This window comes from Mytilus trossulus, chromosome 11 (assembly GCF_036588685.1).
Source record: "Mytilus trossulus isolate FHL-02 chromosome 11, PNRI_Mtr1.1.1.hap1, whole genome shotgun sequence".
Classification (NCBI taxonomy): domain Eukaryota; kingdom Metazoa; phylum Mollusca; class Bivalvia; order Mytilida; family Mytilidae; genus Mytilus; species Mytilus trossulus.
Genome location: NC_086383.1, coordinates 47,699,902 through 47,768,025, shown reverse-complemented (window position 1 = coordinate 47,768,025; position 68,124 = coordinate 47,699,902). Strand labels below are relative to the sequence as shown.

Here is a 68,124-nt window from a genome sequence, read left to right as displayed (position 1 = left end):
TCATCTTTGGTTTAAATTCCAAAAAGGACCAAAGAACAGACCTATGATTTTTCAGGATTTCCTCCTTGATAAATGACATGGAAGCATATGATCATATGATGACTTTCCAAGTGAATTGAAAATACCTAATTCATTTGTCAAGCAGCATGTGTAATTCTATTTACATACAAAAACAACGATGTTTGGAGGATTATCTGCGGGAACAACAATATAATTGTCATGGAGGTAATCAAGGTATTTTGCAATATTTGTGTCTTAAAAGATTGATATATATATAGACTAATAGGTAGTAGTTTCGTTTTGATACTGACTATATCATGTGAAATATCTTGGCGAGCCCGTTCCTGTCAGGTTCATGTATCAACTACACATCAATTATAACGGTACATCTATGCATTTGTAATTAGACATTCAATAATTCAAAAGTATCGCGTATCTATGTGATTTGTGCTTTCTTCATCTTTCTATATCTGTTTTGTGTGAACTTATCCAATGAAATTTCAGAAAAATTATATGAAATGTTTTACTTTACAATTGAAGTTAATTATTAACTCAACAATTCCTGTCACATAGATCATTTACTGTACTTTCATCTTCATCATTTGATTAAAAAATCATTAAAGCTTTGTGTTTTTTACCACTGAAGTTGAAACAAAAAAACGTACAGATGCATTTGTATAATAAAAAATGTAAGAACTTGGTGCACGGAAGTCAAAGTTCATTCATTCTCATCACGGTAAAAATGGTTTTATTTCGAGTCAACATTAATTTTGTAGTTCACATTTCGTCTCCATACGGGCGATCAAGAAGATTATCTTTTAATTGATATTATATATTCATCTTTACATGACTTTTGATTTGTAAGCTAGTTTCGAATCCGTCTTAATCACATGTATCCTTTTAATATTTCCTCGGTGTCTTTATATTCATGTATGTAAGATATATTCTTCAAACCAACAAGTCAAAGATGACAACTTACCTGTTACGATTCCAACGGACAATACCAGGAAGTATATAGAAGTAGCAAAATATGAGATGGCTAACCCTGCTGCTGCTACTATACCGCCTGCTATACCACATCTACATGGACCAAACTTTGTTACAATAATTCCATTGACAGATCCTTAAATGGTTAATTTAAATGTTAAATTAATGAAAATGATAAAACAATCGTGTAAAAGGTAATTAAGCAGTGTCAATATTTAAATTCAAAATGTATTCCTTAATAGAAAGTTTTCATGTTTTACCAAATGTGTACAAACAATTAATTAAACATGCGCGACAAGTGTAATACAATGTTCCACGATTACTCCATAACAAATGTCCTCGGTTTAAAAAAATGATACACATGGAACACAACTATGTAAGCAAGAAATAGTCAGTTAGATTCAAGACTGCAGTCCAACTTCAGGAACTTTAAAGTTTAGACATTAAAAAAATTACAGTCAATAAACAATATCATTGTATAAATCAAGATTTGTGAGTAATTCATAATTAATTAATGTTAATGTGTCATTACGATCAAAACCACTCCTACACAAAGAATTCAGAAAAATCATTTTTAATGAAAATGTTCAATACTTAGTTTAAGTACCGCTTGTTGACAATTTGATAGAATAAATTAAAGAAATGGCTAACTTAAGTAAACTTTCTGTGGACTTGTTAAATAATGCATTTAAATCCTTGATCTTATATGATTAACACAAGGGATTTTATCAATCTTACCTCCAAGGCTGAATATACCGGTACAAATTGACTGTACTAACGCTGTTTCTGAATTAGATTTTTTAAATTCGTCTAACCATTCTACATACAGGACTGACATATTAAACGGAAAACCAGTAGACATGACAACGGACATGAATGCCATTATCAGCACCATCCATTTCTTCATTTTGTTAACAGATCCAGCTGACAGTTGTGAATGTCCTTTATCTTTTGCACAATGTAAACGGTTAGTAGAATACCTTTCCTTTCAAATTGTCAAATGAGAAGTTGTGAGGCCTTCATTAATAGCATTAATCTTTCTGATGAATATTCAAATGCACTTTGTACACACATTTTACTGAAACCATTATGTTAAGTCAATAGATAATTAATGTGTAAGGGCATTGGGTGTCCGTAATGTTTAAAATAAAACATCCTTACATTATTTGTGTTTGGGCTTAATATCGCCAAATATAGAGATTGTAATTTTTCGTTAAATTGTGTTTGTATTCAATCGTTTGTGTTTTCTTTGTAAAGCATTTGAAATTCGTCTATGCTTAGAACTATTTTCTCATATATATGTAGATATGTTGTATTAATTATATACGTACAGTGAATATTTTTTATTCTGAATAACATATGGTTATATCAGTATTTTTTATTTAAATTCTTTGATTCAAACAAACTTTTTACTTAATATTTTTCAGACGATGTTTGTACAATTTAATGAGTATTAATGAATCAATTTACCGTTTTCGGAACCAAAGCACTAAAAAGCATTGTTTGAGAAAATTGTACAAAAACGATTAAGGTTATTAGCAATGAGGGCCAGTAACTTCATGAATTTCCATCAATTAATCAATATTTCAAACAAACAATCGTTTTGAATTTATATTTTGTAAACACTTTCGAATGAATATGTAAAATGATTAATACCTTTCATTTGCAATTTTGTCAAAATTGTCCCTCGAATAATCGATTGTTAATATTTTTGACTTTGTGACATTTTCCACCCCATGCTTTGTTTCTTCCTCCATTTTAAAAGGTGTCGAGTTTGAATATCATGACTTTTTCCCGGTGTTATAAAAGTTGACGTGATGTACATGAAAAATCGTTTCGGGCTAAAATATAGAATGTCGTGATAATGCATACACGAGTGCAAATATATTCAAATTTTCCGTTTCGTTTTAGTGGACACGTTGACATTAATACCATCCAATTGTAGAATGTAATTTGATGACTAATTTGATTAAATCATCTCCGACATGTATCAAATTATACGCCTGGTATCTTCGATAACTATTTACACCACTGTTCGATGCCACTAGTTGTGTACGAGGGTTTCACCAGCACAGTAGTCAGCACTTCTGTGTTGACATAAATATTAATTGTATGGTCAATTTTATAAATTTTCTGTTTGCAAAAGTATGAATTATTCGAAATACTAAGGATTTTCTTATCCCAGCCAGATAACCGTAGCTGTATTTGGCACAACTTTTGGGAATTTTGGGTCATCAATGCTCTTCATCTTTGTTTGGCTTTCTTCACTATTTTGACATGAATGCACTGTTGATGTTTTCTGTAAACGAAACACGCGACTGGCGTAATAAATTATAAGCCTTATACCTTTCATAACTATAAGCATGTCGTAATGTTTTATTGTATTATCAATTGGTGTATTTCTCTATCCTGAATGGTGTTTATTTTCATTTATTTGTATTGTTGTTCTGTCATGTGTAGGTGTCATTTTGGTGTTACATTTAACATTGCCATGAAAGCGGGAGGTTTGGCTAGCCATAAAATCAGGTTCAACCCAACATTTTTTTCTTAAAATGTCCTGTACCAAGTCAGTAAAATTTTAATTGTTATCTTATAGTTCGTTTCTGTGTGTGATGGATTGTTGTTGGGTTTTTTGTAACACTTTTTCTGTTGTTTCGTTTTTTCCTCTTATATTTGATTGTTTACCTCAGTTTTAGTTTGTAACCCGCATTTGTATTCGATTTATGATTTTCGAACATTTTGCACATCATATTATGACAAGTGCACATCATACTATGACAAGTGCACATCATATTATGACAAGTGCACATCATATAATGAAAATGATCATAACAAGACAGCTGATCGTATGCATTACTCGACCAAAAAGCAAATCAAAGTCACAAATAAGAAATGAGGGAATCTCATCAACACCAAAAGGAGCGTGATCATATGTTCCGAAAAGGATATCGATTCTCATGTATGCAACACCAAAGGCTCAACACTAAGTCACAATAATGCAATTGGGAATAGTCAACAATTGGTCAAATTACAGATAAGACGCCTATTCTGGTATCTAAACATCTAAGACTGTCTTTGGTGTTTTTAGACACAGATAATTCGTAACGGGCTATCAATTCTAGATGATGACCGTAAAACTTGTGTAGTGTCGATCTTAATTGTGCTACCTCATAATTCTGTTGTGAAAATTTATATGTGTCCGCAGCCTACACATTCTAACGACGTTTGTAACGTAAACAGATTGAACTATTTAAACGCTATTTAAATGATAAATCAGATGGTATGTTACAACTGACAAATAGGAGTTGACAGGTTCAAATTATCACGTTCGTCATAGACTCTTCTTTGAAGTTCATCTGTGTCAATATATAGTGGAAGAGAGACATATTATCTGTCTAGTGGAGTAAAAGTGAAATAAATCAATGTTTTAATTGATAAATAAACTCATCATAGATACCAGAATTAAATTTTGTATTTTCTCCAGACGATCATTCTTTTCTAATGTTGAGCAATGTTGGCATCAAAGTTGCATTATCCTTCACAATAATATATCTGCACATTTCCCCGGGATAATTATTTCTTAATCGTGTGTCTGGTTATTCATGATATTTCTGATGATCATTACAACAGAAAATGAGATTGAAGCAACGACAATAACAATTAAGGTATAGAAAAATATGACATCATAATTACCGTGACGTCATGTATGTAGCCTTGAACGACAGAGTTGTGAAACCAATCATCATTGATATACAATGTTTCAAGTTTTGTCCGCTAGAAGCTTTCCGTCAACAAAATACACATCAACAATACTTCGAATCAAATATGTTAAATAAACCAATTTAAGTACAAAATTGAGGACTCGAAATTCCAAAAGGTTTTGTCAAATTCAGTTGAGAAAAATTATTATGAGGTAGAAAATTTAATGTATGTAAAAGATACCTTGAATTTGTTGATAAATAAAAGAAACAGAAAGCATCCATGAACGGTGAAATTCGTGTCATTTATAAATGTAAAATCTTTTAAAACAATATGTAAAGATTGCTTTGAGATAATTGATTGTTGGATAACAAACTATGTTTTAGTGTCAGATGGTAGAAATAAAGTTTGTATAATAAATTTAATAAACCCTAATGGACAATTTTTGTATTTTCTCCAGACGATCATTCTTTTCTAATGTTGAGCAATGTTGGCATCAAAGTTGCATTATCCTTCACAATAATATATCTGCATAGACTAGTATATCTAGTATATAGTTAATTATAGAATATAAGCTTTGAGATATTTGTATATTTTAAAGTAAAGAAAACTTTCACAAAGCAGTCGATTTTGGTGATGCGCTACATGTGGATATTTTTGTGTATGAGCATCAATTCGGCCGGAAAAAATCCACAAAATGATAAAAAAAAAAACCATGGACTTTTCGATGATAAATTTGCCCGCGGCAACAGTTTTATGTTTGTTGAAGAGGGAGGGGGGAAGATTAAAATGGGCAATAATGACATCGAAAAGAGAAATTCGAGTACACTTTTTTTTAGCTCACCTGGCCCGAAGGGCCAAGTGAGCTTTTCTCATCACTTGGCGTCCGTCGTCCGTCGTCGTCGTCGTCATCCGTCGTCGTCGTCCGTCGTCGTTAACTTTTACAAAAATCTTCTCCTCTGAAACTACTGAGCCAAATTAAACCAAACTTGGCCACAATCATCATTGGGGTATCTAGTTTAAAAAATGTGTGGCGTGACCCGTCAAACAAACCAAGATGGCCGCCATGGCCAAAAATAGAACATAGGGGTAAAACGCAGTTTTTTGCTTATAACTCAAAAACTAAAGCATTTAGAGCAAATCTGACAGGGGTAAAATTGTTTATCAGGTCAAGATCTATCTGCCCTGAAATTTTCAGATGAATCGGACAACCCGTTTTTGGGTTGCTGCCACTGAATTGGTAATTTTAGGGAAATTTTGCTGTTTTTGTTATTATCTTGAATATTATTATAGATAGAGATAAACTGTAGACAGCAATAATGTTAAGCAAAGTAAGATTTACAAATAAATCAACATGACCAAAATGGTCAGTTGACCCCTTTAGGAGTTATTGCCCTTTTAAGTCAATTTTTAACCATTTTTCGTAAATTTTATATATCTTTTACAAAAATCTTCTCCTCTGAAACTGCTGGGCCAAATTAAACCAAACTAGGCCACAATCATCATTGGGGTATCTTGTTTATAAAATGTGTGGCGTGACCCGCCAAACAAACCAAGATGGCCACCATGGCTAAAAATAGAACATAGGGGTAAAACGCAGTTTTTTACTTATAACTCAAAAACCAAAGCATTCAGAGCAAATCTGACATGAAGTAAAATTGTTTATAAGGTCAAGATCTATCTGCCCTGAAATTTTCAGATGAATCGGACAACCCGTTGTTGGGTTGCTGCCACTGAATTGGTAATTTTAGGGAAATTTTGCTGTTTTTGGTTATTATCTTGAATATTATTATAGATAGAGATAAACTGTAGACAGCAATAATGTTAAGCAAAGTAAGATTTACAAATAAATCAACATGACCAAAATGGTCAGTTGACCCCTTTAGGAGTTATTGCCCTTTTAAGTCAATTTTTAACCATTTTTCGTAAATTTTATATATCATTTACAAAAATAATCTCCTCTGAAACTGCTTGGCCAAATTAATCCAAACTTGGCTACAATCATCTTTGGGGTATCAAGTTTTAAAAATGTGTGGCATGACCCCCCCCCCCCCCCCCCAGACCAACCAAGATGGCCACCATGGCTAAAAATAGAACATAGAGGTTAAACACAGTTTTTTACTTATATCTCAAAAACCAAAGCATTTAGAGCAAATCTGACACGGGGTAAACTTGTTTATCAGGTCAAGATCTATTTGCCCTGAAATTTTCAGATGAATCAGAGAACCCGTTGTTGGGTTGCTGTTCCTGAATTGGTAATTTTAAGGAAATTTTGCTGTTTTTGGTTATTATCTTGAATATTATTATAGATAGAGATAAACTGTAAACAGCAATAATGTTCAGCAAAGTAAGATTTACAAATAAGTCAACATGACCAAAATGGTCAATTGATCCCCTAAGGAGTAATTGTCCTTTATAGTCAATTTTAAACAATTTTCATAAAATTTGTATATTTTTACTACCGGTAACATTTTCCACAGAAACTACTGGGCCAAGTTCATTATAGATAGTGATAATTGTAAGCAGCAGGAATGTTCAGTAAAGTAAGATGTACAAACATATCACCATCACCAAAACACAATTTTGTCATGAATCCATCTGCTTCCTTTGTTTAATATTCACATAGACCAAGGTGAGCGACACAGGCTCTTTAGAGCCTCTAGTTTTATGTACAGGCGTGTTTTGTTTTGGAAACGTATAAAAAAAATACTGCTGAGCAAGGACGTCTTTACATTTAAAAATAATAATAAAAAATGTACGTCATCAAACGTAAAACAGAAAAACATGACCTGTATGTATTTTTCTAAAAAAAAAATCTAAATACGGAAACGACTACCATGTTAAATGGATCAGTGTTATAAGTTTCTAGTGCAGTGATCTAGATACATATGAATGAAAGCATCAATGTATTTCGTACATTTATGTTTCAAATAAGATATTTTAGGGTGGATAGTACGGGGGTATTTATTATGGTTCCTAAAATGGGGGTTGTATTATGTATGAGCTACATTGTCTCGAGACCTTTTTTCAGGTCGAATTCCGGTCAAGAAACCAGTTGGCCTTGAGGAAAATATTTTCGTAGTATAAACCTTATTGTTATGTTTTATATGTATTTGTACCTTCTCGTAACTGGTTTGTAATGATATATGCAAAATAAGATCATTTAAATGCTTTAACACGGTAAGCAATCATTTACTTACACATTAGTTTTCACAATGTTTAGGTCGGATGTATAAGATGTTTATTGCAGATTCACTGTAGGTTGAACTACATCGTATTTTATGAAAGTTCGTTGGAAATAGTTTTATTTTCATTTTATCTAATCTTTATAAATCAACACAAAACATATACATGGTTGGTAAATATAAAAGTAAAACTCGAAACTCAAAACTGCTCCAGACTTTTGGTTGTCAATTGTTTTTGTATTGAGAAGTCTTATTAAAGTTGCCATCGTTTACTTCAATTTTTATTTCTTTCAGTTAGTCACAAATGAACACTGGATATAGTGACAGACTTCCGTCTCCATGGAACTAGGCTTGTTCTTCTTGATTTTTTTGTTATGATAAATTCAAAGTCAAATCTAGAACCTCTGTCATGTATATGGTAGTATCTGCAAACCATGGTTACGAAAAACGATACTGATGCTATAAATAAGACGACTGACAAACAAAAAAACGATGTGTTGTAATTTCCTGATATATCACGAAGGTATCCTGGAATACAAAATTAACTTCATATTTGTAAAAATGCAACTTTCAAAATCTGTTACATTTTGTTTCAATATTCCATCAAATTTAAAATAAAGTTTCTATTGTTATGATAGCTTAATTTTATTTAAACACATGTCGATCATCTGTACTTGCCTAATCTATGGATGGTAAAAAAATACAGTCTCTATAAATACTCAGTGGTACAATTAGAACCGTTCATTTTTGTTTTGTTTAGTAAGCCATATTTGTATATACGTTTACTGTTTTTGTAAATACCACTGAAAGCGCATTTTCTGGCTCCGCACAAATACATTTTTCTACATAGGTTAAGATTCGTAGAGTTTCCATTGTCCAATTAAGTAATCGTTAAACCTTACTCAGTGTTTTCATATGTTACGTGAAATCTATATGAATGAAACCAATTAACAATTCTTTCAATTTTAAGAATAGCGACAAATTTACCCATAACATTGATCCATAATAATGAAAACAAAAACGTACCTGAGAGTGGTCCGGCAGCTGTATTAAATATTCCTACAATCGTCATTGATACTCCAAGCCCAGCAGAATAATTAGTTTGACCAATCAGCTTCACTATAGACACTGCCATGACTGTCACCATACCACCCATCCCAATCCCAAACATACAGGCTACCATAGTATTTAGAACAATTGAAGATCCGACAAAAGTAAATAATAATAAAGAAATAGATGATATGAGTGTACATGCCGATGGAATGGATAAAACACTTATATGAGGTGCTTGTTTTAAAAGTCCAGGAAATAGACGGAAAAAAGAATTTGTTAGATTCATAAGAAGATAAATTTTCAACGCATCTTGTCTTCGAATTCCTTTGGATTCAAAATAATCAATGAAGAAAATTAGCGTAGCGTTAATCGAAGCTAAACTTATCGCTATTGAAAATGCGTATCCCATAAAAAGTTTGTTCGTTATAATGTCTTTAAAGATGGACGCAAAAGTTTGGTTTAAGTCATCGTCTTCCTCAACTTCGTATAGTGATCTACGTCTAAGTTTGGAAAATTCGTACAGAGATCTACGTCTTTGGTCCGAAGAACTGACAGCAGTTTGATTCGGTTTGTTTTCGTCTGAGCCTAATATTTTGATATTCGAATTAGTTTGATCGCTTTTCATACCTGGCCCTTTCTGGTTATAAGTTTGGCTTTCTTTACTTGTTACGTCATATCGTGGTAACGTGACACTGTTACCTTCATTAATGATGTTGGATCTTCGTGCAATACTATTTCTTCTACTACGATTATACTTCAGAGGAACAGTATAACTTATCCCCATGGCAACGAGATGTAGCATGAGTCCAGCAATAATGAGCAGAGATCCTCGCCATCCAAATCTCGAGATGAGAATTTCGAGAATAACGGGGAAGAGGGATCCACCAATACCTGAACCAAAGGAAACAAATGCCAGTGCCAGTATTTTTTGTTTTCCTTTGAAATGCATTCCAACAACTGTAGACGCACTTATATAACACAGCGAGAAACCGGAACCTACAAATATATATTTTTAAAGAGTAAGGAAAATATTGTTGTACGTGTTCCTATGGGGTATTTTTTCAATGACCATGTACAAATAAAATAAATGTTCGTCATCTTAGATATTCTGGTATTTTCAAAAACGCAAAGAAGTTACCATTTTGTGTGGCTTTCTCATATTACAGTAGACGTGCTAACGGTAAAACATAGTATTTGACAACATATTGTATTATTTCTTCTTTTTTGCGGCATGGTGAAATATGTTCGTAATTTTTTATTGTTTTTATTATTGATTGTTTTAATTTACACCTGCTTTAGAAAATACAAACCAGTGATCAATCCAATGAATAGAACAAGATAGACTATGCTGGAAGCAATGAACGCCAATCCGATACCAAGTGCCGACAAAAATCCTCCAATTATTCCACACTTTCGAGGACCATATTTTGTTACAAGTGTACCAGAGAAAAAGCCTGAAATTAAAAACCAAATAGCATGGATACATAACGTGTATTTGAATTTCAAGACGTTATATATATGGTGCACAAAAATTAAATCACTAGTAAAAAGTAAGGCAAATTCCCCTGTATTTGTCCACTTACAGATAACAAATCGGAATATTGGTTTGCACTTACTGGTATTCGAATATTTAAGAGTGTTTATTTTATTCTCATGCATATTAACATCTGGTGCAACAAAATTGGTACCGTTGATTTTATTACTACCACTGGGTCGATGCCTCTGCTGGTGGACTATTAGTCCCCGAGGGTATCACCAGCCCAGTAGCCAGTACTTCGGTACTGGCATGAAAATACGGATTTTTTGTGTTATTAAAATTTGCTGTTACAAAATATTAGAAATTATTATAAATTAAGGAATGTATCTCCCTCATGCAAAGCTCTGATTCCTTTCACGAATTTGGCTATACTTTTTGGACCTTTTGGATTATAGCTCCTCATCTTTTATATATGCTTTGGATTTCAAATATTTTGGCCACGAGCATCACTGAAGAGACATGTATTGTCGAAATGCGCATCTGGTGCAACAAAATTGGTACCGTTGATTTTATTACTACCACTGGGTCGATGCCTCTGCTGGTGGACTATTAGTCCCCGAGGGTATCACCAGCCCATTAGCCAGTACTTCGGTACTGGCATGAAAATACGGATTTTTTGTGTTATTAAAATTTGCTGTTACAAAATATTAGAAATTATTATAAATTAAGGAATGTATCTCCCTCATGCAAAGCTCTGATTCCTTTCACGAATTTGGCTATACTTTTTGGACCTTTTGGATTATAGCTCCTCATCTTTTATATATGCTTTGGATTTCAAATATTTTGGCCACGAGCATCACTGAAGAGACATGTATTGTCGAAATGCGCATCTGGTGCAACAAAATTGGTACCGTTGATTTTATTACTACCACTGGGTCGATGCCTCTGCTGGTGGACTATTAGTCCCCGAGGGTATCACCAGCCCAGTAGCCAGTACTTCGGTACTGGCATGAAAACACGGATTTTTTGTGTTATTAAAATTTGCTGTTACAAAATATTAGAAATTATTATAAATTAAGGAATGTATCTCCCTCATGCAAAGCTCTGATTCCTTTCACGAATTTGGCTATACTTTTTGGACCTTTTGGATTATAGCTCCTCATCTTTTATATATGCTTTGGATTGCAAATATTTTGGCCACGAGCATCACTGAAGAGACATGTATTGTCGAAATGCGCATCTGGTGCAACAAAATTGGTACCGTTGATTTTATTACTACCACTGGGTCGATGCCTCTGCTGGTAGACTATTAGTCCCCGAGGGTATCACCAGCCCAGTAGCCAGTACTTCGGTACTGGCATGAAAATACGAATTTTTTGTGTTATTAAAATTTGCTGTTACAAAATATTAGAAATTATTATAAATTAAGGAATGTATCTCCCTCATGCAAAGCTCTGATTCCTTTAACGAATTTGGCTATACTTTTTGGACCTTTTGGATTATAGCTCCTCATCTTTTATATATGCTTTGGATTTCAAATATTTTGGCCACGAGCATCACTGAAGAGACATGTATTGTCGAAATGCGCATCTGGTGCAACAAAATTGGTACCGTTGATTTTATTACTACCACTGGGTCGATGCCTCTGCTGGTGGACTATTAGTCCCCGAGGGTATCACCAGCCCAGTAGCCAGTACTTCGGTACTGGCATGAAAATACGGATTTTTTGTGTTATTAAAATTTGCTGTTACAAAATATTAGAAATTATTATAAATTAAGGAATGTATCTCCCTCATGCAAAGCTCTGATTCCTTTCACGAATTTGGCTATACTTTTTGGACCTTTTGGATTATAGCTCCTCATCTTTTATATATGCTTTGGATTTCAAATATTTTGGCCACGAGCATCACTGAAGAGACATGTATTGTCGAAATGCGCATCTGGTGCAACAAAATTGGTACCGTTGATTTTATTACTACCACTGGGTCGATGCCTCTGCTGGTGGACTATTAGTCCCCGAGGGTATCACCAGCCCAGTAGCCAGTACTTCGGTACTGGCATGAAAATACGGATTTTTTGTGTTATTAAAATTTGCTGTTACAAAATATTATAAATTATTATAAATTAAGGAATGTATCTCCCTCATGCAAAGCTCTGATTCCTTTCACGAATTTGGCTATACTTTTTGGACCTTTTGGATTATAGCTCCTCATCTTTTATATATGCTTTGGATTTCAAATATTTTGGCCACGAGCATCACTGAAGAGACATGTATTGTCGAAATGCGCATCTGGTGCAACAAAATTGGTACCGTTGATTTTATTACTACCACTGGGTCGATGCCTCTGCTGGTGGACTATTAGTCCCCGAGGGTATCACCAGCCCAGTAGCCAGTACTTCGGTACTGGCATGAAAATACGGATTTTTTGTGTTATTAAAATTTGCTGTTACAAAATATTAGAAATTATTATAAATTAAGGAATGTATCTCCCTCATGCAAAGCTCTGATTCCTTTCACGAATTTGGCTATACTTTTTGGACCTTTTGGATTATAGCTCCTCGTCTTTTATATATGCTTTGGATTTCAAATAATTTGGCCACGAGCATCACTGAAGAGACATGTATTGTCGAAATGCGCATCTGGTGCAACAAAATTGGTACCGTTGATTTTATTACTACCACTGGGTCGATGCCTCTGCTGGTGGACTATTAGTCCCCGAGGGTATCACCAGCCCAGTAGCCAGTACTTCGGTACTGGCATGAAAATACGGATTTTTTGTGTTATTAAAATTTGCTGTTACAAAATATTAGAAATTATTATAAATTAAGGAATGTATCTCCCTCATGCAAAGCTCTGATTCCTTTCACGAATTTGGCTATACTTTTTGGACCTTTTGGATTATAGCTCCTCATCTTTTATATATGCTTTGGATTTCAAATATTTTGGCCACGAGCATCACTGAAGAGACATGTATTGTCGAAATGCGCATCTGGTGCAACAAAATTGGTACCGTTGATTTTATTACTACCACTGGGTCGATGCCTCTGCTGGTGGACTATTAGTCCCCGAGGGTATCACCAGCCCAGTAGCCAGTACTTCGGTACTGGCATGAAAATACGGATTTTTTGTGTTATTAAAATTTGCTGTTACAAAATATTAGAAATTATTATAAATTAAGGAATGTATCTCCCTCATGCAAAGCTCTGATTCCTTTCACGAATTTGGCTATACTTTTTGGACCTTTTGGATTATAGCTCCTCATCTTTTATATATGCTTTGGATTTCAAATAATTTGGCCACGAGCATCACTGAAGAGACATGTATTGTCGAAATGCGCATTTGGTGCAACAAAATTGGTACCGTTGATTTTATTACTACCACTGGGTCGATGCCTCTGCTGGTGGACTATTAGTCCCCGAGGGTATCACCAGCCCAGTAGCCAGTACTTCGGTACTGGCATGAAAATACGGATTTTTTGTGTTATTAAAATTTGCTGTTACAAAATATTAGAAATTATTATAAATTAAGGAATGTATCTCCCTCATGCAAAGCTCTGATTCCTTTCACGAATTTGGCTATACTTTTTGGACCTTTTGGATTATAGCTCCTCATCTTTTATATATGCTTTGGATTTCAAATATTTTGGCCACGAGCATCACTGAAGAGACATGTATTGTCGAAATGCGCATCTGGTGCAACAAAATTGGTACCGTTGATTTTATTACTACCACTGGGTCGATGCCTCTGCTGGTGGACTATTAGTCCCCGAGGGTATCACCAGCCCAGTAGCCAGTACTTCGGTACTGGCATGAAAATACGGATTTTTTGTGTTATTAAAATTTGCTGTTACAAAATATTAGAAATTATTATAAATTAAGGAATGTATCTCCCTCATGCAAAGCTCTGATTCCTTTCACGAATTTGGCTATACTTTTTGGACCTTTTGAATTATAGCTCCTCATCTTTTATATATGCTTTGGATTTCAAATATTTTGGCCACGAGCATCACTGAAGAGACATGTATTGTCGAAATGCGCATCTGGTGCAACAAAATTGGTACCGTTGATTTTATTAACATTTTTCAATTAGATTAATATATTGCTTTTAGAGACAGCAATTGCAAATTTTCAAATTGTCTACTAAAATTTTCACCAAAGAATGTGTATTCGAAGATAAAACATATGGTTTTTTTTATGCAGGCATTTGGGATAAAGCCACATGTTCGAAAATTTAACGTAATGGTGTTAAAACCTTAAACTAAACAATTAAAGGTATGTGATTGTTGAAAATCAGGTAACTTTTAGAAATTGCCAGCGTCAAAAAAATGTAAGCATTATTTATTTGGTCTGTCTGTTCTAAGATAGATTCATGCATCGTGCTAAATAAAATTTGAACATTTTAAATACTGCTTTTCTGTTCAAATTTAGACCGTTATTGACTTTTTGTAGAACTGGTGCAGAAAACAGATGATTGCTAACGTTTATTTTTTATTCAATGTTACCTCCAGTCATGAACATTCCTGTACACACAGACTGCACTAATGCTGTTTCTGAATTTGATTTTCCAAATTCTTGTAACCATTCTACATACAGCACAGACATATTGAACGGAAACCCAGCTACCAATACAAAGCTAAAAAATCCTCCAAACAAAATGCACCATTTTTGGTAATCTGTTTTGTTTCCTGCTATTTCATCTTTTTCAAGGTTACTGTCATCGTGCTCTTTATCACCAAGTCTACAAAATTATGATATGTACAACAGAATATGCATATATTAATAGCAGAAACACACATTTTAAAAGGAATAAAAGTCAGTTCCTGTCTAGATTTTAATGAAGATTTCATGATTTCCGGATTAGCACCATTCATACACAATCTGCCAATATTGAACAGCCTGTCACTTGAAAAAAACACCACATGACTCACACTACTTATCATATTCTTGAAAAAAGCATGATATGAGCTACATATTGGCAAACTGTTAAAAAAAATATTTGTATTCTGATTTGTACCCAACTACCTCAATGGATAAATTCCTACTTATATAGTTTGAAAAACAATTTTCTTGTCCCAAAATGTTGAAAATTAACTCATCATAGATACCAGTATTAAATTTTGTATTTAGGCCAGACGCGCGTTTTTTATACAAAAGACTCATCGAACGCTCGAATCCAAATAAGTTAAAAAGGCCAAATAAAGAACAAAGCATTGAGGACCAAAATTCCTAAAAGTTTTGCAAAATACAACTAAGGTAATAGTATTAACGGTACCAATTTGCTTGCACCAGATGCGCATTTCGACATCTCTTCAGTGATGCTCGTGGCCAAAATATTTGAAATCCAAAGCTTATATAAAAGATGAAGACCTACAATTCAAAAGGTCCAAAAAGTAAAGCCAAATCCGTGAAAGGAATCAGAGCTTTGCATGAGGGAGATACAGTCCTTAATTTAAAATAATTTCTAATATTTTGTAACAGCAAGTTTTAATAACACAAAAAAATCCGTATTTTCATGCCAGTACCGAAGTACTGGTAATATATGCCTGAGGTTGAAAAGCCTTAGTATTTCAAAAATTCCAAATTTTGTAAACAGTTAATTAAGAAATAATTGATGGGGGCTTGAATGTATTGTGATTTTACCACGGGTTGTCCCTTTATGACAAATACTTTACCCTGAGCGATAGCGAGGGGTAAAATATCGGCATAAAGGCACAACCCGTGGTAAAATCTAGATATATTCAAGCCCCCATGAATTATTTCGATTTTGATAGGACAGATACGGCAATTCTTTTGGAATGAAGCGCTCTAGGTGGAGGCAAATATTTGCCGTTCGCATAAATAAACACACTATTAAATTGACGTAAAAGAACGGAGCAAACTGAATACATGACATGCTTAAACTGTTTTTCAATAACGAATTAAGATAGTTTTTGATGATTTTAAATGATAATTTACTTATATGTCTAATATGTATATAAACAAAATGGCTTATACTTTTCTAAAACTCGAAATTTCGACTTTTCCTCAGTATTTATACGTTTGCGATTACCATATTCACAGTCAAGCGGAGAGTCATATACATCGTAAACTTGAATTGATTCGTCAAAATTTATGTCCCTAATACGCTTCCGTAGTACGAATGTAATACAAAAATTCTACCTGTATCTATCATCGGTGGTCCTTTGCCGCATATGAATTCAGATATTTACAAGACAAAATCGGTTGGTTTGTTTTGTTTGGTTGTTTTTTTCTTGTCTTTCTTTGTTGGAAAAGGGGGGATGGGGTATTGTAAACGGTGCACCAACCTTGAACCTCTATAGGATTGTAGGTTGTCCGTTCCCCCATCTGTTCCCCGTTCTTTGTTGGAAGAATCCACGTTATCTAACGTATACTGTGAAATATTTTTCAGTTGGTTGGATACACTCGCAGGATCATGAACTGTGGTAGCATTTGATACATCACTTTCCTTATTGTCATATACGTTGGTATCGTCAATTTTGAGAACGATCTCCAATTTATTTCGGAACATTTGCTTAATTTCATCATTACTGCAACGCTCCTTTTCTTCTGCGGTGTTATCCATTTGTTCTCTGTATGTCTTTCCAATATCTTTTACGAAAACATTTTTAAGTATCGTCTCTTAAACATTGTTAGATGTGTACGAAAAAGAAATCGTGATATCGCATATAAAGATGATATGATTATGTAAATTATGACATTAGTTAATTTAACCTTCAAGGTTGTACCATTGACAAAATATAAAACTAGCTAACGTATATACCAAGCTAACACTAAATCAAACTAGATGGATTGGGCAATTATTTTTTAGGTCTTATAGCTCTTCAAGTATTTGTACATTATATGCTGTAATTTTGCATTTATGTATCTTTTGGTTTTATAGCTCCTCAAGTATTTGTACATCATATGCTGTAATTTTGCATTTATGTATCTTTTGGTTTTATAGCTCCTCAAGTATTTGTACATTCTGGTCTGTCAGTTTTCTTTTGTGTATCTTTTGGTATTATTGCTCCTCGAGTATCTATACAATAGGCGTAAGTTTTTTTTGTGTGTATCTTTTTGTCTTATAGCTCTTCAAGTATTTGTACATAGGTTATTACGCCTTACCTAGAGCGGTTTGACCTCACTACGTGGACTTTGCCTTACCTGATAGATTTGGCCTGATTACATTTACCACACCTAACCCAAAGAGATTTAGGCTACGCCTTACCTGGAACGAGTTGGCCTCATCTTATGTACTTCGCATTACCTGAGCAATTTAGCCTCATAACATTGACTACGCCTTACCTAAAGCGATTGGACAAATTTTATTGACTATTCCTCACCGAGAGCGATTTGACCATGCATTGACCGTAAAGCGTAGTCAATGCATGGTCAAATCACTCTCGGTGAAGATTGACTACGATTTACGGTTAAGCGTAGTCAATGCATGGTCAAATCGCTCTCGGTGAGGAATAGTCAATAACATTTGTCCAATTACCTTAAACATTGTACCTTAGTTACAAGTATGCCTTACCTGCAGCGAGTTGACATAATTTCGTTGGCTTTGCATTACCTAAAGTGGTTTGGTCTTAATCCTTTGACTATACGGCTTAATTACATCGACTACCTAAAGTAAAACACTTTTATGTGTTAGCGCATGGTAACAATTGCAATAAACTGCAATAATGATGAAGTACATTTTCGTTCAGTGAAGTATCAAACATTTAACCGATTTCTATATGTAAGTTCCTTACCAGACTTGTTGGCGTTTGCGTCGGCTTTCTTAAGAAGGCAATGCAAAACATCACCTCCCCGTATCTACCATAGATCTTTGTATGAGACATATTTTTGCAGTCTCAGATATTCAGATAGCAGAATAGTAGTCAATCTATAATTGAACCGAGTGTATTTCCGTTTGTGGATTTTCATGACAGGTGATGCATGATAGGAGGCGCTTACCCTGTACATGCACCTGGTCTAGATTTATTTCGAAAATGATATTCTGTTTGTCATCTTGATTTGTCTGCTTACACAATTTATATTGATGATGGCTACTTAACGTACAGCGGTAAATTAAAATACATATTCAGGACGAACACTGATGTGTATTAGACCGACACGATGGGCGGGATTTTAACTACTCGTCTACAAGATAAACGTCCACAGGACAACAAGTTACCATAACTACACACATTATTTTGAATCCAAGTCAACAACTTACTCCTTAATGCCGTGTGCTTAGCAGAGAAGCAGCACATACCAATTCTAAAATATTATGGTTGACCCGGTCAGAGTTCGAACCCACAACCGGCCTCCCGCTCTCGAGGCGGTCGAATAAAAATCTATTTATGAGATTTGAACATTGGTTAACCATTCTTAAGCTTGCCTCAATTTATTCCATAACTGAGCGATGAAAATAAAACAACATTTAAAAGGTTTCATCTTTTTATATCATTAATTTAAAGACAATTGTAACATGAAAAAAATAGAATATATACAATAAATTGCACTATTAAAGAGACAAAATGTGAAATGCTACCTACATGGGTATTTGTTCTTTTGTAGTTATCAGTGCCCCTAGTTCGATAAACATTTCCATTCTAAAGCCAAGAGGCTCTTATAAGATTGTGTCGCTCACCTAGATCTATGTGCACCTTCAACAATGGTTTCTCTCAAGTATTGTAGAACAAGAATAGAATTCGTGACAAAATTCTCTTCTTGTTGAACTTGTATTGCTAATCATTTCTTATAGTATATTTCATCTTTACCTTCTTATCAAAAACACACACAAAAAAGATATAAACATATCGGCTTTTGAAGGCAGAGTCTATAATGATTTTACAAAAATGGCATTAAATATAAACTTTTGGTTGAATTTTATCCACTAGTTACATGGGAGATTTTAGAAGACATTAACGGACGACGACGGACCTCCAAGTGATGAGAAAAGTTCGCTTGGATCTTTCCGGCTAGGTGAACTGACAAGTTAAAGCTATGTAGAGTGTATGTACATGTATAACTGCTTTTTATTACTCACAGAAAAGGCCTGTTGGAATATGTGTATTGCTTTCTAGTATTCACATCTTAAGTATTAAACCTCACTTCATTGGTTTTCCAAATTGAGACAGTAATAAACTCTTTCTTAAAATTAAATGGTACACATTTCCATAAATATAGTTTTTTATTCGAAATTCATTTGAAAAAAAATGATTAAGACAAAGGTGTATAGCAAATAAAAAAAAATGCCGCTCATTTTACAATGTGGCACTTTTTTCATATAAGGAATAATGAATATGAAATCCACTTAATTTCCGTTTTTGAAAAAGAAACTTTTTGTACATATCATTATGTACTTATTTTCATCATTTATGTGACATTATACCAGTGCATACCACTACTAAATAAATACACCTACATGACTGTGAACCTTCATAAGTGTGAGTACATCTTTAGCAAAATGTGATTTTAATTGTTCATTATTAACAATATCATTTTGCCTCAAATAAATACGGTCTAATTAACACATGTATAACACCAGAAAAGCTGAATACTGACAATTCTACAATGTATATACAAATAAGAAGATGTGTTATAATTATGATTGCCAGTGAGACAACTGTCCACCAAGGATCAAATATTATGATGTAAAAATAATCACTGGTTAACTTCAACAATGAACAAAATCCATATATATATTTTTAGTAAGTTATGAAGGGGTGACATTACGTAATTTGAACAATGGTAAACTTGCAAAAATATGTTCGTGATAGGCTAGAACATCAATAACGGTTTTTACTATCTTCGAACATTTTTGTTCAAACATAACAAAATACTATTCATTTCAATTACAACCTTCACATGACAGAGCATCATTCACATGACAGAACATCATTCACATGACAGAACATCATTCACATGACAGAACATCGTTCACATGACAGAGCATCGTTCTGAAGGTTTTGATCGTTTCTGGTTTTCTGGTCTCTTGCCACTCCAGACTCCAATATTCCGACAATCAGTTACTATGAAATCGTCTACTTCAGTCCCGAAATACATTTCTACCTCAGAAAGAGAAAGTCGTGAAGTATTTACTGGCAATGTTTCTTTCTCTTCAGCACATAAAACGTTACTTTCAATTAAAGCACAATCAAACGGTCCACCTAAATAATTCCTGGTTGCCAATTCTAAATTCACTACTGGCAAAGCTGAAAAAATATCATAATTAAAATAATTTTTAGGAACAATCAATCCCTACTTTAAATAAAAAAATATCTTTTATCAGTCAAGAATGTAACTCTTATGTATTGTGGAGATATGTGTATCTAATATACTAGTGATGTTAAACCTCAATTTCTATATTTAACTACAAGTCTACATATTAATTAACGTCTCCTGGCTGCCTGTGTTCATTATAAAATATCAATAATACCTTAATTATTTATATTGTCTCACTTCACCGGTTTTTGCTTTGTGGTCAGTTTTTTCAAAACATTAAAACACTGACACTGAAGATCTTAACGTCAGTGTTAAATTTGCCTGGTTTTCATTCATGCTGTATACATATTCTGCGTCTAACTCAATAAGTCAAGCGTTTAGTTAACAATAATAATACTATTGATTGAGTGCATTATGTGTACCTTTCTGGTTTAAGAGAAACTGGAAAGCTGGTATGACAGTCTGAGGGTCTAGTAAATGAAGCTTCACAAACAATGCATTCATTTCCTTGTTATAGTCTTCATCAGAATATTGTCCTCGGACAATTTTAAACATCCAATGTTTTGTCCATCGTGGCTCCATAATATGTGCGAGAAGACGCTCAGCCCAAACATGCCTAAAACAAAGATAAATTACTGAACTTATTTATTCTTTAGACAAGGTTTACAAGATAAACTTCAAGCAAGCTTGGTTTGTACAGTAACTCATTAGTTTTAGTAGTAATGAATCATGCATGAAACAAACACGCCTGTCCAAATTCAGAAACATTTTATTTGGTTGTCGTGTGCCATATTTCTGTTTTGTTATTTACTGACTTCATGTGCGACCGTGTTAATTGTCCCTTTTACAGATGATATCGGATATGTTTCTTATCACAATCCCCTTCACTTTTCATGACTGTGACCTACAGAATAAGACTATTAACCGGGTTTGTACTAACATGAGCAACAAGACGGGTGCCACATGTGGTGCAGGATCTGCTTACCCTTCCGGATCACCTGAGATCAACCCCAGTTTTAGGTGGGGTTCCTGTTGCTCAGTCTTTAGTTTTCTATCTTGTTTCTTGTGTACTGTTATTTGTCTGTTTTGTCTTTTTCATTTTAAGCCATGGCGTTGTCAGTTTATTTTGATTGATGAGTTTGACTTCCTCTGGCATCTTTCACCACTCTTTTTTAATCATATTTATTTTCCCCTATTCATGGACCATTTTAAAAGTTATACCATACGACAACCGTTAATAGTTTTGATCATCCATACGGCATCGTAATTATTGTTAAGATCCTCTACTTTGGTGTCTTTTATGTAATCACCACATCACCGTATCTTTATTTTCGCTAATTCTGCAAGTCTCTGTTAAGACTTTACCAGCATTGAGGTTTAGATATATTTTTTTATTTGGGGTTAGTCCTATCCTCCCCTGCATATACTAAACAATCAAGTATTTAAGCTGTGAAGCAATCTGGTTCATAAAATGTATTCCAGTCAATATGAGTTATATGTATTCATTTCTCATTTTGATATATTATTTCCAATAAAACAAGGTTTTTTAACAGTCTAACTGTAACGTATTGTGTATGTAATTTCCATGTATCTATGCTAATCAATGTTCTTTTTCATGATACTTGTATTCCCTATATGCCCCCCTGTGGGCCCTGCATAGGTGTAATAAAATATATATTATCTTTTACATTTATTAATGTATAGACTATTTAAGTATAAAAACAAACTACAAGAGATCGTTATGAGTGAAATAAAACAAATCAGTTCAAAACATTGTTTTCAACAATATTAAAGATTGTTCTCACGCTTTAAATGATTACATGGCCCGATAGTGTTACTCTTCAAATACATTTCGTGTAAATTACCTTTATTAATTTAATCGTTGTTCCAATCAATAAGCTTTATTTACCTATTTTGAAACTTTTATAACAATAATCAAAATTTCAAACTTTTAAAAAGGTTAAAAACTAGGACCAGTAGAAATAATAATTATGTAAACAAGTAGTTAATAACATAAATATACATGTACAAAGAGGCCATGAAAAATATACGCCTTATTTAATTTTGCTGTTTCTTCTATGCGTTCATTATGAAAAGGGTTTTGCTTATGAATTCGATATTTTTTAATTCATTGCTGTTTTTGTTTTATCAATTTGTTAATCTACCGTTACGATATAAGCTGCGAATAGTCTTATATAAACGGTACTGGCAGGTAAAAGTTTGTAAACAGCTTACCCGTTATCTTCTATAAAATCTCTCAAACATACACCAGTTTTACTATCTCGAACTACATCAGGATAACACAAAGTATATAATGTAAACCCTGTAAAAATAAAGAAGCACTTTTAGTTTTTGTTCAATTTTCTGAAGATGTAGAGCGTCTCTGGTGAGTCTTTATTTTAGACTATCCAAACCACATGTTTACCTAGACAAATCATCGGCATTGTGGGTTTAAAATTCAATTTCAATAACCAAAGCAATGCATCCTGTCTTCAAAAAAGTTTTCAAAAGCTTTGAATTGGTTGACGCAAAAAACGCAAGTAATTCTCTCATTAAATGTGGACACAGATATGTGCCGGATTTATTTTTTATGTGTAATACAAATGTTGAAACGGTAATGACTATCATACATCTAACATATAAAATACACAAAATAGTAAATAAAACTCATGACTGAAGGTACAAGGCTAACACGTTTACATGAATATAAGATATGCTATAGACAAATTAATGTTCCACGACAGCATACTAAGTGTAAGTAACTTATCGGAGAAGCCCTTCTCAAACTAACAACACTGTTCCATGTTACACATGTTACAGTGGAATTGAGCCCTTTAAAAAACACAACTGAACATGATGGTGTGCCTGTCTCAAAGCAGAAGCCTATAATGCAGGGGCTTTCTATCTTATTTGGTTGTTTTTTTTGGTTATTTTGGCACACATCAAGCAGTGTTTTTTTTATCTTTTGGATGTATCTTATTATTTCATGGATGAGCTTTTTTATAGCTTACTTTATTATAGGATATGCAAGAGGAATGCGCGACGCAAAAAAAAAATTCAAAAAGCATTCAAAGAGGAAGGCGTTTAGCAAAAGCAATATTGCCTTTCAAGACGTCATAATTACTTAGACTATGTAAGTAAGTAATTAAGTAATTTTTATTGGTTTAAAATCCAAAATTACAGGATTGATACCAAGACAATACAAATTTGTTATGCACAAACATACAAACATATATATATATCATACCAACTTTATAAACATTATATGCGGAGGTGGTACCACAAAGTTATTTAGTGCTTAATAGAGCATTTCTGGAAATGTACATGTCGCTTATAAATTTAACAATAATTCTAATTATATCAGTCTCAACACATGAATACAAAAATTCAAATCTTGCTTCATTAGTCATACTGAAAAAAGAGGGAACTATTTCACTAATTTTGGAAAACAGTTGGTCTCTAATTATATTTAGTTTTGTACATTTTAAAGTGAAATGAAATATGTCGTCCCTAATAAATATAATATAACAATGTTGCTTACCTAGCTTTTTCCAGTGTAAGCTATTATAAATGTCTCTCAACACATCATCTAAAGCTGTTTTATCAATCATTTGGTGAAATCTATGAGTATCTTTAATTCTTGATATTGCCTGTGCTACCAATGCAGTCGCGAGTTTCTCAACTGGAAATCCTCGTGTATCTACATAGTCTAATACTGGATCCCGGTCTTCTCCAGGAAAGAAGATGTCGTGAACGTGCGATTCCATTTTCATAGCATTTAACAAAATTTCTCGTGAAGCTTCGGAAACGAGATCTCGCCCATTTTCGTGAGGAGTAAATGCGTTTAACCTTTCTATATTTAGTCTATCTCCGGGTCGAACCGGACGAGCAAGGAGATTAAAGCTGTTTGATCTACCAACATTGGTGCCCCGTTTCAACTTTGGTGTTAGTCTCTGAGAATTACTACGCCTAACTGTTGCTGAAGGCATTTCTTTCTCATCTGGTACTTTTAATGAGTTAGGGGAATTGTCATCTGCAAACATAAGAAAATAAAAGTTTATAAATACGTTCCTCCTATTTGATTACATTATAATAAATAGTCCTCTATATCGCTGTTTTGCCTTTCGTTTTTTTTGGAAAAAGATCAGGAACAAATATGTGTGCTTATAAACACAAAATAGAGTTAGATCAAACCTGTGACCGACTATTGACTAGACACAAAAGGTTGAATGATATATCGAAATATGGTCAACTGCTTTTCTCATTCCGGCAGTAATTTCCTTATAAAATGAGGCATTCGTAACAATGATTCTGTGGGATGTATGAATAAGCAGCCACGTCTGTTAAGTCCGATGTAAAGAACCATAATGCAACAACTCTCTGAGGTAAACTATTGAAAGACAAAATGTATGTCCCTATCTAATATACCCGCATATTCCAGTGGAATTCCAAATATGCCACGCTGCGTTCCTGCACCTTTTTTAAAAACCTATCTGTTGGGGTATTTTTTATCTATTTTTTGTTGTTTTCTCGTGCTGTGAAATAGTATCCACTAAATGTTAGACAAATCATTCAATCAATTAAATACTGACTTCATTTAAATATTATTGCTTCGCTTACAGTTCACCGATATGCAGTGACAAATATTGCAACTACTTAAAAGTACTTTTAATGAACGAGCTTCGCTAGATTTTTAGTATAATGTAGCATAGACGAGAGTAAACACTCTCCGGCCACATGTTGGTGGTATCTGGTCTCCAGGTTGGCATTCTTCAACCAAAAGTAAAGTCTTATTTCTAAATTTTTCTATTCATAAATAAATCAAGTCTTCAATCAAAACAAGAACAATATTTTATCAACTTTAATAAAATTGAAAATGGAAGTGGGAAATGCGACAACAACCTGACAAAAGAGCCGAAAACAGCCGAAGGTCGCCAATGGGTCTTCAACGCAGCGAGAAAATCCAGTCGAGACCCAGAAGCCGGCTTCATCTGGTCCCTGAACAACAATGTGTACTAGGTCAGTGAAAATGATATAAACTAACAAAGCATGCAGCAGACATCAAGGAAACTGTCAGGCTGAAAGATTTTGTTTTCATCACATGAAAACCAAGCACAATCCTAAACATTCGATATATGTTTAGGTCAGAGTCCTGCGGTTAAGTCACTGGGATTCAGACATTTCTCTTAACCTTATTGAAAAGTATATACAGCCAGAAGCTAAAGTTACCAAAGGTAGCAGCATTTTTATTTTTAAAACACCAGCTGATGTTAACTGAATAAACGAGAAATTACTTTATGGAAGATAAATGACAGGCACATACTAATGGCTACAAGTGCAACTAGATTTAAACTTGTTTACTTGGAAATTTCTTCAAACAAATCATAATGAAGACTGATTTTAAAACCGTTTGCATTTCAATGTGGAAGACATTATTTGTACATCAAAATTTTATAACATAGGCATAATATATCTGTTCTTACCTTTCTTCGTGTCTATCATTCTGATAGTTAAAACTTTAGATCTATTTGCAAATTTAATGCTATTCACAATAACATTTTTTAAGTTTCTTACATAACTTTTTACGTGTATACTCGTTTTCCATCATTGAACACGATTTTGTTGACGTGTTAAGAAGTTTAAAAAGTCGTAATAAAAATACAAGGTTTTAAAATTACTGAATAGTTTTCATAACACGTGACCGTTTTCCCATTGTACATTGTAAATACACATCACGTTCTATAGTAAATTACTTTAATTTCAATATCTAGTGAATCATTTCTGATAAGGCCATTTGTATGTCATTCAGTGAATATCAGATCGAATGTTTAACGGTTCATATCATCAGTATGTCCTCGGTATAATAGTGTTTGTTGACAAAACTTACGACTTAAAAACTCCTAATTTTATTTGATACTTTAAAATGTCGCCAATCACTAACTGGAGACAACTCGTTGAGTCTGATATGTTTTACTTTCAAATTTTTAAAATGTCGTTGTGTATATTGATTCAAAATAAGAAATACAACGAATGCTGTAAAAGTGTTAGGGACAGGAAAAAGGGGTATTTCACCCTAAAACTACGATTTTTTTTTTGATTTTTTATGTACATGTACACTGTAAACCCTCGAACTATCTTACGTGAAAATGTGTTTTTGTAATTACTAAACAAAAAATAAGTGCAATATTTTGAAAATTCAACAAAAAAACAAATTTGGATTAGTTTTGTACTCGAGGGTAATTTGTTTTAATAACAACTTTTTTTAAATATTAAGTCCTGTCCAAGAAAACGTTAAGGCAGACATACTTTGATTACACCTAAAGAGTATACCTAAACAAATATGATTCATTCGTCAAACTTAAAAGTTAAATGCTGTAGCAAAATAATTACTATCATGAATGACAGCAAACAAACAGAGAACAACATAATAAGTTCATACGCATAGAATTACAACTGTTATGCAATGATAATTTGTAATCTTAACTTCCATGCCGCATTATAAAATTTTCACAATTTTTTAGTTAGACCCTGGGTAGCCTGTAAAAGAAATACCAGCTTTCTATTAGTTGGCCATGAACAATAATATTTTGGTAAACACTGTAGCCTCAATGATCTAAAAGCAGGACATACTCAAACAAAATGGTACTCATTTTCAATGCAATTCATATGACAGCATATACATATATATACGATTTTCTCTTACAATATTGTCAAAACGACCAACTTCAATATTGAGTTCTAATGTTGCACTTCGCAGTTTAGTCAATATATTACTATAAAATCATACTTTATGTAATCTTCTAAACAAAACTCATATGGGAATGCAAAAATGTATGATGGGGATAAATATTAATGTGTAAGTTTTGTAACAGCAATGCCATGGAGGGTGAGTGTCACTTTATTCTCCACTGTTCCTTATATAATGACTTGAGAGAATATACCTTAAATGATATATTTTCTGGCAATGAAGTACTAAATATGACTAACGATGAAAAAATTATCTTTTTGATGACAAACTATCCTAGAAAGCTGGCTAAGTATACAGTGAAAGCGTTCCGGCATAGACGTGTAGTGTTATACTAGTATACATGAACCATTTGATAAACAGCATATTGTAATTTCAATTATGATCATGTAGTTGACAGTATTGACTGTAATATGAAAACGTAATAAGGTTACTTCATGGTCAATCTGAATATTTCCTGTTTCTTTTTTATAAATATTAATTTATTATGCATTCAACTTCAAATTTTACTTAATCGATCTTGTAATAACTTTTTTTTAATGAATTTTTCATTATTAATTAATTAGTTTAAATTTAGCTTAATCTTACTTTTCATTATTTTGTTTGAAATCCGTGATAAAATAGTTACGTTTTATGATTTGAAAGTAACGTATAGACCCAATGGGTCGGATGTATTTTATTGTGTATGTAATGTATTTTAGTACTTTACTGAACTGTGATTACACATGTCACTATAATAAAAAAAATTACATACTTACTTACTTACTTTATTATGTATGTTATCGTGTTATTAAGGGGTGATTTTTTTAAGCCCCACCTACGATAGTAGAGGGGCATTATTTTTTCTGCTCTGTGCGTCCGTTCGTCCGTCTGTCCCGCTTCAGGTTAAAGTTTTTGGTCAAGGTAGTTTTTGATGAAGCTGAAGTCCAATCAACTTGAAACTTAGTACACATGTTGCTTATGACATGATCTTTCCAATTTTAATACCAAATTAGATTATTTACCCAATTTCACGGTCTATGGAACACTGAAAATGATAGTGCGAGTGGGGCATCCGTGTACTTTGGACACATTCTTGTTATTTTTTATTTTTTTATTTTTTTTATTTATTTATTTTGGGGGGCGGGGGGGAGGGTATTAGCACAGGAGTAACAAGTAAGGTAAACGCATTTTCAAAATAAGACCATGCAGTAGAAAACATGAAAAGGGGTATATTCAAGGTAACATACCTTTTCTCATGAATGTACACTTTTCTTTTGTTACACATGTACAAAAGAACTTTTCCAGGAGAAACTCAGTGACTCGTTGACTCCTATAACGTCGTTCGTGTGAAGTAGAGTCACCTTAGCAATACAGTATAACTACTACTAGATTGATCAATCCCAACTTTTACTTATACTAACTTCGAACTCACGGTTTACAACGATATCATACCGTATCCCTTACATAGAAAAACACTAGTGTCCTGTAAAGTTTCAATCCAGGAAACATTTCTTATGACACCATAACAAAATCGGTTTTATAATGGCGTCTGTTAAATGGTTTGACATTTAACATACAGTATGTGTAAGTTAATTGGGGAATAATAGTGTATAACCATATTAAATGTATAATTCCTTGGATACATCATATATTTATGTTTATCTTTGTATTATTATTTCCTCATTTAAAATTACTATCTTCGGAATGGTATGCTCTGGCTGTGTGATTGTAACTTTGGTTAATATTCAGAGAAAATGCAAAGAACACGTCAATAAACGAATATAATATCATGAATGAATGAATGAACTGTGAGGTTGTTTTCAAGGAAACAGCAACCCAAGTATACTATAATAGGCATCAACAGGTCATGCAATATTATACACACCGTATGGCAACTTCTAAATTGTCCGTTCTAGACTTGTTACGAACGAGTTATAAAGAGAAAACTTAGCATCTTTCAGCAATACCAAAGCCTTGAATTTAATAGTCGCAAACTCATGTGTCGGCCATTGTACTAACAGATTTTTCCTACATCAAGATTATATAACTTATCAATGGAAACACGGCCTTGTGCAATACCTATTGTTAAAGGCAAATAATTCAAAAGGCGTTTGTTAAAGTCTTAGTAAGGCAATACATATTATTACAAAATATACGATGCAACAAAAGCATGACATCATATCATAAATATAAAAAACTAACAGGACCAAACTAACAGCACCAAGCTTATTACAACACAAATATGGTTAGGAAACATTTCTCTGTACATTTCTTAAATAAATAAATAGCTTTTGAAAAGTACATTACTCAATTCATATCTTTTCTTTAAGTTGTGTATTCATAATATTAGCAGTTGTTATTCGCATAGACTAGTTGTCCAAGAGGGTTCAGACAGAGGCAAGGGAGTCTATACCCAAACTAAGGCGCATACAAACCTTACCATGTTGTTATATCTACTTTTAATTTGTCACAATGATTCACCAGGTACTAAAACAAAATATAAACTTCTGAAACAAACCTTCGATTTAAAGTCTGCTAGACAGATGCTAGACAGATGGAGGAATACACTTTATATGTATGCTGGACATATTCATTTACAACATTATAGTCTTCCAGCAATTTGTATATTAGTTTGACCTTGGTTATCTATTTCATCGTTAACAGTACAGATGTGTATTGCATCAATCCTGGGGTTATCTGGACATTTGCTTTGCACAACTTGTAAATGATGATTAATAGTATACAGCCTGGAACAATATCAATCTGGTCGTAAATTTAAACAAGTAACACAAGGTCATTCTTTTCCCTAAACTGTTACGTGTAATGCATGACGTTTTTACACTAAATCCATTGCATGTTGGATATGTACTGATTGATATTTTATTCTTAAATACATGATATTTTTTTTATTTGTTGTTATTGACTTTGAACTAGAATTCGGTGACTGCGAGTACTCTCCAATCAGTACTTAGTGTTCTGTATTTTGTTATTAAGGATGAGGATAAGGACTGTGTGTGTTTTTGTGTAATGTTTATCTTTGTGTTATATTTCCTATTTTGCGAATTCGGAATTTCACCGTTATAGATATATTTTGAAATTCCGAATTCGCAAAATAGGAAATATAACATTTGTATCACGTTATATTGGTCACATTGGTTCTATGCCACCCCATATACAAAAATATTGAATGTTTTATATACTTGATACTGTGTTGATTGTTTACCAATGTTACAATCTGCCAAAATACGGCAACAAACTCAAAAGTTAACTAGCTTGCTTAACAATCACTTAATAAAATATTATTTGTCAATAATACGTTAAATATTCGTAATAAATGTAAAACAATGTGTATAGAGGTATGGCATGCAGGTGTGCAATGGTGCAATACTTTCCTTATCTATAATTACAAGAAACTCCTTTTATAAGACTATCAACGGCACAGACTCTCGTCTCAGAAAAAAAATAATCCTATACACCTTTATATAACGGTATATAGGAAACAGAATATTCTGAGCCGAGTGCCTGTGTTCAACGGGGTATTCATTTAAAATCTAAATTGTTAGGCATTTACTATGAAAATAGATAGGTATCAGTCGATGTCTTAGACCACTTTTTAATTATCAACAAATATTTTACACTTTATAAATGAAATATATCTTTAATGTTACACACAGTGTCATGTCAATCTATAAATGTTCATTTAACGACAGTTGCATGGAAATTTTGTCACCCAGTGTTCATTTTTCTGTAAAACATCTCCGAAACGATATTTGTATTCACATAATTCCTTACCTTGAAAACAGGTTTTGATTTGTGTGAGGTATCGACGTTACTGGTGTATTCCGTCTCTGTATCCATGAAATATTGAATTGCAATAAAATGACCAACCAACTGTTTCAATCACCTGATTTATGTCCGTTTATATTAAATCTCTTTTTATACTGTTTTATTTTCGACAAACGCTATTTTGTTTGTTTTGTTATTGAATTAAATGAAATGTATACATAATTGTCGTCTGCTAATTCCCGCCTCTAGTCATGTCAATATTAATATTAATATTAGCCAGTTCAATCTATTGTTTTCTTATTTTCCCACCGGTCATGCCTCCTGAGTTTTTATTCCATTTTCTTTGCCTGATTGAGAAAAATAAGATTAGTACTCATATGATGCAAGAAGAATTAATTTAGAGGTTAGACAATATTTGGTAATGTCCTATGAATATTTAAACCCGAGGCATATATCCTTGCTATTGACCAATGTTTAATTTTGTTTTATGTTTAATTTCAGCTAGGCTATATTCTTATATTAAATATATCACCATTATATATTAAATAGGATTAATTTCAGCTAGGCTTTATTCTTATATTAAAGATATCACCATTATATAAATAGCATACATCTGAGAGGTTGATAGAGTAGATTGCTACCCCGTGAAAACATTGCCAAGCCAAGGTTGACAATGTATTTTCGAGGAGTAACAATCATAATTGATCAAACTTCATCGTGAGCAATTTCATAATCACGAGTGCACATATGTATCATGTATTTTTCATGGTGTTGCTATTTGAAACCTACACGTGCATGGTACAGCAATTGTTATTAAGCGTAGAATGGCATGATTCATATCTACAGTGTCATGGGTTAAGTACGCTTTGTAAGTGCACTATCTGATTTAGATTTAAAAAGAGGATCGAGATCTGAAAAAATCTAGTTAAACCCTCTTCATATGCATATACCTGAATCAAATATAATTTTTGTTCAATAGGTGTCTTATGTCATATGATTTAAGGGTTTGTGTGACAGGAAGATTAACTTATGTTACTCCCACAAGACCATGAAATTATTAAAAAATATTGAATTTTTAACCCTATATACATATAGTATGACAAATATAATAATGAAAATATGTAATAGCTCCCCATTATCGATTCTTGCCTGTATCATCAGTTGCAAGATCGCCCTTTATAATCAAATATTTATTGTCATACTTGTAACGTAATGAACAGAATACACAATGATTATATAAAATATATATTATATATACGAAAAACAAATCAGTAGAAAATAATAAGTAAACCATCTATTTAATAATATGTATAATGTTATTAATTTACGATTCCTTGTATATATATCAACATAGCCCAACATATCATACGTATTACTGTAGTTGTCTCTCTTTTGACCAATACTTATTACTTTTAATACGAACCTAGTAAAATATTCTTTTTCAGTCCAAGATAATATACCTTGTTATTATTCATATATGACAATGAATGGACGAGCAACGGAAAATTAAGCATTTGACCTGAAATCATCTTATACTTCCTCTTTGAACGATACATCCAGCGGATTTAGTCTCATTGTACATTATAACACGTTTTAATGCAAACGCTCAAACGCAGACTTGTCTTGGTGTTGATGTCGTTGATTGGCTGTTATCGATTGCCAGTGTTGTACAATAATTGTTTATACTAGTCCGAGATTGCTCTGATGTACAACGGCTGTTCTGCAAGACAAGCTTGACCGGAACAGGCGCTGTCTTAAAAAAATGTGAATAAACAAAACACTCTATAAAAGAAGAAACCTTTAAAAAAAAGTATAGGAATATTTCCGCCTGTATTTTATTTATTTTGATAGGAAATATATCCTGAGTAGAGCAATATCAAATCTAACATTGTCCCGAGACAACGATTACTTTTAACGTTGGCTTAGTCTGAGTAGTATATATAATTTATATAATTTCCAATTTATCTGGTATAATTTCCAATGAGACAACTATCCACAAGTTCAGTTTGGTTACCTTCATGGTATTTTCGTACAAATACAAATCTGGAATAGTTAGAGAGAATTTTTGTCTCAATATCTGCAGGCATTGTTGAAGATATGAATATAATTGCAAGTGGTGTTATTTACAAGTATATGGTCCGAGACCACAATTATTTCGTAGTGCATTTCTTTTTAGACATAAATAAAAATTAAAAAAATCCCACCTGCGCTTTCTCAAAGAAACTTTTACAGTGTGTTGTACTACTTTTGGGAGAAATTATATCAAAATTATAGAAAACTTCATCGGCTCTAACTCAAAATATGGACAACTTTATGTTTAGGGCGTCTTGAAATCTTTTGACAGCTTCCGAAGCGCTAATTTTTAACCTTTTTCAGCTGGACCAAATCACTACTTTCCTTTAAAATTTTGGACCAAAATTTTTTTACAGTGTAATTTCACCCCCTTACTTGCAATTTGAGGCATTACACATGGAGAAATAAATTTGGAAGGGGTATGAAAATTAATGGCAGTAACCCCCTGTCAACACTAGGGACTATAACGAAAATCAAGGGACGACAATTGTAATCTCGGACCATATATCTGCGAAAAGAGGAACGCTTGTATCTGCTGTAATCAAATGCCTAAAAGAATCGCAATTACCTCTAATTACTTTACTTTCTTGTATTCCTTCGTTATTTTTTTCAGCAAGTGCAACATCAGTTGGAGATAGACGTAGTGCAGTATCACTCCGAGCAGGACCATTATCTAGACAGAGGTAAAACAAATTATACAGATCGGTCATCATTTATATGATATACACTAATGCTACTACAACACCCTGTTCAGTCGGATAGAGATCGGTCATCATTGATATGATATACACTAATGCTACAACAACACCCTGTTCAGTCGGATAGAGATCGGTCATCATTGATATGATATACACTAATGCTACTACAACACCCTGTTCAGTAGGATATTCATTCATTTGAGATGGGTAGAACTTAAACAGTTAACTATCGAGAATAAAACAAAATATATATCAACAGTGGTATCTGAATTTGATTGAACAGTAAGTTAGTTTAATTTTAGTTTTAACATATTTATTTATAGTGGATTGGGAAACAAGTTTTGCAACTTATATTAATCCCTTTCCACTTTGCGGGTGCGAGTGCTGCCTTGTAGCGGCATTAGCCTACTCTTTTTCGAAATCTACAAGGGTGTCTTTAACGTGCAAGAGATATGTCTCTCTCTAAACACGGGTCAGCCATTTATCGTCCCCTTCCGACGGACTATCATCGTTTCCTCAAGACCATACTCGCAAATGGTGTCAAGGGAGAGCCGAAAATTGAGTTCCTGAAATTTTCATCCCGAACGGGAATCGAACCAGGAACCTTTGTGTTAGTAATCCGATGCACTAACCACTACACCACGGCTCTCAACAGTAAGTGAAGGATGATAGCCCCGCAAGGATATAATGGGATAGGATAATTTAACAAAAAATATGTACTTAGTGTCTTTTTGTTGTTGGGATGTATAAGTACCCGGCCACGTCCAATCTGTTAGATGTATTTCTATATGTATCCATTTGATGAGTTAAGCACTTTTCACCTGTGTTTAATACTTTGTTCTAATTCTTTACTGTAACACTACTGTCGCAGATAAAGGAAGGGTTTGGGATCCCGCTCACATTTATAACCCCGCCACATCTGTATGTATTTGTCAGTGGTTGTCGTTTGTTGATGTGTACCATATTTGTATTTTGTTCAGTTTTATGTACAATAATTAGGCCGTTAGTTTTCTCGTTTGAATTGTTTTACATTTGTTATTTCGGGGTTTTTTACACAGTGAGTGAACCCCGTACCCAGATGCGGACTTCAGCTAGTTCCTAAACAAAAACTATAGAATATACTTAAATATAATAACACTAATAATCAGCTTCTTTTATAAAAATAAAAAGAAAAGAAAGAACAGGTTCTTTGATTAACAGTCGTCCGCTCAGTATAATAATTATTTACTCAAAATACAAAATCCTGACGTGCTAATCTCTACACATACAGTGAAAACGAGATCTGAGGTCAACTTGGACTAGGGAGTTGTACAATTAACTTTTGGTCATTATAAATGAATCCATTAGAAATTTTAGAAAACGGTACATACGCTTTATTTTTAGCCTGGCTTTTCAATATTCGTATTGGTATCTGATAAAGTCATGCTAATTGTAAGGTTCACATTTTTTCCTCTGCCCGAAGAGCTTTACCTTCACAAGGAACGCTAAAACGACAAAAAATGAAAGCCAGGGGTGTATGAATGAATAGAAACATTAGGAGCTATATAACCAAAATGGACATTAAACTAGAGGCTCTAAAGAGCATGTGTCGCTCACCTTGGTATATTTGAATATTAAACCAAGGAAGCAGATGGATTCCTGACAAAATTGTGTTTTGGTGATGGTGATGTGTTTGTAAATCTTACTTTACTAAACAGTCTTGCTGCTTACAATTATCTCTATCTATATATATAATGAACTTGGCCCAGTAGTATCAGTGGAAAATGTTAATAAAAATTTACAAATTTTATGAAAATTGTTAAAAATTGACTGTAAAGGACAATAACTCCTTAGGGGGTCAATTGACCATTTTGGTCATGCTGACTTATTTGTAAATCTTACTTTGCTGAACATAATTGCTGTTTACAGTTTATCTTTATCTATAATAATATTCAAGATAATAACCAAAAACAGCAAAATTTCCTTAAAATTACCGATTCACGGGCAGCAACCCAACAACGGGTTGTCAGATTCATCTGAAAATGACAGGGGAGATAGATATTGATCTGTTAACAATTTAACCCTATGTCAGATTTGCTCTAAATGCTTTGGTTTTTGAGTTATAAGCCAAAAACTGCTTTTTACCCCTATGTTCTATTTTTAGCCGTGGTGGCCATCTTGGTTAGTTGACCAGGTCACACCACACATTTTTAAACTAGATATCCAAAAGATAATTGTTGCTAAGTTTGGATAAGTTTGGCCCAGTAGTTTCAGAGGAGAAGATTTTTGTAAAAGATAACTAAGATTTACGAAAACTGGTTAAAAATTGACTATAAAGGGCAATAAATCCTAAAGGGGTAAACTGACCATTTTGGTCATGTTGACTTATTTGTAAATCTTACTTTGCTGAACATTATTGCTGTTTACAGTTTATCTGTATCTTTAATAATATTCAAGATAATAACAAAAAACAGCAAAATTTCCTTAAAATTACAAATTCAGGGGCAGCAACCCACCAAAGGGTTGTCCGATTTGTCTGAAAATTTCCGGGCATATAGATCTTGACCTGATAAACAATTACACCCCATGTCAGATTTGTTCTAAATGCTTTGGTTTTTGAGTTATAAGCCAAAAACTGCGTTTGACCCCTATGTTCTATTTTTAGCCGTGGCGACTATCTTGGTTGGTTGACCGGGTCACGCCACACATTTTTTAAACTAGACACCCCAATGATGATTATGGCCAATTTTGGTTTAATTTGGCCCAGTAGTTTCAGAGGAGAAGATTTTTGTAAAAGCTAACAACGACGGACGACGACGACGCCGGACGCCAGACGCCAAGTGATGGGAAAAGCTCACTTGGCCCTTTGGGCCAGGTGAGCTAAAAATGGCAAAAGAAACTACTTAAATTATTGACGAGAAGAGAATTGGATATCGCTTATCAGCAAATCTCGCTATTCATTTTTAATAATAATAGAATTGCCCGTGAAAGGCTCTTTTATTAAATTGAAATTAAATAAATCGAGTTCAACTTTATATCAAGTGGTATTCAATTCTCACTTGTTATAAAACATTTATAGGTTAGACAAAACTTGGTCATATGTTATGAACATTTGAAGCTCGAAGCGAAGCCGAGGGTGTTAAGTGTTCATAAACTATAATTCAGTCATATTAATACTACAAATCAATATTTCCTATTGCTATTAATCAACCATTACCATGAGTTTATTTAATAGCGCTAGTAGCATTTTGTGTAATCAACAATTTATTTTACGAGATATCTAAGTCTTTGTAACTGGAACACCAATATTTAGATTGGGAAAGTGTACGGGGTAAAATTTACAAGCAATGCACGGTTTATACTAGGAATTATACATATGTTTATGGGCCGCCTCCAATTAAAAAATTTGAAAGATACGTCTAATACAGTATGGGGATAGACTCATACGCTACCACATCTACTTTACTATGCTGATACACACATATGAAATCCACGTCAAGTTCAGTATGGGGATGGACACATACGCTACCACATCTACTGGAATATGGTGATACACACATACTCAACCACGTCAACTTCAGTATGGGGATGGACACCTACGCAACCACGTCTACTTCAGTATGGGGATGGACACATACGCAACCACGTCTACTTCAGTATAGGGATAGACACATACACAACCACGTCTACTTCAGTATGGGGATGGACACATACGCTACCACGTCTACTTCAGTATGGTGATACACACATGCGCAACCACGTCAACTTCAGTATGGGGATGGACACCTATGCAACCACGTCTACTTCAGTATGGGGATGGACACATACGCAACCACGTCTACTTCTGCATAGGGATAGACACATACACAACCACGTCTACTTCAGTATGGGGATAGACACGTACGCAACCATGCCTACTTCAATATAGGGATGGACACCTACGCAACCACGTCTATTTCAGTATAGCGATACACACACGCGCAACCACGTCTACTCCAGTATAGGGATGGACACATACGCAACCACTTCTAATTTAGTATGGGGATAGACACATACACAACAACGTATAATTCGGTATGAGGATGGTCACCTACGCAACCACGTCTACTTCAGTATGGGGATAGACACATACAAAACCACGTATAATTCGGTATGGGGATGGACACCTACGCAACCACGTCTACTTCAGTATGGGGATAGACAAATACACAACCACGTCTACTTCAGTATGGTGATGGACACCTACGCAACCACGCCTATTTCAGTATGGGGATAGACACTTTAACAATCACGTCTACTTCAGTATAGGGATAGACATATAAGCAATCTCGTCTACTTTAGTTTTGGGATAGACGCATACGCAACCACGTCTACTTCCGTATGGGGATAGACAAATACGCAATCACGTCTACTTTAGAATTGGGATAGACACGTTCACAACCACGTCTTCTTCAGTATGGGGAAAGACACATACGCAATCACGTCTACTTTAGTTTTGGGATAGACACATACACAATCACGTCTACTTTAGTATGGGGATAGACACATGCGCAATCACGTCTACTATAGTATGGGGATAGACACATACACATGTACATCTACTTAAGTATTGGGATAGACACATACACAACCACGTCTTCTTTAGTAATCGGATATACACATACGCAATCACGTCTACTTTAGTATTGGAATAGACACATAAACAACCACGTCTTTTTTAGTATTGGGATAGACACATACGCAACCACGTCTACTTTAGTATTGGGATAGTTGCATACACAGCCACGTCTACTTCAGGATGGGGATGACACATACACAACCACGTCTGCTTAAGTAATAGGATAGGCACATATACAACCACGTCTACTTTAGTAAGGGGATAACCACATCTACTTAAGTATATGGGGATAGACCACGTCTGCTTGCGTCACATTTAGAGCTAGATTGACATTTATGAAGGCCATTTGTTGTGCCAAATTACTAGTATTTGTCAAAAAGATTCCATTTCACCATATTCGTATACGTTTATCCTTTATTTGTATAAAAAAGAAGATTGTACTCAATATTATATAAAAAAAAAACTACTTTTTTTATCAATTATAATGAAGTTGACCATTTGCGAGGAAAAAGCTGTAAGTAATGTTTGAAAACTTCAGTTTTATTCGCGATGAGATACATATACAGTTATAAAATCTCGACAATATTGAGGAACATGTTTTCGCTATTGCGTCCTAAAAGGCTGGGAAATTATCCGAATTTTGCCAGTGGCTTATTTGGTTGTCTTCAGTACAATACGATAATGTTTGATTGTATCAGGCTATAAAATCCAAATCATTAAATCAAAATAATACCCTTCGTTGATCTTCATAATTGTTTAACAGTTTTCTGTGGATTTTGTAATATTATTTTCATACTAATATCGACATTTATAGTGAATTTAAAAAAAAATTATATGGGAATTTATTATGCTTTCTTTCGCTTGACTGCTGATAAACCTGTAGATATAACCTGGTTGAATGCAGTTTGTTAGAAGTTATGATCAATTACACTGAAATATTAAATAAATATTGATTGTTGACTTAGAATTAAATAATAATTATATTTTGACTTCAGGTAAACTTCTATCTATAGAAAAACACTACTTTACATCACTAACCATGTGTATACGTGTAGTATGATAATATACATTACACATATGCATTGTTTAATGTAAAGATGAATATTAGGCCTGTGACTCCCTCGGTATTAATGTACTATATTATGATATTATAACGTATTAATTTTAAATGAAGTGGGGCGTTGTTTTATGATATAAATGCTTCTTTTGTAATTGTAGAGGACCAGTTCCAGTAATGAGTCTGACCCTATTGCATCGGTGTTAATGCTATATTTATTGGGAACGTATACACGAGAATAGCAGTAAACACTTTATACTTTCAGTTAAAGAATATGTAGGTGTGGTATGCATACCATACATTTTGATAGAAAGTTTTGTACAATGTAACTGTTAAATATAAGAAAGGTTAAACGGAAGATGTGACATTACATATAGAAAAATATTTTATCAAAAGTGATATATCGAACTCTGTATTATTTATTTTCTGTTTTACAACAAATCAGTCACAGTTGTGTACACACGAATAGTCAAATTAGTAAAGTGTATAGGTTATATCTTCATTTGACAAGATGTTGGAAAATATAAACAGGACTGACTTATATTTTGGAATAATTCTGTCGACACCAATTGTACTGTTATTGCTTTGGAGACGGAAAAATAGGTAACTACATTTTTTATTGTATTAAACATTTATGCATTTCTTAAGTCAAGCATATTTCATATTAATTTGGCTTTAGTCTATTTATTGTGAAGTTTATTGTGAAATGTGTAATGTTCATATTTTGACCTTGTATTTTTTTTTTATGTTTGCGGCATTGTTTTTCTTGATTAAGCTTTTGATTTTATCAAAAACCAAAATTGTCATAATTTTGCTTTATTAAAAGTGTTAAAAGTCGCATATATAATGAATTATGCCTGTTAGCTGAGACTATTCTTGTACTGAATTTTTTTAATTACAATATAATTGTGGTAGTACTAATCAAGATTTGGCATTACTTGTCATTTTTTTGGTGTTTTTTTGTTGTTGTTGTGATCGTTCATTTACCGTCTGATTGACGCCTAAAATCGTACCTCCGACTATATAAACATAATGTTAAGGGGCCAATAATCTGTTAATTATATCCTCACCACTATGTTAAAAGTCTGGTTTGTTTTGACTAACATATACTACTGCTACTACCTTTAGAGTCATTTTCTTTTCATATTGTACCTTGTCTCAAACGTGCCTTGTTGAATGGACTCTCCATTCTTCTTTGTAAGTGTATGCGTCTCTGTAGGTGTGCACATATTTGCTAGTTATTTTTTCGCGTCATGAACATTTTTGTGTGTTAGTCGTTATGTAAAATTAATTATTTGTTTATTTGAATATACGTTGAAATGAGTCTCACACATTTTTTTTATGCTGATACAAATTATGAGTCATAATGTCAGGAATTCTATGTATCTGTTTCTTTGCATTGTGTTTTCCCTTTTTAAAACATCATTAACAAGAAAAAAACATACTAGTAATAAGTAATATATTGATCTAAAATGTACAATCTAAAAGAGGGACGAAAGATACCAAAGGGACAGTCAAACTCGTAAACATGTCAAGAAAAATATATCTACAGCATAGAGACATATTACTTGTCTTATGCCAAATTGCACGGAGTTCCCAAATTGCGCCCATTTAGCAAAAATAGCAGCGGTTTTCTAAAAGGTTTCTTAGAGATTGGACAAAATATATTTTTATGATTTGGCATTATGAATGTCGTTCAGAACAGCTAAACATATTTAAATACACACAAAATGTGTACAGTATATAGCAACAGATATGTATTTACTGAAAATGTAAAATCGACGGAAACGCCTTAATGCGACGTCCACGGTAGGTGAACTTATATAATGAGCGATAAAAATCGGTGGCAGACACCTATTTTTTTTAAATATCAACAGGAAGCAATATGAATAAGCAATTAGAGAGCCGTGGTGTAGTGGTTAGTGCATCGGACTACTAACACAAAGGTTCCTGGTTCGATTCCCGTTTGGGATGAAAATTTCAGGAACTCAATTTTCGGCTCTCCCTTGACACCATTTGCGAGTATGGTCTTGAGGAAACGATGATAGTCCGTCGGACGGGGACGATAAATGGCTGACCCGTGTTAAGAGAGAGCCATATCTCTTGCACGTTAAAGACACCCTTGTAGATTTCGAAAAAGAGTAGGTTAATGCCGCTACAAGGCAGCACTCGCACCCGCAAAGTGGAAAGGGATTAATATAAGTTGCAAAACTTGTTTCCCAATCCACTATAAATAAATATGTTTAAACTAATGGGTAAAGCTGCTTTATTAAAATAAAGTATTTTCAAATAAGGATTTATAAGAAAATTAATAATTTACTTTATTATACTTTATTATACTGTGTGCGACAGCTAGTTTATAAAATATCAGTTAGTTTGCAGTCAAGGATATAGCAACGTTCAATAAAAGCCTATTTTAAAATTGTAAGTGTAATTTCTTATCTAATATAAAAATCTCATACCATTTCAGAAAGAAACTTTTTAAAATGATTTTCTAATGATACGTATGTTTTATTCAAAATTTCTCTTTTTAAAAAACACTAATTTTCAAGGATCATTACATTTGAAATTAATAAAGTAATGCAAAACTTGATAAGGCTTAAGTAGTGATTTTCTCAGATGTAAAACTTGTAATGTTTATTAAAACTATTAAATAAGACCAAATGCTCGAATTTTGCGGAAAGTGTAATTACTGTAGTTTTTTTAATATATTTCCCTTTAATCATTAAACCCACTGTATATATCAAATAAGAAAATATTTAATGTATTTTTATGCAGTATTTAAAGTTTATCATTTGAGAATCTTCGAAGATAAAAAAAAAAAAGATACCAAGTTGACAATAAAAACAATAAGTAAAACGGAAAACATAATACAAACACACAACAGTCCATACAACACTTCAAAGAAAACTACAGATAAGGCACAATGAACCGCACTTAATTCCGTGGTTGACCTCAGATACTAGGGCCAGCAACTCATACGAAGAAACGTAGAAAACATTCAACCATTTATAACGCTAATGGACCACAAAAATAACAGGAAAAATATGTGAAACTTCCGAACTTTTCCATAAAACTTCAATTTTTAGGAAATGAACCTTGAACGCTGTTTTTTAATAAAGAGGTGTTTGAATAAAACATAAAAACCAAAAGTAAATCAAATTAACAAATAAACTGAACTCTAAGACAAATTCAGGGCAATTCCATAACACTAACAAAATCAAACGTGATAAATCATAGGTACAACTGAAAAAATGCTATATCTCAAAGTAATGTTATGGTTTGAGCAAACACTGTAGTTTATACCAAACAAGTGATGCTTTCAATGACTCTCAGTGTGGTAGTTAAAAAAAAAATCAATGTATTTGATGCGCTGAAATTGCCATTTATAAAATAAAGTTTTCTGTGGAAGCTTTTGTGACTTTCTGATTTGAATTTCCCTTGGAGTTTGATATTTTTGGTATTTTACTTTTTTTGTACTTTGTGCACGTTTTAAAATATTTATACCGCATCAATGGAGTCATGAACAAGTGTTATACTATTTTTTTTAATTTTTTTTAAACCTCAATGAAATTACACGAACAAAGCAATTTTAAACAGATAGAAATACGAAATATTAATCTTTAAAAAGTCATCGTTTTCAAAGAGAAGCGAAACCGCAGAAACCATAAATTAATGAGTTTAACAATGTATAACTTTTTAAAGACTTAGAAGGTAACCATGCAGTAAATATTACTATTAGGTTGGGCTATATGATATATATAATGCATAAAATACGATTTTATCAGATGACAAATAGAAGATATGTAACTGACGACAAACGGATGACAAAAAGATAATGTATACATATACCATATATAGCCGTAAGCTAAAACATTATGTAATTGATGCGTGCTTAAGGAAACAATTATCAAACAAAACATATGTAATCTTTGTAATCAAATAATATGCTTTCGACAATGGATATGTTCCATCTGCATCAGTGTACTAGTATTGTGACTGTAGTAATGTTTTTCAATTGAATGTGAGTTTGAGATAGTTATTATAAAGTTCTCATCTTTTATTAATGGAATTAACTAAGGATCGAAAAAGAAATATGAAATGAACATGCAATTTTAGTATGCGACATTTGATGTTATTTACATTAGTAATGTAACGGGACATGTTATAACTGTCCATTGTTCATGTTGGACCTTGTTGTTCGGCATCGTGTAATCAACAGATTAGTCTGTATCATATGACTTAACCCGTTAACCATGGGAATCAGCTATAAAATTATTATAAAATTGTCCTTCCAAAACATTATTGTCATGAACATTCTTTGGACCGAGTTTTGTAAGAATAGTTGTATATAATTTGAGATTGCATGTCAGTTACGATAGTGCGTCCCAGTATTGTGTGTCCTGTGGTGTTTGTCGTTGATGAAACATGTTCGTTGTTTTTCTGCAGTTGGCATGTTGTGTTGACTTTTATATGTGTGTGCGTTTCTCTGTGATGAATGTTCTTTCGTATGTGTGTGCTGTATTTCTGACACGTAGTGCGGTCATTCAGCGACATTTTTAACATTGTCATAAAGCTGTAGGTTTGGCTAGCCATTAAAACAGACTAGGTTCAATCAACATTTGTTTTCTCAAAATGTTCTGTATCAAGTCCGGGATATGGCAGTTGTTATCAATCGCTTCTATGTATGTTAGCCGGTTTTGGTTTTTTTTTCACTTCAGTGTTCCTGTTGTTTTCCTCTTATAGTTGATGTGTTTCCCTCGGTTTTATTTTGTAACCCAGATATGTTTTCTCTTAATCAATTTATGACCTTAATACACCGATATAATACTGTTGCCTTTCTTTGACTTTACTTCTGCATCTTATTCCACCAGTCATTAAATGTTTTTACATGTATAAAATAGATGGTGTGGTATGAGTGCCACTGAGACAACTGTCCATCCAAATCACAATGTATATAAAAAGTTATAAGTATAGTCAGTTTAATAGTCAGATCTTTAATATTCACATACTACATCAATAATAGATTAAGGAATGCCATTTGTACAGTTATTGCATATTTTAAAACATTGAACCATTTCTTTGAATGTCTTGTCAGGAAAAAAAACATAAAAACATAATAAAAATATTTTTTCTTCAAAATGAGAAAAATAAATTCTCCCTTTACTTCGGTCCTTGCTTGGAAGTGCTTACTGTCGTTGTCTACTTTTGCTGCTTCTTTGTTTGCATATTTTTTTGTTTTTATATAGTTTTTAAGATTATAAAACAATCTTGACTGCTGTACCCCTTTTTATTTTTGACATTCTTACTTAATATGTCTATTAGATTTTTTTCACACATCATGGTCAATATAATGGAATTGATGCAACTGTCATACAAGTGAGAGGTTAAGCACGCTTTATAATCAGGTTTAATCCATCGTTTTCTACATTAGAAAATACCTGTATCGAATCTGGAATATGATTACTGTTATCCGTTCGTTTGATGTGTTTGAGGTTTAAATTTTGCTATTTGATTAGGAGTTTCCTTTTTGAATTTCCCTTGGAGTGCAGTATTTTTGTGAATTTTCTTTTTTGTACGAGTCCCGTTCTGGTGAATATTTTTTGCTTTGAATCACCTTCGAAGAATTTATTTTATTATTAAATGAAAACATTTTTTATAGGTATGCATTATATTTATTTATAAAGTCACTTCAATTCCTATAATGTTACTCATTCATCCAGATATATAACATGATAATTATAACCTATTGGTATTTTTTAAATGTATTGATTTATTTGCAATGGTCTGATCATTTGGTCGATCCCTTAGACTACACAGCGTGGGACAATTGACAATGGACTTATATTACTATGGTAAAGTTTGATTAATAGCAAGAATGTTTTCAAAATTAGGTTATCGGAATGAAAAACATTACCTAATAAAAACATACACATAAATAACCTTCAGTACAAAAAAACGTGCGTTTCTGGAGATTCTGATATCGTTCGAGATTAAGGGAACCCCTTGATGATTCTATTGAGAATATTATCTATCTTGAATTATTTAAGTTAAGATCTAGAATTAAGTCAAAACCCCTCCATAGGTATTTTGTAAAGATGTTTTTATAAGACTGAAATTGTTTTATCAGTGTAAGTCGAATCAAAATATTTGAAAGTTGAATAGATATAGCAAGATGTGGTGTGAGTGCCAATGAGACAACTATCCATCAAAATAACACTTTATAATGGTAAACTATTATAGGTCAATGTACGGCCTTCAACACGGAGCCTTGGCTCACACCGAACTACAAGCTATAAAGGGCCCAAAAATTACTACTGGAAAACCATGCAAACTGGAAAACCAACGGTCTAATCTATATAAAAAACGAGAAACACGTATAAATTACATAAACAAACGACAACTACTGTACATCAGATTCCAAAATAATAGCATTGAGAACCTAAAAGTCTGATTAGTTATGCGACGAATACCATCTATGCCTGTGACAGAAAAACCTTAGCAATTAACTAGCCATAACCGGAATCCAACAAACCATATTAACTACAAATACAGATTGCCATTTTATTACCGATGTTTAAAACTAACTTCGAGGGCGGGAAATTGCTTTCCAATTGGAAAACATTTTTGAAATTGCTAAACGAGACCCAATTTAAGCTTCTTTGATGTAGTTTTATAAAGAACAGAATATTTCAATATCTTTTTATGATTATAATGTATATACTTTTATTGTAATATTTGAAATCAAAGGCTTGTAGCTTCGATACGCAAACAACTTCTACTGAAAAGGTAACTCATTTTTAATTAATTGAATGAGAGTGATGTAAATTCAAGATTTGCTTTACTGGTCTGTATGTAGGTAAACAATTTCACTAAGGAAACTCACCTATTCATATATTTCCATGCATGCATGTTTGTTAATGTCTTACAATAGTATTAGATTTTGTTATAAATTGCATATCCGTCCTGACTTATGTCTAATCCTTTGTTTTTTTCTAGTTCATTTCCTCTTCAGTAAATTGAGAATAAGCGGTAGTAAGAAAAGAAAAGGAAAGGAAAATCTTATTGTTTGTTAAAATTAAAAATATATGTATACATATCTATAAATGGGAGAACCCATAAAAATACAAGGTGAAGGCAAAAAACACCCACTTTGTTCACCTATATTTAAATACAATTGTACAGAATAAATGTTCATCTTTATAGAATTTAATGGCAATTGACATCATGTATAAACTACCTTCTTCTTCGGGAGCAATCCTTATCCCAAGTATTGTCATAATCTGTTCACTTCTACTTTGGAAGAAATTAGCAAAAACGTGAGTATTTTACAATGATTTATAATGTTAAAATTTAGTCAAATATTTTTCTCAAAAGCTTCCTTTATGTTTATCTTTCAATTTTTATGATTACAATATTTCGGGAGTAATTGATTTCTAGAAGACTTCTTTTTTTTTAAACACGAGTAATGGATTGTATTGTAATGACCGACAGTTCTTCATCAGTGGATTGGTGTCTTTGTATCCTTTTGATTTCTTTTATTTGTATTTCCTTGAGTGAAAAAGTTTTTTTGTTCTTTTTCTTTTTGTATCTTACATACAACATTATTTACAACGATGATACTGTTGTTATATGAGAACGAAGATGGTCATTATAGTGATGCAAATTTATATAATTTGGAAGTTAACTTGTAACAAAGTTGTATAATTGGTTGGAATATTAATAGAATAAAATAACCGCAAAAACAGAAACGCAAACATGATAAAATGAACTTGCAATGCAAATTGAACATGTTTTCTTATAATAATATTTTTAAATAAAAAAAATCAGAACCATTTGCTAACACATTGTTTCTTGTTTATCAAGATGATGACCGTTTGAAATCCTGTGTTGAAGGCGGAATTTTTTTAAGACGGAATACTCATTCATTTTTATTGTTTTACATACTTGTTTATTTTTTCTTCTTCTTTTCAACACAGTAACTTTCTTCATTTGGTAAGGCAAAATATTTTCATTTTTATCTTGTCTTAGACAAAATTATTGTATCCTCTTTTTAACTCTGTATTTATAATATTGATTGATATGATAAGACTTTAACTTTACAATAATGGCCTTCGATTTTCATTTTGTTGTGGAGGCCTGGTGTGGAGAAAATCACATCGTATACATTTTATATATATATATACATATATGTATAATTCAGCTATATAGTTAGATAAGGGGATAAGGCGACAACGCAATGGTAGGCGGTTTAGACATAGAAGTTAAAAGAAATACACAAACCGGAAAATAATAAAAGTCAAGATTTAGTTCACGATAGTTATATACAAACAAATGTAAAAACACTTCGTAGGATAAATATTACTGCTCGACAATTGTCATTGTGAATGTTTTATCAATAAACAATTCAATAGTTCTTTGTTTCTTAAATCGGCTCACTCGTATATATATATATAACTTTTAAACAGGTTAACTAAATCCGAGTTCTTGGAATTCATGATACATATATATGTAGTATATTATTTATTATTTACCGAAAAAGAATATAAATATTTTTCCCCATAATTATCAACTGAAAAGGCAAAAATATTATTTTTCATTATTATTTCCTAGCAAAAGGCTTTCAGTTCTGTAAAATCGACAGCTGAGACAAGTTCTTATTCAATGTTTTTGATGATTCCTATACGTGGTTATGTAGGTAGTTCATCGAAACCTAATGTGTACGTAAAGATTGGATATTTATGTTATGTATGGCAAGGACGATTAATTTTTATTATCGTTTTAACTAAATATTTTGTATTACATGATTGATTTTATCTTACGGTGAAGGTATGTCCTTGGTTATTTTCAAATGATAAGGCAGTGTAAAGGTTTAGGTCTAAAATCTGAAACTTAAATTTAAAACTTAGATAAGACTGCAGCATACGAAATAATAACCTTTTACTTTCAAAAAGGGAATAACATGTAATAAACATATCTCATGCCGGTTTCGGTGATTACGTCAGGTTATCCGTTTTTTTTTTCTCATAATATGATGTGATAATGATAAAAACAAAAATTGCTTGCATCTATTCAACATAAAAAGCTCAGACATTCTTAAAAGTTTTCTTTGAGACTAATCAATTTGTATTTTGTTTATTGAACAATATATACGTCTTTCAAAATAGGTGAATATTTTCAAATATCCACTAAAACGTTCACAGTTTATATCAATAGATGAAGCTTTCACTGGATAGGAAAAATACAAAAACACCACCATGCGACAAGATCACAAAAAGTCATTTTTTTAAAATGAACAAAAAACTAGTATGTTACAAGCATTTTAAAATAAATGAAAAGTGAGCATGTACTAATGTCAAATTGTTGTAAAAGTTAGAAAAAAATAAAACATTGATTTTTAATGATGTGAATTAAAGCATGTATGCAATTTGGATACTCCTCATTACGGAATCATGGATAGTTCGGAGGTCGGTTCAAACCAATTTTTCGGCTATGAGTAAATATGGATTATAAATCAAAATGGGTTACCTACATAATAAAGAAGGCTTCAAAATTAACACAGAAAGGAGACTTTGGTCTTGATCATAAAAAATGTAGGTGAAAAAACTGTCAAAATAGGTGCCATATGGTACGTCACGTTATACCTATTTGAAAGACGTGATTTGTTAAACGGTCGTGGATGTGTATTTAACTTACATTGCATATATTTGTTTGTTGAGTGATGAATGATCAATCGGTTTCGACCGTAAAGTGTTTTAACATTTTTTCTACATCAGTAAAAAGTTTACTAGCAATCATAAGATAATGGTCCTTCGTCCTGTCGATATTATGTTGTACATATTTTTGGGGCATTTTATTAAAGTCAAGCCATTCAAAGACTGTTTATCATGACGTCTTCACACTTAACGCATTGGATGTGTTTTGGTTAATACTTTAAATCTGGGATGTATGTATAAACCGTTATTTGTTGCGTGCTTGCTAGCTTTTAGTTAGTCTCAGTTTATGAATTGGTACTGTTTGTCAACTGTCTTTTTATTTTTGTCTTTTTGTTATTTGTAAGTGTCAATCTAACTAGTCAAATCATAAACCAAGTTGTTCTTTAGTTATTTGAATTGTTTAGAATTTCGTCATGTCGAATACTTTTTTTGCTACTTTATGACATGCACTTGCTCATGTTTACGACCATACAATAAAATATAATTGATATATATAGTTGTCATACCGCATCATTTTATTCTATGATGAATATTACATGGGAAATCAGGAAAAATCAAAATATACCAATCAAACATTTGAAAAACTGAAAAAGAAAGACAGCACAATGGCCATATTGAAAAGAAGGAAGAAGCAAGCAAAAGTAAGAAAACAAGAAGATGTGCGAATGGGTCAAATCTCAACAAGACACAAAAAACACAGAAATTAACAACTAAAACACAAAATCCAAACGTCCATAAAGTCCACAATGCAATACACAGAAAAAGTTTTGCCAACGCTTACCTCTGTGAAAACCTGGGCCGAAACACAAACATATGAACTGCGGAAGGATCAGCGACTCCTACTCTACTAGTTTGTATTAGGTTTTAAACTTTCATATGTGTGTGATAAAGCATCACTGAGGAAACATTATTTATCGAAATGAGTATCTGGTGCAGCAAAATTGTTAATCGTAACTGTTAATGCCATCTCCGGGTACTTTTCATTAATATACGGATATCTTCTTAAAGGATCTTTAGGGTTAACAGATTTTTTAAACTGTCCTACTTTCAACATCGATAGATCTTCCTATCTAATACTATTTCTCTTATGCAACATAATAAATATGTATATACCAGTAATGCTTGCTTTAATTTATTGCAGTTCTAACTCTGAAGTCGTACATCCAAAAGACACAGTAATTTTTCATCAGCCAGGGAGAGGACCTTTTGCTCCTAGTTTATCGCCCTTTGTTGTTAAACTAGAAACCTATCTTCGGATGGCAAAAATTCCTTATCAGGTATTATGACGCTCTGTGTCTAGCAAAAAGTAAAATCACAAAATACTGAACTCCGAGAAAAATTCAAAACGGAAAGTCCCTACTCAAATGGCAAAATCAAATAATAAAACACATCAAACGAATAGACAGCGACTGTCATATTCCCGACTGGATACAGACATGTATACTACAATAAATTTATGACTGGATGGTTTACAATAGAAACAGGAATGTGAACATTGTTGCCCATTACAGAAAACTGTTATTTTTAAAAGAGGAAAAAGGTTAAACACTACCACGTGTACAATTAACTGTTCCAAGTCAGAAAACCGTGATGGTTGTTGGTCTGTATGTCGTAAATTGTTATTTATAATGCATTTGTTGTATCATGGAAGAATACCCAAACTGTAAAAACTGCAAAAATTGCATAACTATCAATGTTCGAATATGACCAATATCATATACGAAAAGATTTGTTGACACAAGATGTAAAAAAATATATTAATGTGAGTAAAATATATTTTGAGATAGGTAAATAAAGGCAACAGTAGTATACCGCTGTTCAAATATTATTGTATAACTAAACCTATAAGTAAAATCATCAATAGAAGTCAAATATCTTAATTTGACCTTGTTTCGGACTCAATAATGACGTCACAACGACTTACATGACCCTTATACACCATCAATATAAATACCAAAATTTTGAAAAGATTATCGAATTTCATTATCTATTTAATATCATGACATAAATTATTGATTATGATAGTGGAATGTTCGTTATTTTTCGTGATATGATCACTCTTTCCTTTTATTGTCAAATTGCAATGAAACTACTTTGGAGATATTTTTTCACAAATTGTGGTTTATGTGGTTTTATATCGCGACCAAACCATATGTAGATACTTGTCGTAAAATATGTAATTTTGTTAAAAGTATAAAAAAAAATACGTATGCTGTGATCATTTCCGTGTTATGTACGAGCATGTTTGACCAGGATTGAAGAGATCTTATTTTAAAACATATGAACGTCCCTATGAACTCAGTAGCACATGAAAGGTAAAAAGTCAGTCGTCAAGTGCACAAATTCGTCATGACAAATTCCTGCACTTTAATGCAGGAAATCGTATATCAAATACTTAGTAAACGAATCAATACATGCGTTATTGGGTTTTAAGTGTAAACCTATATCTAAAAGTGTGAAATAGAGGATAGGTGGTCCTAAACGAAAAGGATTACGGAACAGCATTCGAAGTCTTGATTAAACACTAACATAATATTTGATAAACAATTAAATCATTTAAAAAAAAAACAAATTCGTAGAAGAAGACAACCTTTTAAAAAGCGTAAATCCTTAAAGATTCCTTAGGAAACGATAAATTATGTTAAAACGATTGCTTACAAGCCAATTTGTTGAATTTATTTACTACGTTAAGCTGTCAAAATAAGATACACTTTTATGTTATTTTCATATTTGTGCTAATGTCTTTATATGTCATATAAAACCCGACTGACTTTTTTTCAGAATGTACATGACAGTATAAGAGGATCAAAAGGAAAGATTCCATGGATAGAATACAATGATGTAACAATACCTGACTCCCAGTTAATTATAGAGTATCTCAATAAACTGAAGGATGTTGATCTGAACAAACACTTGACAGAAGAACAACAAGCTGTGGCAGTAGCTTTCCAACGAATGGTAGATGAACATACGTACTGGTACGGCGGAATTGTTTTAATTATAATAAAGATAGAAGGAAAACATAAAGTTATGCCCAGAGAAACATAAAAACACAATTAAATGGATTTAATCAAAACGCACGGAAAGGGATACATTGAGTTTATATGCGTACTTCATTTTGTATTTATGGATCCTATAGGCATTTTTATAATTGGTCCTTTCTGATTTTTCTCACGTTTTAACCTTTTATATCTTACTAAAAAATATTGCTTACCCGTCGTTGAGTTGAAGGTGGTATAAGACCATATTGATAACGGTTTTGTTTTATTTTTCTAGTTTTTTGCTTGTTGTCTTTCGTAGATAGTTAATTGTCTCATTAGAAATATATTCAGTCTTATTATACATTATTATATTGTGTGACTGTATGTAAGAATTGCTGCTTTCTCTTTTGATTATGCGTTTTGTTTTATTTTTAATAGGTTAATGGTAGTTAATAGATGGAAATATGACAATGAAATGAGAGAATTTAAATTGAGTAACTGGTCATGGTTAAAACTAACGATTGCACGATGGTTTGTTAACAGTCAGACACACCAACAAGGTCTGGGGAGACATAACAAAGAAGAAGTCATGGCAATATTAAATAAAGATTTTCACAGTTTATCTACATATCTAGGTAAGTTTTATTTTCCATATTTCATATTTATGGTTATTTTACTTAAACACGTATGCTAAGTTGATAATTTTATAATAACTTTACACGGATGTTTCATTATGAATCTGTTCTCTTCACGGGGGGTAACTTCGATATTTTTTTGGAAGGGGTGTGCCATTTTGCCTCAAAAAACGTACCCATTTTAATATAACATTCACTGAAATTCAGTACCTATAGTTATATAAATATTTAAGAAAGAATGACCTATACTTATATACAATATTTAAAATATGACCCATGCTTATATAACATATGGGAACTTATTTAATTTAATAAAATAATTGACCATTAAACCATTAAATAATGTAAGATTCTCAATAGCATATTTATATATGATATGTAGATCATACCCCAAATTAATATACAGTTATCAAACGTAAATGCATTTTAATATAGGATGTCATTAAAAAGGAGGGCAATTTTTATATAAAATCTCGCGAAATTATGACCCATATTTTTGGTACATCCCCGTATACCCAATAATAAGTTACCCCCCCCCCGTGGTTCTTTTGAGTGACAGACCATAATCAAATATTACTTATATGATGATGTTTTATTTTTTATGATAAAATACAACATCTGCTGCTGAACTTTCTTATTAACACAATACTACAACACTGAGAAGGAAAGTTTTATTCAAAACAAATGAAAAACTTGATTTGGCTCATGATTCCTTTGAGTATCAGAATGTAATGAAAAAATTTAAATGCTTCGTTCTGTAGTCTTATGAACATGTTAAAGCGTCGACCATCATAAATTTTGATGGATATTAAATGTGCTCCGGTCACAGTTTTTACGCTAGTTTAAAACAACAAAAATGAAGCATTCAATTCTAAAATAAGTTTCTTATGAAAAGAACATTTTTTGAGTATTTCCTAAAAAAATGGATTGTTCTTCTTCATAAGAAGTGATTGATAATAAGGAATATCTGATGCGTTCTGACCGAATGGCTGCGTATTTGTAAATTCCTTACAGTGTGTATATTTAAATTATATAAAAACGATATCGGTTTATCATATGGTTGATTGGTTGATGGTGTATTTATTGATGGAGGAAGCCGGAGTGCCCGGAGAAAACCATCGACCTTCATCGACCTTCGGTAGGAAAAGTAACAATCCTAGTCAATTAAGATTGGAGTGCATGGTTTTATCGCAGTTGTAGTGATTTCTATCAATGACACAGACCACCCGGACAGATTCTCTTATTTATACTTAAGCCCACAGTTAAAATGTGGTGTTTCTTTGTCGATCAACAGAATATGTCTTTATATATTTACAGGCAAAAAGAAATATATATTTGGTGACATACCAAGTGAATTAGATAGCAGCATATTTGGACAACTGTCACAATTTCGATGGCATTTGCCTTTATCGGATATCACAGATTTATTTCGTAAGTATAAAGTACAAAGCGAAAATAGAAATCCGTAACCAATTTTTTTTCAATAACAGAACATTCAGGGGAACTAACCGAAAGACCTCTACCAAACATCCAAAATATGTATTTTGTTTTTACATTTGCTTGCACCTTAATCATAAATATATCCCCATTGATTGATTGATTGATTGATTGATTGACTTCTAGTGCATTTCGTTGTGGTCAGTTTTTTAATGGGGAGGAAACCAGAATGCCCAGAAAAACACCAACATTTGGTAGGAAAACTGACAAGCCTAGTCGACTGATTGGAATCAAGCGCACCTGCCGTGTACAAGATTCGAACCAACAACCTCAATATTGACATACTTGTGGTGCAGTAGTTCGACTACTTTTTTTTCTTGAAAAACCACTCGTCAACCGAGCCCGTCTCATGTAGTAAGATATAAAGATGTGCTTATACATGTACCAATCACACGGTCCAATCAGCCTTGAGAGTTATATTTTGACAGGTTAGCATAATTATGAAATTGTTTTATCCTATTATGACTATTTGATATATATTCTTTTCATGTGTCATCTCTATATTTTTCAGAGCGATATCAAAATCTTGATCGATATTGTCAACAAATGAAGAATGCTTTTTGGCCAGATTGGGAAGATTGCGTCAAATATCCAAATGATGAAAATAACGGAATTGTTAAAAACAAAACGAATGGCACTACTTCATAGATCCTACTCAGCTGATAGGGTGGACAAACAAACTAGTCTTTCATTTTTTTTCTGTTTTATTTTATATTTATTTTGCAATAAAAAATGTTAAAAAGACAGGAAACTGTTACTTTAGTAGTTTCGGAAGATATGTGTTCATTGGCATCTTTCCCCGTTTAAAAATATGTTTGATGTATGTAGTGAAGAATTTAACATGGGTGACACACAAGATATACCAATAAAACCAAAATCTATAACTGAAAACAACAGTAAAATTTGAACAAGAACAACCATGAAGAGGTTCTTGACTTTATATATAAACCTTTGGTGGGGTGAAACGAGTTAACTAAGTAATCAACCAACCTCTCTGTTCTTCTCCGATCGGTTATTTCTTCCTAATCGACATGTGTTTCGGTGGTTCACAATTATTCCTTAAATCTTTGCGTGAATGGTAACATCAAATTTATCTTGCCGTCTTGTGACTGTTTAATTGAAGAGTCATGGGGAAAGGCAACAGCAAATAATGTGCAGATCAATGAGGTTTAAAAATGCCATCAAAATGCTTCAGAGACAGATTCAATAATTGAATCATTTGCGGTATTTCTCGAATCCTGGTCTTGCGCTTTAAGAAAGGTAGGATATTTTTCACACGAAGACCATTTTCAAAATGTATTCCACAAACTTTGTAAACATTCCTTATGGGACAGCTTGGTGTCTATTTTTAAGATTCTACGTCTTTATTTCGAAGAACCTTTTGAATTTTCATTACTGAAATTTTGCAGGTTTTGGGCAAAGTTTGAGAAGTATCGCAAAAACTAATAACAGGACATTCAAAACGTAGAACAACATTTTGTTTTGATTAATCTTATGGTTTATATATCGATGCACATAATTACGATTACGTGTCGCAGTTAAATATGTAATATAGTATTAAGAACCTCTATCGTCCACAAGAACGTATAAAACGCTGAATAATAGGGGAATGCTTGAAATGGTTGTAAAAACTTATATTGTATAATCTTAATGATAACTTAATTTTTAAGTAAAAACAATATGTATATATAAACATCAAAGTTCTTGTGTATCTCAAAAGAGAGGCGAAAGTGACATTCACACTCAGAAGTAGAAAATAAACAGGCAACCCCACGACTAAAAAACCTATAGAGAAACAGACAAAAAAAAGTACACAAAAACATTTAGATGATATGCCTTCAGAATATACATCCTCTACTAAAAGACAAATTTCAAACTTACAAACACTGAAAAATAGGACTTTCTCGCTCTATGGATTTAAAGTGTTTCAGAAATGAAAACTCCTTTCTCAAAACAATTAAACAAAATGAATGAGTCTGGTATTTTGTTTTAAATGAAATACCAGTATCTGACAACTTAGAAATAGACTCTTCTCTTAAGATAAACATTTTATCAATGGTTATTGTGATTTGTTTATCTTCTTTTAGAAAAATCGTATTGTGAGAGAAGCTCTTTTAAGTGTGGTACTTCCCGCTGTAGGTTAGACAGGTTTTTTTTTTAATGATTGTGACTTCAACTGAATTATATGGTATATTCCTGTGGAATTTCCTGTCAAGTTGTCTCAATGAATTGTTTCTGAACTTGACGTTCGGTTAGATTGTTTCTCTTTTAGATGAAAACAGCAATTTTATTGCTGTACTGTTAGTTTTGCTTTTTATGTACGTGCAGGGATGTTTTAGTGATTCAACATATAATTATTGTTTTCCTTTGAATATGAAATTGGAAACCGTCTTAATAGACCTTTCGTCAGAAATATTAAAAGCAAAGACTGGAATGGACAAATATAACTTAATTGGCCATATAGGTGATCGTGAATTCATCTTTAATGTAAAATATAATATTTGAAATTATATAAATCGTCCAGTTGCAATGAATGATATATAGTTTGTTTTTTAAATGAGATACTATGATATGATGTCTTTGCGCGGAATCTTGTCTTCATATTTTTCCTTTCATGTGCTGTGCATATTCTGAAAATATATATACAAAAATAGTCATTTTGCTCAAATATGCTTTCGACTATATAAAGCTCTTGGTCGTTTTGAGCTAAAGAGTACTTCGGTTTTCAAGTGATGTGAGTTGTCCAACTACTGTATCACCGAGGTTGCGAGTTGACCACTCCCGCTTCCTCCACCAATAAAAACTGACCGCCACGAAATAGCGTAATAGTGCTTAAAGTTACGTTAAACACCAATCAATCAAATAATCCTGAGCTTAAAAAAGATATGTAAATCTACATGCTTTTATTTACCCAATAACAAGATTTGTATCAGAGCATCCAAGTACACTTCATGTGAGTGAGGCGAAGAAACAAGAATCATTTTGTTTTGTGATGTTCTCTTACGTTTAATAACATTGCCTTCTCAACTTGTGTTTGTTCCTGAAACACATGAATTTATACGCAAGAAAATCGCTTTCGTAAGATTTTAGCATGTTGAAAATAAAGTGTAAAATGGTATTCATCAATTTATATAGAAAAAGACAAAAATACAGATCAAAGAAAAAAATCTTAAGTAAAAATTTTACAAATAGGAATGCATTGCTCATTGCGTCTTAATGGATCGTAATTTCATCACGAATTATGCACAGCTTGATCCATCTAAGGTAACCTATATGTAGTCTGTTCATGTTTTTCTGTTTGAAGTCGTGTTTTGACTGCTTATCATTAGCAGCAATTATGTTGAGTGGTTGTTGTTACAAAAACGTTCAAATAAGGATGACGAAGTCGCCATTTTCCAAGTGTAGTAAAAGTTGACATAGAACATCTACGTGATGAACGTAATCTGAACAGGAAACTACGAACATATGCTTCAAGGAAAGTCTTCATATTTCATCCTGCTTTAATTTATAGAGTGATCAATTTATTGGGGTTTATCTTTGCCTCCTTGTATTGCATCTTTGAAATTGACTTTGTTCGATATACTCTATACCAAAGTGTTAATACAAGTAAATGGAAGTCTAACAGTGTATATATGTGGTTGCGTGTTACAGATAGCTATGTAGTAGCAAATAATGTTACAGTTATGTGTACAGTTTTTGTATCCATCTTACCACTATAGTTATGTGTACAGTTTTGTGTACCCATCTTACCACTATAGTTATGTGTACAGATTTTTTACCCATCTTACCACTATAGTTATGTTTCAGTTGTGTGTACAGTTTTTGTACCCATCTTACCACTATAGTTATGTTACAGTTATGTGTACAGTTTTTGTACCAATCTTACCATTATAGTTATGTTACAGTTATATGTACAGTTTTTTACCCATCTTATAACAAAGTGTTAGAACGAGTAAATGGAAGTCTAACAGTGTATATATGTGGTTTTGTGTTACAGATTATGTAGTAGCAGTTATGTGTACAGTTTTTGTATCCATCTTACCACTACAGTTATGTGTACAGTTTTTGTATCCATCTTACCACTACAGTTATGTGTACAGTTTTTGTTAACATCTTACCACTACAGTTATGTGTACAGTTTTTGTTAACATCTTACCACTACAGTTATGTGTACAGTTTTTGTCTCCATCTTACCACTACAGTTATGTGTACAGTTTTTGTTAACATCTTACCACTACAGTTATGTGTACAGTTTTTGTTAACATCTTACCACTATAGTTATGTGTACAGTTTTTGTACCCATCTTACCACTATAGTTATGTGTACAGTTATGTGTACAGTTTTAGACCTGTCTTACCACTATAGTTATGTGTACAGTTTTTGTACCCATCTTACCACTATAGTTATGTGTACAGTTATGTGTACAGTTTTAGACCTGTCTTACCACTATAGTTATGTGTACAGTTTTTGTACCTGTCTTACCACTATAGTTATGTGTACAGTTTTTGTACCCGTCTTACCACTAAAGTTATGTGTACAGTTATGTGTACAGTTTTAGACCTGTCTTACCATTATAGTTTATTTTACCATCTCCGTCTTTGTCAGCATCTATGATTGTTTCTAAAGAATCGTCCTCGGCGTTTTTATCTCCTGCAAAAGAATAATATTTCAATAAAGGAAATCGTGTATGTATCACTATCCTCTTCAGTTTGCTTTATAAAATCATTTTATACGTCTTTGGCATTTTGGCAAATTTTATTTTATTTTTGATCAGGCAGCATTTCATGAGTTTGACATCTTTAAATCAGGACCAGAACCAGTCCTTGACCAAACCTAGCTGGTTTACATCTGCGTGTTGTACACAGGTTTAACCAGAAACACAATTCAATACAGACTTCTTGCTCAAAATCCTTACTAAATCTCCAATGGCGACATTGTCAGGCGAACAGAAGTGGTACATTAAATAAGAACATATTATAAATTGAAAGTCATTTATTACATTTCAAATATTGGTTATCATTTTAAATTACACATTTAATCCGAAAATTTACATGTACACAGGCCGTTCAGCCCAATTGAAGACTTTGAAATTTAGCTCAAATGTCCACTCGTAATTGGCCAAAAGGTAACAGGCCAGACGGACATATCTTAATTGGGAATACTTCCTCTATTAACGTAAAAAATATAAATCAGCTTACCAAACTGTTTCATAAAATATTTTAGTTCTGATTGGTCAATAAAACCATCTTTATTTCTGTCTAACATGTCAAAAGCTGCTCTAAAATCAGGATCTTCCAGTGTATCCTTTTTTACCATGTTAATTTTTATAGCAAAATCTTCAAATTCCTGATAGTCTATATAACCATTACCTGTAATAACATAAAATGTAATGTAGTAAAATGTCATAAAATTATACAACTCTATGCAAGAACTTAAAGAATATCAATAAAATATAATATTTAAAGTGAACAATATGCTCAAGGTTCTGCAATTATTTAGTACTGCTAGTATTACAAGTCAGGAGAACGCTATATCTTATGTTAGAACTTTTGGGTATCAATCGTAAATTACATATCACGTTGGTATCTCTCGCCTCTCTTTGATAGTTTTCAATATGAATTAGTCGATACATAATTCGATGCATGACATGTGAGCGGAGCAAATATTCAATCACAACATAGAAAAATGGAAGATAAACATTATATGTATACCATCGCTATCTAATCTGTGTAGAATGTCATCTAATTCTTCTGAACAAGTGAGATATCCAAGAGATCTCATCATGGCACCGATCTCCTTCTTTGATACTTTTCCATCACGGTCAGAATCAAACAGTGCAAAGGTTTCCGAGATCGCTGAAATAAAATAAGTTTAATATAGATATCGATGGTCTTCCTGGATTTATGTTTCAAGCCGGACACTATATCTACCGTGATTCATGTAAATACTTTATCGGTGTTGTCATGTTTCTAATGATAAAGGTTTTAATGGCTGACTTTAAAAGGTTTTGTAATATATATTAACTAGTATCTATCGAAAAATATTCAACAGCACAATGTGGGTAGTAAGCCTTTCATGTAGAAATTATCTAATAATGGCTTTAAATGTCCTTCATTGACAGTTGTCCAAACACTTGTAACATTGCACCATTTTATAAAACATGGAGAGTTGTCTCATTGGCACTCACACCACAAATTCCTATATCTGCTTAACATTAATATTTAAAGGTTATCATGAAAAAAAGCATATTTGTGAGAGCTTAATATCGTTAAAAACTACCCTCGTCATATTTGAAAGACAATGATGACATTGTTTTACCAACGCAAAGTTTCAATAGAAATACTGCGGTTACTAAATATCTGGAAAATAAATTGTTATTTAAAACAGGGGCGAAAGATACCAATGGGACAGTCAAACTCATAGATCTTTAATATACTGACAACGCCATGACTAAAAAGAAAAAGACCAACAGACAAGTACATGAGACACAACATAGAAATTATATAGTACTAAGCAACACGAACTCTACCAAAAACTAGGGTGATCTCAAGTGCTCCGGAAGGGCGAACAGATCCTGCTCTTCATGCGGCAAGCTGCACTTGTTTATGCAAAAGGTTTTATTGTGATCATGATGATCTCGTATTAAAGTGGTACCTAACACTACAGGGAGATAACTCGGTAAGTAAGCTAAACGTTTTATTTACGTTGTGTTGTAAAAGGAATATTAAGCTTATCAATGATCAACATTGGTGTTTGTCAAACTGTATACAACCAATGTATTTTTTCTGACAAAACGATTGTTTCACATTTTTTTTATACTTTTATATTTTTGTTAAAGGGTCAAAGTTAATACTTTGACAAAATTTTATGAATATTAAAGGAGCCAAATTAATTTTAGAGAAAGTGTTGGGTATCACCTGAAATGGATATAGGAAGATGTGGTGTGAGTGGCAATGAGACAATTCTCCATCCAAATAACAATTTAAAAAAAGTAAACCATTATAGGTCAATGTACGGACTTCAATACGGAGCCTTGGCGCACACCGAACAACAAGCAATAAAGGGCAATAAAACGGGAAAACCAACGGTCTCATCTATAGAAGAAAAAACGAGAAACGAGAAACAAGTATGAATTACATAAACAAACGACAACTACTGTACATCAGATTCCTGACTTAGGACAGGTGCAAACATTTGCAGCGGGATTAGACGTTTTAATGGTACCAAACCTTCTCCCTTTTTCTGAAACAATAGCATAACATCACAACATAGAAAAACACACGATAAAATATCACATAGACAATCTTTTCATATTTCGAAAGTGTACTGTGAAAATAAAAGTATATCTTTTAAAAAGACAATAAGCCTAAAAATATCCCAATAAAAATACATCATATAACTTTTGATATATAACATACCTTGTTTTGAAACTTCACTCAGTTGTCTTTTCATTGACTGAAATAAATAATAAAGTATTAAATTGATAAAGAAAAGACTAAAAATAAGTGTTAGTTTAAGGGTCGTAATTATATCTACAAGTTACTATTATACAATACAAAACAAACAAAAACAGTTATTATATCCACTGGTATTCTAAAATAAGACGGACAACTGTTTGGTTTCGTAAATAACGAAGCTCGAGTAACGGAGAGAAGACATAAGTAACACAATAATCCTGGCCACTGAGTGGCGGAACATAAAAAACAATACAATCAAGAAAACTGTCGTCCTTACTTAGATATTATAAAAATTACAATTGTCATATTCATTTACAAATAATTGCATGCCATAGAAGTTTCATATAATTCCTTCATTTTGATTGGCCGACACTTCCTAAAGTTATATACTTTATTCGCTCATACAAAATGTACAAGTACTATTCGGAGGGAGATGAATGAAGGTACAAAAAGAACAAAAGAATATATTCATGTCGTAATATTATGGTTGTAGCATACAAATGTGATTTTAAAAATTAGATGATTCTTTTTGTAAAAGCATGGAAATATGCTTCGGTCAATATTTTACACCCCATCAGCTTTCCAGCGTTTACCAGTTTCAACGTTGACGGATTGCTTCATGCATAACTTCTGCTTGTAGTTGAATTTGAACTTTGGCAAATATTTCATGCATAATCAGGACGAGTTTGTTGGACTCATCATAGCCTCATTATGTTTTATTTTTATTTTTATTGAAATGCTCGAGAGAAACCATACGTCCTGTTCCTCGTTGAAGGATATATAAGTCGTTCCCTCCCTTGTATATGTATAATATGATAGCCGTTTGACTATTTATTCTAGCTTTCAGGTATCTAATAAACTTTATACGATATCTCATATAGTCTATAAAATATCTTATATAGTTTATCAGATATCTCATATAATTTCTTTATGAGATATCTTATATAGTTTATAAGATATCTTATATACTTTATAAGATATCTTATATAATTTATAAGATATCTCATATATTTTTCTTTATAAGATATCTTATAAATCATATGAGATATCTTATAAACTATATGAAATATCTTATGAACTATATATTATATCTTATAAAGTTTATAAGATATCTCATATAATTTTCTTTATAAGATATATTATATACTTTATAAGATATATTATATACTTTATAAGATATCTTCTAAAGTGTATAAGATATCTTCGAAAGTATATAATATATCTTCTTTAGTTTATAAGATATCTTATAAAAACTGGATTATATAAGACATCTTATAAAATATCTTATAAACTATATAAGATATCTTATAAAAACTTGATTATATAAGATATCTTATATATTATATAAGATATTTTATATATTATATGAGATATCTTGAAGTTATAATAGATAGTAAAACGTCTTGTCATAGTATAATGATGTAACCCTGTTCATTAGTGCCTGATTTTCAAGCTTTTAGATTACTGAAAGGTCTTGAAATCAAATTTTATTGTTATTTTACTGTTTAGAAATAAAGAAATTGTTTTTATGTTTTTCAAAACGTAATATATTTGAACCAATTACTTCTTAAGAAATTACAGAAAGGTTTTAATTTAAAAATTCCTGTGAAATTGATGTGATTCAAAATAAACGTTTTTAAATCAACTGTGCTGTTTTAAATTTGCTTTCAATTGGTGAATAAATAGGGCCATTTCTTTAGAGTGAATAACTTTTATAGTGGATTAAGTTTGCAATCCTTCGGTTATTTTTATAGTCGTTTAACTAAAATTAATTTTGTGTTTAAAGAATTGTGCATTCGCTTATTTATATATTGCAAACCTAAATAAATCAATGTGCAATTAAAAGGGAATTGTAGATTCGTTCCAACATGAGCTTTTTCTTTTAAGTTTTATTTCAATCTAAAATAGCTTTGACAAAAACAAGTAATACGTGATTGGGTACTAATGCGAATTGTTTACTAGTAACATAAATGCTAAGAAATAAATTGACTAGCACTAAGATCCCTGTTAACATTTAATTCGTCCATTATCACTGAACTAGTAACATCTTTGTTTAGGGAACAGCAAAAGGACTCCTCCGGGTGCAAGAGTTTCTCGCTGCATTGAAGACCCATTGGTGGCCTTTGGTTGTTGTCTGCTCTATGGTCGGGTTGTTGTCTCTTTGACACATTCCCCATTTCCATTCTCAATTTTACAAATAAATATTCCCCTCATTTAAATAAGTACATATTTTATATGGGAGTTTGCTGTTTCCGGAAATTTTAATAGGGTGTAAAGACGTTGACCAAAGCACAGTTAGTATGAGACGCTTTTCCCACTACTAAAAATGTGACTACGATCGCAATATCTTAACACCAATATCATGACAGTGGACTTTCCAATATGAGGAATATACGTGTTTCAAACCTCAATTGATATCGCTCATCTGGTATTGTGCTCGTATTAAATGGATAGAATGCCACAAGATTAATTGGTAAAAATATAAAGTAGATAGATCTTGACATTCTGAACATGTTTTCCCCTGTCAGACGTTTTCTATAATATGGTTTTCAAGATGCAAAAACAGTTAAAGAGCCATCTTATTATTTCAATAAAAAAAAAGAGCAAACGTATATTCAAATTAACCAAGGTGGACATGTTTGTTGATCAGACAAAAAAAAACTGATTTTATACTAGATAGATATAACCAAAGCTTTGTAAAATGTATTCGGTAGTGTAAGAGTCGACGATCTTTGACAAATTGTGCGACATACCGATGTATCATTATGTTTGTCGACTGACCAGACTTTAGACATGGTACCTTTATGATCATTTACCTAAAGTTAGGTTCTATAGATTCAGAGGAGAAGATATTTGAAAACAATTACGTCGACGGCTACGCACGACTTTTGATGAGCAATACTTTTAATTACATAAAAGTATTATGCAGATTGAGCTTTTGTTCGACTCCAGTTTGAGCGGGTTTATATTACTATTGTAGGATAAAAAGAACAGCCGTATAAAAGTGTACGGATATATATTTAATATCTTCTTATAAATTTGTTATTATTATTTTGAGGACTCTCAGGAAGATTAGTTTTAACTAATGAGATAATCCCCTTGAAATAAAGATTATTTATTTTATTTATAGTAACTCTTTCTTAAGTAAGTAGTTTAATATCTTACAAAGTACCAATATTGTATATAGACTGAGTCCATGGAGTCGATATATAAATCCGACAAAAATTGATAGTATTTCTAACATTCATAAATAAAATCGATGTTTTGTCATTAATGTATTTAACTGATATTTCTTCTTATGAACTTATGAATTTTTAATAAACCAAAGAATGCACAAGTGGTGTAGATTGATCACGCTTTTATGAACGTGAAATTGGATTGGTAAAAGAATTGCTCGAGTGTTGCAGAAAAGTCATTCCTTCATTGAAAATAAGCAAATATCGAATGTAACTTCTTTGAAATTAATAATTTCTGTACGTGAATTGCGTCAATGCTAGAATCAAGTTTTAGTATATTTTTCTTTCCCTCAACTGATAGATGTTTTGACGTTTTCGTGAATGATAGACGTTAGTCAAACAGTAATCCAACAACACAAGTACATTCATGAACAGTCATTTAGAAGTCACAGCTTCATTATTACTTAACAGAATGGTTTATTGAAAAGGAAGATTTTACAATGAATTATAATTTCAACAATAATGAAAAATGTGATGTCAACACATTTTTTTGTATTTTTATACTTGGATGGTTTAAGCTAAATGTTGTAAGTGAAAGTCAACTAAGGATTTGATCTAAAAGGTTTCTTCATGTTTATTTGTAGTACTGCTTTGTACCGAAATGACGTTTTCATGTACCGGATCGAAAATATTAACGTTGCAAGTTTTGAGATTTTTAAAAGTAAGCATATTCAAATTTGCACATTAGACGATTAATACATCAGAATTCTTTTTGAAATGGTTACCCTTTGGCGTATCTCACGAAATTTAATATATAAATATATTCTTTAAAAAACTAAATTGTGAAAACATTTAAGTTTGTTTCTTCAAATACAGCAAAGTGTTAAAATAAGCAAGGATTTTGTAGTAGAATAAATCCTTGAAATAGGAATAAAAGGAGATCGTCCTTCAATTCAAAATTTTAAAACGGCGATTAGAATTTTTTTAATAACTTCGAATTTAGAATTGCTAACACATGTGCTGACATGAAAAAATTATGCTGAATGTAAATGCGTGCAAGTTACACACAATATCTAAAATCAGAATATTTCAACTAACTCTATCACGCGATAAACAAAATAATACATGTATCATTAGTATTAAGGATGTTCGCTAATCTGTTTCAAAATAGCAAGCTTTTTAAAAGGCTGTTATAAATTGATGGTATGTAGTTAAAGGAACAAGGAACCAAAAAAATAGAAAAAAATGAAGGGTCAGTGTGCTTGTTTATGAGATATACATGTAAGCCATTAAAAATTTGGTAGGAACTGATTCTCTCTACATTTTTAATACTGTCCACTTTTCTCTTTAAAAACTATGAAAAAACAAGAGGGATTTTATAAGATTTTCAAAAATGGCTTTTAAAACTATATGAAATTTTAAAACTATATGAAATAAGATTATGAAAAGAAAAGTAGGGGTTTATAGAGGACAAAACTATTTGATGGCAAAATATGGTAAAAAAGATGATTCCGAAAATCAAGCAAAAAATCGAAAACATGAAGAGCATGCTTAAAAACAACATCAATGTGTTTTAATCTTTTGGACATGGAAAGTATTCTGCAAATTGTCAGAAAACATAAAAATGTTGCTGTCAATATTGATAAAACAAATAAAATTATTATATTTAATGAAGTATTCCTTTAACGAGAACCTGTGGAAATATCTGTTCCGTACAGTTTCTTATTCTTAAGGAATGAAGGGTTATTAGTTGATCAGAAGTATCAGAATATATAACATAGAGGGGCTCGAACGAAGAGGTGAGATATGCATATAAACTTGGAGACTTTCCAGCTGATCAGTATTGTACCATATAGGGGTCTAATTATAATGAAGAGGTTAAATATGGATATAAACTTAGAAACTCTCCGGCTGATCATTATAACAAAGAGGGGTCTAACGAAGAGGTTAGATATACATGTAAACTGGCTTAGAGACTCCGGCTGATCATTATAACATAGAGAGGTCTAACGAAGAGGTTAAATATACATGTAAACTGGCTAAGAGACTCCGGCTGATCATTATAACATAGAGGGGTCTAACGAAGAGGTTAAATATACATGTAAACTCAGCGACTCTACGGCTGATCAGTATTGTAACATCAAAGGTTGTAAAAAAGGCTTGAAAAAGGATTTGTTTCATCACTAATAAAAGCGTGGTTTTGAAGATCCAAGATGCTTATGTAAACCTAGAATTAGTCTCCGGAATCATTGAGATATTAAATTAAATCTATAAATATTAAATGTAAACAACTCACCGACATGTTCAGTTGATCAATAAACACCCTTTCACTTTAATAGCAGAGGTATAAAGTCTATAGGATACAATTTTTAAATGTCTTATATTGGTTTAACTTTGAGAAGTTAGATTAATTTAATTAAATGCTTTCGTCATGAACCATTACATGTCAATACACGTTTAACGATAATTAAATATGGTGCAGTTAACTTATTTTTCACCACGAACATTTGTAAAGATTAAGATGGCAATTAAAATGTTGTCAATTCAAGAAGTGATATTCTAATACGCTGTTTTATAATATTTGTAGGTAATTGCACCATATAATTATCTATTCGTAAACTTAAACCTTATTTGACGAAAGCATTATTTTTACACTAAATACTGTCGTCATAAATTACGTTCATTTATCTGCTATCAGTTTGCATTGTCTGGATATAAAGAATAAAAAGATTATGATAACTTGATTACATATTAACCTATTATTATTATAATTACATTTAATAATATGAACTTCGTTTGAATCAAGCAAGTAGCTACGTTGGAAATTTTGTGATATTAAAAAAAAATGCTTTTATACATTTTTTTCCACGATAAGTATTATATAAGACACATTTTTCATTATCTAGTATTTTAACCTTGATTTTAAAGTCTTATCAAATGAAAAGGCCACCTTTATGTTTGGTAGATTTTCTATTAATGTTATACTTATTACAAATAGCCAGTTCTCAGCAGATATTTGTTATAACCGGTGCTTTCTCATGGCTTTTTGGCTAATTGGCATTGTAATTGCGACAAAAAAAATAAAGCATCCGTCATATTTCCAATACA

At 32.4% G+C, this 68,124-nt stretch overlaps 4 protein-coding genes across 8 annotated transcripts; 1 reads left to right on the top strand and 3 right to left on the bottom strand.

Moving 5' to 3' along the window:
- Nucleotides 1-7,965: 7,965 nt before the first annotated feature.
- Nucleotides 7,966-16,984, bottom strand: LOC134690103 (monocarboxylate transporter 13-like). The gene is made up of 5 exons (XM_063550076.1): nt 16,707-16,984; nt 14,904-15,139; nt 10,235-10,378; nt 8,898-9,920; nt 7,966-8,399 (listed from the first exon to the last, which is right to left on the bottom strand). The coding sequence occupies exons 1-5, from the start codon at nt 16,982-16,984 to the stop codon at nt 8,170-8,172; spliced, it is 1,911 nt and encodes a 636-aa protein (XP_063406146.1). The 3' UTR covers nt 7,966-8,169.
- Nucleotides 16,985-18,828: 1,844 nt separating this feature from the next.
- LOC134691237 (uncharacterized) lies at nt 18,829-31,442 on the bottom strand. 4 transcript variants are annotated; one of them, XM_063551613.1, is made up of 5 exons: nt 31,136-31,442; nt 24,158-24,649; nt 22,852-22,939; nt 21,039-21,232; nt 18,829-20,606 (listed from the first exon to the last, which is right to left on the bottom strand). In XM_063551613.1, the coding sequence occupies exons 2-5, from the start codon at nt 24,603-24,605 to the stop codon at nt 20,332-20,334; spliced, it is 1,005 nt and encodes a 334-aa protein (XP_063407683.1). In that variant the 5' UTR covers nt 24,606-24,649; nt 31,136-31,442; the 3' UTR covers nt 18,829-20,331. The 4 variants fall into 4 exon arrangements, with proteins under 4 accessions (XP_063407683.1, XP_063407684.1, XP_063407682.1 ...); XM_063551614.1 differs by lacking the exon at nt 31,136-31,442 and adding an exon at nt 29,862-29,886; XM_063551612.1 differs by lacking the exon at nt 31,136-31,442 and adding an exon at nt 28,591-28,743.
- An 8,267-nt stretch (nt 31,443-39,709) lies between these two features.
- Nucleotides 39,710-55,127, top strand: LOC134691236 (failed axon connections homolog). 2 transcript variants are annotated; one of them, XM_063551610.1, is made up of 6 exons: nt 39,710-40,157; nt 50,412-50,547; nt 52,052-52,248; nt 52,690-52,886; nt 54,204-54,317; nt 54,895-55,127. In XM_063551610.1, the coding sequence occupies exons 1-6, from the start codon at nt 40,066-40,068 to the stop codon at nt 55,029-55,031; spliced, it is 873 nt and encodes a 290-aa protein (XP_063407680.1). In that variant the 5' UTR covers nt 39,710-40,065; the 3' UTR covers nt 55,032-55,127. The 2 variants fall into 2 exon arrangements, with proteins under 2 accessions (XP_063407680.1, XP_063407679.1); XM_063551609.1 differs by lacking the exon at nt 39,710-40,157 and adding an exon at nt 46,715-46,873.
- A 1,715-nt stretch (nt 55,128-56,842) lies between these two features.
- LOC134690426 (neo-calmodulin-like) lies at nt 56,843-67,436 on the bottom strand. The gene is made up of 6 exons (XM_063550396.1): nt 67,313-67,436; nt 61,802-61,838; nt 60,095-60,238; nt 59,582-59,752; nt 58,953-59,033; nt 56,843-57,013 (listed from the first exon to the last, which is right to left on the bottom strand). Exons 1-6 carry the CDS (start codon nt 67,316-67,318, stop codon nt 56,982-56,984), a joined length of 471 nt encoding a protein of 156 aa, XP_063406466.1. The 5' UTR covers nt 67,319-67,436; the 3' UTR covers nt 56,843-56,981.
- Between the last annotated feature and the right edge of the window lie 688 nt (nt 67,437-68,124).

Coding starts and splice junctions, on each gene's coding strand:
- LOC134691237 (XM_063551611.1), bottom strand. Junction 22,940..24,157: donor CTTACACTGGAAAAAGCTAG/GTAAGCAACATT, acceptor TTATTTTTACAG/GGTTTACATTATATACTTTG. Junction 20,607..21,038: donor GTTTCTCTTAAACCAGAAAG/GTACACATAATG, acceptor ATATTTTTTCAG/CTTTGCCAGTAGTGAATTTA.
- LOC134691236 (XM_063551609.1), top strand. CDS start 46,767: ATGGCAATTGACATCATGTATAAACTACCTTCTTCTTCGGGAGCAATC. Junction 46,874..50,411: donor TGGAAGAAATTAGCAAAAAC/GTGAGTATTTTA, acceptor AATTTATTGCAG/TTCTAACTCTGAAGTCGTAC. Junction 54,318..54,894: donor GGATATCACAGATTTATTTC/GTAAGTATAAAG, acceptor TATATTTTTCAG/AGCGATATCAAAATCTTGAT.
- LOC134690426 (XM_063550396.1), bottom strand. Junction 60,239..61,801: donor GAGTGAAGTTTCAAAACAAG/GTATGTTATATA, acceptor ATTTTATTTCAG/CGATCTCGGAAACCTTTGCA. Junction 59,034..59,581: donor ATATTTTATGAAACAGTTTG/GTAAGCTGATTT, acceptor ATTCTTTTGCAG/GAGATAAAAACGCCGAGGAC.
- LOC134690103 (XM_063550076.1), bottom strand. CDS start 16,984: ATGGATAACACCGCAGAAGAAAAGGAGCGTTGCAGTAATGATGAAATT. Junction 15,140..16,706: donor CAATCCTATAGAGGTTCAAG/GTTGGTGCACCG, acceptor ATAATTTTGTAG/ACTTGGTGATAAAGAGCACG. Junction 10,379..14,903: donor AGGAATGTTCATGACTGGAG/GTAACATTGAAT, acceptor TTTTAATTTCAG/GCTTTTTCTCTGGTACACTT.